Genomic DNA, 72089 nt, shown 5'->3' on the forward strand with positions numbered 1-72089 from the left:
AAAAGGGACAGGAAAAGCAGGAGTCAAGAAGACCTGAATTTAAATCTTCTAACACTAACTATATGATTTGGGTGGCAATTTACTTAATCTTTCCGTACCTCAGCTTCCTCAGCTCTTAAATGGGAGTAAATGATACCTGAAGTAATGACTGCCTAGGGTTTTTGTAGTAAATGAGAAAATCTATAAGGCACTTTGCAAACTTTAAAGCACAATATTTAGATGATCATTACAAAGCACTTGGTAGGTGCTGAAGATAAAAAGAGGATATGATCCCTTCTTTCAAGAAGCTTAAAAGGCAGGGAAATAGAACAGCTTGTACATAGATTTATAGAGAGAAACAGGATCTCTGATTTTATTGGTGTAGGGAACTTCCAGGTGAGGAAACTCTCTCTACAGATGCAGATTGCCACGTTCTTAACAATATATAGTTTTAGAGAATTGTCTAGAAGTGTGCTGGGAGACTGGAACTTGTCCAGGATCACACAGTCAGTGTGTGTCAGCGGCAGAACCTAAATCTGTGACTTCCTGATTTTGAGGTCAATTCTTCATCAAATATTGGAATACTGGAGGGCAGGTAAGTGGCTCGGTGGATTGAGCATCAGACCCAGAGATGGGAGATCCTGGGTTCAAATCTGGGCTCAAACACTTCCTAGCTGGTGACCCTGGGCAAATCACTTGACCTCCATTGCCTAGTCCTTACTATTCTTCTGCCTTGGATCAAATACACAGTACTGATTCCAAGTTGGAAGGTAAGGGTTTTCTAAATAAATGAATAAATAAATAAATGAATAAACAAACAAACAAATAAATAAATAAACAAATAAATAGATAAATAAATAAATAAATAAATGGTGTTGGAATATTTACATAAGAAAATAATAGTAATAGAAGTTGCCTATATATACCTAATGAATAGCACAGATAATTAGTACTATAGTCCAAAAGAAAGACATGTCTTAGGATATGGGTAAAGGTTTCATAAAGATTTGGGTACTGAGATGGGCCTTGAAGGGGGGAAAAAGACTTAAAAGGAAAGTTTAAAGAGGACATTTTGGGCTGGAAACATGGCATGAAAATAGCTCTGGGAGTGAGAATATTCAGGAAGCTAGAAGGTTTGAAGTCTATCCTATAAGTTTCTGAGCTACAGCAGTGAGAGTGGATGACATGACCATAGTCAATCATAATAAGATTAATATTGTATGTATTAGATCCTAGAGGCAGAGAGACCTCTAAGTGTAAAAACTTGGACTGGGGATCATGAAGGATTCACACAGTCCTCACTTTCTTTAATCTACTTGAGGTTTTAGATGTCCTCTTCTCTATCTCTCTTCACCCCAACCAGACAAAAAGCAAGTTGTCATAGTATTATAAAATATAAGAATTGGAATCAAATAAGCCATCTAATCTAAGCCATACATCAGTGGTTCCCAAACTTTTTTGGCCTACCACCCCCTTTCCATAAAAAATATTACTTAGCCCCCTGGAAATTATTTTTTTAAATTTTAATAGCAATTAATAGGAAAGATAAATGCACCTGTGGCCATCACCGCTCCCTGGTTCACTTCAGCACCCACCAGGGGGCGGTAGTGCCCACTTTGCAAATCACTGCCATACATGCACAAAATTCCTTTTTCCAACATGTAAAGAAGCAACATGGTATAGTGGATAAAGCACTGGAATTGATGTCAGAAGAACCTGGGTTCAAATTCTGCCTCACACCCTCACTGGTATTATCACCCTCAGAAGATCATTTGAGTTTTTGGGGACTCAACTTTTTCATCTGTAAATGGGGATGGGGGTGGGGCTTGATGGTCTCTTTGGTTCTTTTTAGTGCTGAAGTCCAAGATTACATATTGGACAAATGTTCATTTAGCTTGTACCTAAAGAGCACTAGTAAAGAAAAAGGTGTTTGCTACCTCCTAAAAGCAATGCATTCTACCCACTTTTGGAATTACTAGAAAGTTTTTCTTTAAATCAATTCACCTCTTTGCAAATTCCATTTTATTTCTCCTACTTCTCGCCTCTACAAAGTAATCAGAAGTCTTTCACATTCCTGAATCTTTTACATACCCAAAGACAACCTTCATGTCATCCACAAATATCATGTCTTCTCATCTGGAGGCTAAATAGATCCCTTCAATGATCCTCATTAGGAAAAGTTTCAGGCTTTTCATCAATCTGAGAAGATAATCACTTTAACAAGGTTTGTCATTAGGATCACTATCATGACCATCACCATCATCATGATTCAAGGTCTGTGAAGTACTTTGCAAATATTATTTCATCTGATATTCACAGCAATCTTGGGAGGAAATGGTATTATTATCTCTGAAAGAGGAGAAAACTGCCATACAGGAGGTAAATTACTTCCCCAAAGTCACATAGCTGGTATATGGTAGAGACTGAATTTGAACTTGGATCTTTTTGACTTCAGGTCCAATACTTTATACACAATTTCACATAGCAAATGATGCCCCTATTTTCAAAAAAGGAAAGAGAATAAACTCTGCAAACTATAGGTGAGTGGGCAGATTGTGGGGCTCCTTCAGATACTTACTGGCTATGCAACCTCTGGGCAACCTTTCTCATCCTCAGTTGGTCTCAATATCCTTACCTTAGATCTTAGATTCAACACTGTGTGTTGGTTCCAAGGCAGAAGAGCATTAAGGGTTAGGCAATGGGGGTCAAATGACTTTCCTGGGGTCATACAACTATGAAGTATCTGAGGTCAAATTTGAACCTAGAACCTCACATCTCTAGGCTTGGCTTTCAATCCAATAAGCCACCTAGCTAACCTCCTTGATGGTCTTTTAAATCCATGATTCCAGAAATAAGGGCTTGTCAAGAAAGGAGACCCTAAGGCTAAGTGACTGGAGAGAAGGATTCACAAAGGAGAGGAAACTTGAAATAAGCCTCGAAGAATAGGTGATATTTGAAGAGGAGAAGGGGAGTATAGTGCAGGAGAGAGGAACATTTCTTAGTAAAGGCACAGAGGTGGGAATGAACAGGACAAGTTCATAAAGTTCAAAGGACACTGAGAAAGCTAGCAGATTAGAGGAATAAAAATCCTCTGGAGGCTGTATTTTTATTATAAAATATTAATTTATTAAAAGACCATTCAAAATTTCTTTTTTATTTTTAATAATTTTTAATTTATTTTATTCTAGTAAGAAATTTACGCATAAGTTTTCCAAGGTTACATGATTCATGTTGTTTTCTTCCCCTCTTTCCTCCCCACTCCCGGAGTTGACAAGCAATTCCACTGGGTTATACATATATTATCACTCAAATCCTATTTCCATATTATTCATTTTTGTAAGAATAATCTAATAAAACCAAAACACCAAATCATATGCCCAAATAAACAAGTGATAAATCAAATGTTTTCTTCTGTGTTTCTACTTCCACAATTCTTTCTCTAGATGTGGATAGTATTCTTTCTCATAAGTCCCTCAGAATTGTCCTAGATCATTGTATTGCAGTTAGTAGCAAAGTTCATCACATTTGATTGTCCCACAATGTTTCATTTGCTGTGTACAGCATTCTCCTGATCACTTTACATCAGTTCATACTGTGGAACCTAAAGAGAGTCATAATTAAAAATCCAGACCCCTGTATAACATTATAATGAAACAGGCTTGTCTGTAGGAATTCCTAACTTTGGTTTCCAGACCTCTCCCCCTTATCTTAAGGAATGCCTACCTTCCAGACCTCTCCTCCTTATCTGAAGGAACACCTACCTTCTATCTCCTGTAGCCAATTGTAAAGCCAATCAATCATACTTCCCTGTCTTTAGTTCCCCAAAAGGTATATGTTCTATTGTTCTTTGGAGAATCATCTAGCATGGTGATTCTCTCAGAGACACTGTTCTTGGAGCTTCAGAGTTTTGACTCTGTGGTATTTTGAGCTGGGTTCTGTGTGCTGGCCAAATATTAAGGACCTATCTTTTTCCTGATTAAAGATTTGGTTTTATGACTGCTTTTGTTGACGTGGAATCTAGCAACCCCAAACTTGATGCCTAATGAGATCTGATGAACCCCAAGTTTTAGGAATAACTCATAGGTTGGAGACCCCCAAAGTTTGTAATCTGTTCTCTGTTCCCGTGATAATCCACCCTGAAGGGAATCTCAGATTAGCAGTTGCAGACTGAATAATGGACCCTAGGTTAAAAACTAAGTGATTCTTTTGCCTTAGAAGCTTCTCCCATTGTACCACATCCCCCTTTCAGGGATCGAACACAGGACCTTCAGCTTACAAGACTGACAGGCTGCCTACTGTGCTAAAGAGTCACTTAGCTTTTACCCTAGGGCCCATTATTCAGTCTGCAACTTCTAGTCTGAGATTCCCTTCAGGGTGGATTCTCACAAGAACAGGGAACATATTACAAGTTTTGGGGATCTCCAACCTACAAGATATTCCTAAAACTTGGGGTTCATCAGATCTCACAAGGCAACAAGTTTGGGGTCACTAGATTCCACATTGACACTTTAATGGTTCTGTGTTTTTTCAGAGTCAACAAAGGTAACACTTGACCTGTCCTTTCTTTGAAGCAATCCCAAGATTCTCAGAGGAAAAGGCAAGGAGGGAAAGCATTTCAAGCCCAGGAGATAGAATGCTGATTTGGAGCAACAGCAAGTAGGCCTTTTGACTAGAATTTGAAGTATATGAAGGGAATTTGTGTGAAATAAGCCTGCAAAGGATTATTTCTGGCTCCTGGGCTGGAGCCAGATTGTGAAGGACTTTAAATGCCAAAGACGCTGTACATAGTATTTTCACTTAGTGAGTCATGCTTAGCTACTGAATTATATTTATCATAATTCTTAGGATATTAACAACTTTCACATAACCACAAAATAATATATTTCAGGCAGTGCAAAAATAAATATAAATTAAAATGTTAGTAGAGATTACCTTCTTAACACACTCATTTTTAGAATCCTTTTTCTAAAAAAGAGGGGGTAATTAGTTTACTGACAATCAGATTACTTTATGATGTCTTACTTGTTCCTACAGTAGTGATAGTGTGTGGAGTAGAAATTGAGGGGACCTTGGAAATGTCACCCTCTTTTACCACTTATTAAAAAATATATAACTTGAGAATAACACTAATTTCTCACTCCACACAATAGCAATCTCTAGGCCCTTTTTCAAATTTTCAACAGCCTTAAATGCTGAAAATGAATATTTTAGAAGTTCTATCCAAATTAATTCTGTCACCTTTCATAGATTTCCTTTTGTGACTAATTTGTAAGGCTTCTCCTCTGTGCCTTAAAGCTTCAAACACATCAACCTTCTCCTACTCTCTTCTACTCAAACCTGTGGGGAAATAGTTTAGAGAAAGTTAACATCTTTAGGAGTTCAGCATTTCCTAAGTTACTTACCTGGTTCTGCAGTTAACAAGTCTGCCCACCATCATCTTTCAGTAACCTTTTTTCCAGCTGCCTAGTGGGAGAGGGGAAAGTGAAGGAGCACTCAGCAAGACCATATCCCTCCCTTTAGTCAAGCTTGTCTGAGGGTGTAAGTGAGACCTGATTGCTACAGACCACTGGCATTTTACAGCTTCCCACAAATATAACACTCTTAAATGAATTACAAAAACTCAAAGACCCCAAAGTGTATTTATGAACAGAGGTAGCAAATGATATCTTGTTTTCTCACCATTCATTACCCTAAAACCTCTTTGGTAAATGAAGAAAATTATCAAAGCCAGAGATGGGATATCTACTGAGTAAAAGGAAATAATTCCAACCCCATCTTTGGTAATGCTATGGATGCTACTACTCCATCTTACCAATTGCCTCCTTCGCATGCCTATACAAATTGCCCTTGATTATGATTTGGAGATTTGCAGTACCCATCCACCCTTTCCCTCCCAAATGCATCCCGATGACTTCACATCATCAACTATATAGACTATCCTTTAATAATTCTCATTTGGACACATATTTTATATCTACATATTTGTTTCTTTTCACTTAACACAAATGCTGAATTCTCACTGAATCACTCATTTGGAAAGATATTTGGTATCAAATGTAGAATTAAAATGTGTGAGAGAGCTTATCTTTTTTTCTTTCTAAGAAAAAAAACACTATGAAATCAAATAAGGCTAATTTGAATTGTTGGCCTTGTAGTGGAGGTAATTCAGCTGTGCTACTGTTTGTAGGTTGCATGAAACCTAATACCCTGAAATGCAATCTTGAAAGAGAACTTTTCTTGAGAAAATTACATAATTTTAATAAGCAAAAACAAACTTTTTCAAGAACCATATCTGTGCCATCAAAAGTATGGCTTGAATCATTGTTTGCAGAATTATTATGTTCAAAAAACATCATCTCATCAAAGAAATGTTACTATTAAATACAGCCTCCGATATGGTTGAAATAGAGCTTCAATAATCATTTATAAAGCATCTTTAAATCTTATTGATCAATTGAGAAACAAAAATCTTATTTGGTATAGTAAATAGATGAAACAATACAAGTGGGTAAAATTATCATCTGATTACATATGTATGACATGTTGCTGAAATCAATGTTTAGAGATCTGTTACGTGCAAAATCTATTAGTGGCAATGCCAGATAAAGAGAAATTTTCTATAAGATTGACAGATTTAAAAAATCAAAATGGCATAATGTGGGAAAATTAGATTGGGTCTAGCATTGACAGAACTCAATCAATGTCAGGAAGACATGCAAGTCTATAAGCAATGCTTTATAATGTGGCTCTTCATGCAATCTAGATACATTACATGATTCAGAGACAATCATCTGTTTCAAAAAATGACTGGCACTACATACATACAGTTCAAGTTGTAACAATAGTAATAAACTTTTTTCTTTTTAATGAAATTAAAAGGAAATCTCCTTGAATATTTTAACAATGATATAAGGATAGAACATGGGCTATTGCTATACTTTGGGGGAAATACATTCTCATATCAAAGTACTTAAAAGGATATTTTAGCTACAAGAAGAAATCGTTATTTTTATTGCCAATAATAACAATGATGCAAATCCATTTTAGAATAGAAATTTCCTTCTGAACTTCCTGAATTTGGTGAGGATTATTGAAAAATGGAGTACTAAATTCCACATAGATCAGTGTAATCACTTTAAATTTATACTTGGAGGCAGACATGTAATGTGACTACATTATGAAAAAGTCAGATTTTTTAAAAATTGCTTTTCCAATTTAGAACATCATTTCCCTAAAATAAAGTAGAAGAAAGTAATTATCAACCCCTTGATTGATCTGCAGAAGCAATTTATTTCAGTTGTTGAGATATTTCTAAATAGGACTAAAGATACTGTTTTCTATGGATAAATATGAAACATTTGTCATCTTAGATTATCCGAACAGGAATGGTTAATAGACTTGTCTTTTGGCAAGCACATTGTATGTTTGATCCTGAAAATCTTATCTTTGGCTATAGACAAAGAAAGAGTTCTCTAGTTTATGAAGCAAAGTGATAAATTTTAATTCAATCTGTAACATCGTTTGTTTTTGTGAGAGATGGCTTTCTGATGTAACTATTATAATAAAGACAAAGTATACATCTTGATTAGTGGTTGAAAAGAAATTACAAGTAGCAATATAAACAATGATACATTTTGAGAAACTCTATACCCAAAACCAAGTCCACTCAGCATACTCACTATGGTCATTATTGTTATTTTGTTTTATATATTAAACTTTAAATAATTTTAATATCATGTTCCATTATTTTATTATGCTCAAGTTTTTTGTGTTATGAACCTTGTTTTATTTGAAGAAAATATGTACTAAAAATATTTTTATTGATTTTCTTGGGGAAAGTGGGGGAAGAGTAATAATTTTTTAGTAACAAAAAGAAAAAGTATTGCTACACAAAATTTGCAAGCCATTTTACATTGTGAAATGCCTTGTTGAAATCCAGGGATACTGTTCTTATGGAATTCCCTTGATCTAGTAACTGCCAAACAATGTAATAATATTTGTTCTGGATAAACCTATGCTGGTTCTTCATGATCAACTCTTTCCTTTTTAATGACTCAGAAACTCATTCTAGTCATGTAATTGATTTTCCCCAGAAATCAAACTCAAATTTTCTGGCCTAAAGTTAAAAAAAAAAACTGTGCTCTTATGTCTTTTAAAAAATCAAGACAGCTCACTTGTTCATCTTCAATCCGAAGTGACCTCTCTCATTCTCTTTTGCTAAATAAAGAAATTTATATTTTATCCTAGAGGCAATAAGGAGCAATTGGGAAGTAATGAGTAGGACGGTGTCATGGTTACATTTATACTTTGGAAAAAATCACGTTGGCAGCATATAGTGGATCAGATATGGGGAGGTAAAAATGTAAAAATGTGACAATCAGTTGGCTATATGAGGTTAGGGACAGTGAGTTGGGCCAATGGTATCAAAAGCTAAAAAGTTTTAAAAAGGATAAGAATTAAGAAAAGGCCATCAGATTTAACATTTGGGAGAATATTTGGTAACTTTGGAGGGAGTAGTTTCAGTCATCTGGTGAGGTTGAAAGTCAGATTACAAAAGGCTAATAATTAACAAGGAAATATAGAAATGGGGATAAAGATGTGAGGGTAGCTTGGGGAATAGAAAGGTCAAATGAATGTTTTCTTAAGGAGAGAAGAAACCTGGTTATATTTTGAAGGCAATATGGAAGGGGGCCAAAGATAAAGAGATACTGAATATGGAAAACTGAAGATTATAGATCAAGATTAATCAAAGGAGCAAGCCTTCTGGAAGATGAAAAAGGGAATAGGATAAGAAGCACAAGTTGGCAAATAAAAGAACTAGAACAAAGGATAGAATAGGCAGGGTTGGGGGAGGGAGTTGATCAAGATGAATTATAAGCAGTGTAGTTGAAAAGGGATTCATGACAGAATTTGTCTATTTTCTCAGCGAAGAAGGTAAAATCCTCTGCTAGGAGAGAGAAGGGTATCATGCAGGTAGCTTAAGGAAAAATGTAGAATGGCTGCAGTGGGGAATGAGGAGGTCAATAGTATATTTAGTTATTTCCACGTCTCTGGGTTTCAGTTTTCCTGTAAGTAACTGACGTAAGGGGCAGTGAGATGGCTCAGTGAATAGAGAGCCAAGCTTGGAGATAAAACCTGAGTTCAAATGTGACCTCAGATACTTCCTAGTTATGTGACCCTAAACAAGTCACTTAACCCTAGCTTTTCTTGAAAAGAAAACTTGCCACTTTTCTGCCTCAGAACAGATACTTAATATTGATTCTAAGGCAGAAAGAAGTTAAAAAAAAGTAACTGACCATATTCCTTTGAGATGAGTTTCCTTATCTGTAAGATGTGAAGAATATTTATAGTACCTCATAGAATTATTGTGCAGAAAGCACTTTGTAAACTGTGAATCACTATGTAAATATTTAGCAAACTATTCTTTGTAAAATAAGGGGATTGGACTAGATCAACTTTTAAGCTTCATTCATTTCTAACTCTATGATTATATATGTGCACATTCTCCTGTGAGAAAGTACAATTATCATACTGCATAAGCAGAAAACAAATAATAACAGCTTTCAAACAAGCACAATCTTGAGGATTTACATAAGTGTTAGAGAAACTTGCTGGGATAGTTAGAGCCAGGTGGAACTACTTCTGGAAGGGCTTCAAGTATTTTTTTAGCTTAATGAGAGAGAGAGAGAGAGAGAGAGAGAGAGAGAGAGAGAGAGAGAGAGAGAGAGAGAGAGAGAGATGCTATTTCTCAGAGTAATGAATGCAGTTCTTTCCTTACCACCTGAGTTTAAAATTATATGTTCTCCATATATTACCCAAACTTATTTTACTTAGGCTTCAGATTCATCCATCCATTTATTCTTTTAAAAGCATTTTAAGCATCTTCTGTGTGCCAAGCACTAGCCAAGGTTCTGGCGAAATTGACACAGAAATGGAGGACTCCTTAGGAAGCTTGCATTATTAGAAGGTGGTGGTTGAGTAAGCATATGTATAAAAAGCACTAGCACCTGTTACCTCTTTATTCTATCACTCTAGGGGAAATTAACCAAGTTCATAGTTATTTTATTCATGTTTATGATTTGATGATAATAAAGCAGATTTTGAAGTGTGATAGAAATATAAAACAAATTATCTGTAAAATTAAGGTGGACACAGTAATCATCTGGGTCCATTCCTATTCTTAATATTCAAGTTGCATGTGTGTATGTTTGTGAAAATATACTATCATCAACATGTATTTTAACCTCATAAGCAAACACCTCACAATACAATGTCATCTAGATGGCTTAGTGCATTGTGTACTAGACCTAAATTCAGGAAGACTTGAGTTCAGATCCTGCCACAAACATTTACTAGCTGTATAGCCTTGAGAAAATAACTTAACTTCTGCCTGCCTCAGTTTCCCCCAACTGTAAAATGGGGGGCAATAATTAGAGCCCTGCTTCCCCAAGATGTTGTGAGGATAAAATGACATTAATGAAAACCTTTTAAAATGACATATAAATGCTAATTATTATTACTTCATGACCTTGGGCCTATAACGTCAGCTCACCAGATTTAATTTATCTGTAAAATGGATTTAAATACTATTTTTAAAAAACTCATACAACTATTGCCAGATGACAACTCCGTAAAGTGTAAAGCTTGACATATAGGTTGGTTTATAGTAATTAGGTATTGCTTCAAATCCCACCTCTACCATTTATTACCTCTGTAATATTGGGCATGTCATAATATCTTGAAGTCTCAGTTTATTCAGTTGTAAAATGGTGTTGGAATCAGTTTGGCAAGGTTGACCAGAAAAGGGAAAATGATAAATGTTGGATGGGAAATAGGCATATAAATGCACAGCAAGTCATTAAAGTGTGCCTATCCTTTGACTCAGCAATACTATGAGGATGGTATTTCAAAGACATCAGAGAAAGGGAAAAGGGACTTATGTGCAAAAATATGTATAAGAGCTCTTTTTGTAGTGGCAAAGAATGGTGAATTAGGGGGGGTGCTCCTTAATTGGGGAATAGGTGAAAAATTATTATATATAAATGTAATGGAATACTTTTGTACCATAGAAAATGAAGGGGACAATTTTAGGGAAACTTGAGAAGACTTGTATAAACTATGCAGAGAAAAGTGAGTAAGACTAGGAAAACAATTTATACAATAACTACAATGTAAAGGTAAAATTTGAAAGATTTAAGAATTCAGATCAATGCAATAACCAATCATGCTTCCAGAAGACAAATGATTCATATTCACCTGACAAAATGTGAAGGACTTAAGTTGCAGAAAAAGATATATTTTTTGCACGTGGCCAATGTGGGAATTTATTTTGTTTTCATGATTTATATTTGTCATAGGATTTTATTTTTGTTTGTCTGTTTAATGGAGGACAGTGAGACAAAAATAAATGGCTTGTAAACTGAGTCAGAATAAAAAAACAAGTAGTTGTTCCATATAAACTCTAATGTCCTTTCCAATTCTAAATTTAGAATTCCAGATTCAGTTAGGACCTCAGAGACCACCTCTGCCAATTTTTCATTTTACAAATAAGAAAATGGATGTGAGATTTGGACTCAGGTTCTGGGCTCTAAGGTCAGTTCTCAGTCCACTGTGCCTTGCTGCCTGGTCTCATTTAGTTCTCAAATCAGTGTTTTTGTCTCCAATCACCGGCAGCTGCACTTTGGGTATATTAATGACTTAGTCTCTAATGCAAGACTAGAATTTGAGCTCCTATATTGTAGTGATGCCGGTGGTACTTATAATGATTTTATTACTTTTTGGCTCCCTGGGGAGAGATCAAGTGGTGATGGTCCTGGAGTCAGAAACACTAGAGCTCAAATCTGGCGTGTCTGCCTCAGTTTCTTCAATTTTTCCTATCGCCTTCTCTGTTGCATATAGTAAGCGCTTAAAAAATGCTCATTGATTTATTAATTCTCCCTGGCACTGGTCCCCAAGGCTCCCCTTGGAGCCAGCCCTGGTTCAAATTCATTGATCACCCACACTCATGAAGAATCTATGAATCCATCTACAGCTGCATCCTTTCCGAAAGTCCAAGTCAAGTGTCTCTTTACCCACGCGGGACGCTGGCCCCGGGCTGCGGCGTGATGACGTCAGGGGACGTTAGCGTCCGAAAAGAGCGGAAGTTGAGGGGACAGAATTGAAGTTGTTTGGTGCTGAATTGTTTTGGACTCTTCCACCTTGTAGGATTTCCCTTCCCGCGTGCACCTCCCCGTGGCTTTCTCTAGAGCCCCGTATAAACTGTGTATCGGGAAAGGAAGATCCCCAGGCTAGGCTTTTCCTCGGAGCCTGGCCCCGTCCTTTAATAAAGCGAAGCATTCCTCTTTGCGGCACTGTGCGGCGTGGGCCTCACCGCTTTCCGTCCCATCTCCCTTCCTCTTCCCCCGCCCCTTTCCCACCGGGCACTCCTCCGTGTTCTTCGGCACGCGGGGTTCAGCATGTCCACTCCGCCCTTAGCCGGGGCGGGGATGCCTCCCGGAGCCTTTACCGGACCGCAGGCCCAAGCTGCCCGAGAGGTGAACACCGCGTCCCTCTGCCGGATTGGCCAGGAAACCGTGCAGGACATTGTATATCGCACCATGGAGATCTTCCAGCTGCTGAGGAACATGCAGGTGAGGGAGAGCGGAGAAGGATCCTTTTGTGTTGGTCACCCAGTTAATAAGCACTAATTATTGATACTAAATAAAAGCTAGCGTTAACGTAGCGCTTTAAGGTTTGCAAAGCGCTTTACATATACCCCGTTTGATCCTTCCACCTAGCTAGGCAGGTAGGTGGTATTATTTCAGACAATAATAGAAAACGTGTATTAAACGCCTCTTGTGTGGAGGCACCCTGCGAAGTGCCGGAGATACTCCTAGGAAAGGGGAAAACAACAACAACAGAAAAAAGCAGGCCCAACTTTCAAGGAGCTTAAAATCTAACAGAAGAAGACAACACAAAAAGAAGCTGAAAGTGGAAAAAGGGAGTACCAAACCCGGGGTCTTTTTGGAAACGTGAGTCAAGCAGTCCCAATATAAGGCACCCAAGTGAAAAATGAGATAATTTAGCCTGGGATCTCTTTCTATAGAAGTTTGTAGTTGACTGACCCACTCTCCAATCGGAGAGGCAGAGTGTAGTGATGAACTGGAGTATCATGATCTTACTGGATGATTAGTTTGTCTCAGTAATAAGCTTCCTGAGGATTGTGGAGAAGTCTCAAGGTACTGCCGTTACAGCTGGAAACTGAGGCAGATTAGAGTTTAAGTTACTTTTCCCCGGGGTCACACACCTTCTAAGTGTCTGAATCAGGATTTGAACACATCTTCCTGAGGTTAGGTCCAGAACTCTTGAGTGCCATGCCACCTATACAGCTACCTAATGCTTACTATGTGCCAATCTCTGGATTAAGTGTTGGAAATAAAAAGAAAGGAGGGGGAGAGGCAAAGCCTCTGCTCTTATGGAGTCCACAGTCTAATAATAACATGCAAAACTACTGTGCACATACTTGATATATACAGAACAAATTGGTGGGTAATCTCAAAAGCACTATCATTAAGGGAGACCAGAAAAAAACTTGCAGAAGATAGGATTTTATCAGAGATTTAAAGGAAACCAGGGAACTAAGGAATCAGAAATAGTAGGGAAGCATTCCAGTGTTGGGGGATAAGCAGTGAAAGTTTATTGCAATGAGTTTTGGGGAGATGAAATGTCTTCACCCAATCCACCAGTCTATCAATAATCATGGATTAATGGAGTGTCATATGGCAGGGAATACAAAGACAAACAAAATAGCTCTTCACCATCAAGGAGTTTGAATTCTCAGTAGGGAAAGCATATATCACCTATTAAGCTTTTGCAAAATAAGCCCAAGATTATTGGGATGGTGAGAGGAATCAGGAGGTAAGGAGAAAATGCATTCCAGGCTGAGGGGGCTTAGACCTTTGCAAAAGTATAGTGTATTGTTAAGAGAAGGGGAAATGATAATTAGAAAATAGGTGGTGAGTAGAGATAGGGAGATGGGTAGGAAAGTTATAGGAGTTGAATTGACAATGTGGAATGTGGGAAAATGAGAAATTGAGAATGACTGAGGTAAACCTAGGTGACCAGAAGGATGATACTGTTCTCAAAAGAAGTAGAGAAGTTTTGAGGAGGAGTGGGTTTGGGAAGAAAATGAATTATGTTTTCTGCCAAGAGAGATCAGTTGAGATAAGATCACATAAATTCAGAGTACCCTAAATGGTGCCAAGAAGTCATAATGATGCTTTCAGAAGATACTATTTTCCTAATTTGGAAATTCCCAGAAACTGTTTGTCATGACTTACCTTAAAATGATGTGCATTCAAGTGCCTACAATCAAATAGTACTTATAGTACTAGTATTTTCTACCCTCCCTCCCCCTTTTCCCTTGCATTCTCTCTCCTCCCTTTCCCTCCTTTCTTTTATCTCTCTCATACACACAGTGTATAATAAAGTATACTGTAAGGAACTAGCACAGTGTCACATAGTTAATACTTAACAACAGTTTTTTGAATAAGTTTTTTAATAAACTAATTCACTAATTTGTTTTGTAATTTAAGTTGCTAAAGTGGATGAGCATATAATTGTTATAATCATTTAAACATGTAGCCCTTTTGTAACTCAAAAGATTGAGAAATGAAGTAGCCACTTAAGATAGGGATACATTTTTTAGGGGTTTTTAAAAATACATTTATTATAATGAGGCAGCATCTTTGTTTTTATTTAGTGGTTAAAGATTTTTCGGTGTAAGAGTTTTGGAATATGGAACAAGAAAAGAGTATTTTGGATGTTCCTGCCTCAAGTTGCTGAATTTTTTATAGGTAGCCCTCTACTCCCCACCCTACAATTATCAACTAATATTTAATTCACTGTTTGAATGTAGTTTGGATATGGTATTATATCAAATTTCTATTCTGTATTTTTTTAGTTCCTATTCAATTGTGTTTTCCTTAGGATAAAAAGCTAGAGAAAAACATAAATTGAACATTTTAAAGTTAAAAAATTGGACTATATGACCTTTCAATGTTTCTTCCATTTGTAAAATATAATAATTTTTTGAAATGTCCATGATTGTACAACTAATTGAATTTAATGCCATATAGAAGGTAAGATTTTAGAAAATATCAAATAATTTTTTTTCTGGAGATAAGGTGGTCTGAGGAGTAGGAGATAATGAAAGTGAACCAGGCCAAGGTAACCTGAGAAAGAGTTTTAAAGATCTGAGTTCTGATTAATTCAGCAAGAAATTAGAATTTGTAAAATTCCTGAGGCAATTAGAAGACTAGTTAAATAATAATCTTAATTTTATTTTTGAAGATGTGTTTGTTCATGACAGGGAAATAAAGAATTTACAATTCTAGGGATTTGGTATGAATACTTAGATACTTAAATAGATCTTTGAACTATTTGATGCCTTCAGTGATACAGGCAGAAATCTATTCAAGATTGATCATCCTGTGTGACTCTTATTCATGTTCTCATAAGTTAGTTCCAGGGGTCTACCCATCTGTTGTTGTTGTTTTTAAACCTTTATCTTCCATCTTAAATCAGTACTGTTAGTTCTAAGGCAGAAGAGCAGTAAGGGCTAGGCAGTGAGAGTTGACTTGTCCAGGGTCACAAAGCTCTTTTTCCACTGAGCTACCTAGCTAGTCCCCTATCCTATCTGTTAATAGTCTATTTTGCTTTCATTTGGTATTATGATGATAACAAATGGAGCATATGAAGTTTCTATACACAATACCCTTGCTCTCTACTATATATATATATATATACTTTGCATTTATTTATTGTTGCCTATCTGTCTTTACTCTGGACCACTCTATTGCTCTCTAGATGACATTCGTTTATAGTTATTCAGAGAAGAATCCCCTACAACTGGTGGCTATGTAACAACACAGGAATAATATTTATATTTAAAAAATGGGCATTCATTTCTGGCAGAAGCAAGTTTGAAGTCATTGAAAGAACTTTGCAATTTCCCAAAGGCAGTGTAGCCTGCTTTCTTTTATGTTTTCAATTTTGTGTTCAATTCATTATCCATTTTCAGTATGGACAATAGGCATTCTTCATCCACTTGGAATTTTTATTATAAATAGTTAGACCATATTCTTCTATTCTACTTAATCTGGTGGATTTCAGTATTCTGGAGCTTGATTTATTCAGCATAATGTCATCTGCAAACAGGATTATCTAGAGAAATGGTGTTGAGCTCAAATAGAAATAGTCAGAATTAGATAAAACATAAATCCTGCCCTCAGAAATCTTACCATCTACTTGGGGAATGAGGAACAGGAAAGAATATTTACATTGATAAGAAAAACAAAGATATTTGAAGGGAGAGAGGAAAAAAATGTGAAGTAATGAATTGGTTGGGGAGGATGTGATATGAGATTTAAAGGTTTTAGAAAGGCAAATCTAGCATTGGTGTAGGATGGTTGGAGGATCTTATGCATGGTGTTATCTATAGAAATGGAAAGGAAATGTTAGATGGCATAAAATTTGAGATTGAAGAATTGACAAAATTATGTCAGTGGGATGTAGAAATTCAGGAAGAAGTCAAGATAAGATTTTGAAATTTAGAGAAAATACTTTTGCTATTTTTGACACAAAACATACATGTGGGAAAATAGTAAGGCTAGAGGAGCTTGATGTACTTTTATCACAAGATGTCATTTTTAAAAGAGAATTTTATCATTTGAAATATATCTTCTTATATCTAATCCAGTCTTGTATTATTCCATTTATATATATATATATATATATATATATATATATATATATATCACTGTGTTTAGGCACAACAAACAATCCCTGCCTCCAGGAAACATGGAGCATGCATTCTGTTAGAGGAATGGATACAACAGGAAAGTTATATGTGTGTGGTGTGAACGCATACATAAAATCTTATATGATTATTTGAGAAATGAAAGAGCACAGACATTCAGAGTAAGGAAAAGCTTCTCTGTAGGGGTAGCATATAAACTTGAGGGAAGCTACAGATTCTAACATATCAGTATGGGGAAAGAGTTCATTTCAGGCAGAAATTGGAGACAGTGCTATGAACAGCTAAGTTTGATTAGTACATTTTGTGATGTATACTATTGTGAAATAAAATGGAAAGGTAGGCTCAAACTATATTGTAAAGGGTTTTAAATATCAACCTGAAGATTTTTTTTTTTTTTACCTAGAGTCAGTAGGGAGCTAATGAAACCCAGTCAGCAAGCATTTTTTAGGAATTTGCTTTATAGCTAAGTGCTAGGAATACCAATATAAGCAAAAAGAAAGGCATATCTTGCCCTCAAGGTGCTTACCTTCTTTTGAGGGAAAGATAACACTGAAAAGAGAGCTGAGAATACCTTGCCCAAGAAGTATGGAAAAAGTCTAGATTGTAGTCTAGTGAGAAATGAAGAGATGGGCTAGCCAGGATTTTAAGTTCTGAGAGGAGTCATCCAATTAGAGAAAGGATAGAAGAGTTGGAGATTACTAATATGGTGTGAATTTTGGGGTGAAGTGATCTTCTAAAGAGATTTCAAGGGCATGATGGAGAAGGCTGAGTACAGCTAGTTGAGAAATGATGTACTCATGCTTCTGTTTTCTTAAGAGATTATTTTGGCATCTTTGTGGATGGTGAACTAGAGAAGAGACAGACTAGAAACTAGAGAGCCATTTAGGAAGTTGTTAAAATGTTATGGTTCAGATCCAATATGAGGACCAGGTAAGTGGAGAAAATGGAATTAATGTATAATATTATGGAGGTAAAATGAAAAAACCTGGCATTTGGTTGAATATTGGAGGTAAGGAAGAGGGAAAAGTTGAAGATAATGCCAAGATTGCACAATTGGTATGGTTTGGAGGATTATGGTACCTTTAAATGAATAGAATTTGAAGGAGTCATATATTTATAGGATGGAGTTCCATTTTGGATATGTTGAGTTGGAAATGTCTATGGGACATCCAGTTGTATCTATCTGATAGAGATGTGGGACTGGAGTTCAATGAAGAGATTAAGACTCTCTGAGGTCTTTCCCAGTTAGAAGTATGATAGTTATGATCTAGAAATCATCTCCAAAGAGATGGCAGTTGAACTAATGATAGCGATATATGTGGTCACCATGGAGAGGATATATAAATAGATGAGACAGAGACTCCACACAGAAACTTGGGGGACTCCTACTGTAGGATGTTACATATGATGTGTGTTTTGCACATTTTTATTTATTTCCTAGGCTTTCAAATTCTTGAATAAGAGTTTACAAACTATTATTTTTGTTATTGGTGAGACAGGCCCTTATACAAGGTCTAGATAAGAACTAAGGTGAATTTAAGCATACTTAAAAAAAATTTTTTTCACTTCAGAAACAAAGATATTTTCAGCCTTATTTTGTAGAAACTGAGTGCTAGGCATTCATCATTACTATGAGAACTTGTAATATTATGTGTTATAAATAATTTTAATGAAAATTAACCAAGGCTAATAAGTATATGATTATTTTCTATCTTTTTCATAAAATGGCAAAGGAGTATGTTTTAGATATCAACAGGAAAAAATCACATTAACTATGAAAATTAATTACGCTTTTGATATTCGAGTTTGGAAATCATTTGAGAATACTAAAATTAATAATAGTCTTTGGTTTTCTTTTTCCTTTTTTTTTTTTAAAAGAAATGTTGAAATGATTCTAGTTGTAATATTATTTGTTATTTCCCTGTGATACTGACACTGGCATTAAAGTTTATGTAAATTCTTAAGTGTGCACTGCATTCCCAAAGCACTTTACATACTAAAAAGGACTTCAAAATTTGAAATCATGTTTAATCCATAAAGCTTTCAAAAGACATTTATTTCCATTTGATTTCAGTATAGATTTCATTTTTTCTCATGCCCATGCTTTGTTTTTATTTTCTTGTGTCTGTTACTGTCTGTCATCCAATTTAGTTCCAAGAATCTTTTCCAGTGTTTATCCTCCAAATGTTTATAATTTAATTGCTAGTTCATGACAAATGTGAACTCTATGCCAAAAATTTTTCTTTCTATGTCACTGAATTCATAAAAAAGGCCCAAATTTTGTCTTTTTAAAGCACTAAGACAATTCTTGAGAGAACTAGCTACTTTTTATTTATGAATTTATTTTTAAAATTTTAATTATGATTATTCTGTTTACAAATTCAAACAAAATAAGCATTTTTTATATATAAGGAAAAAAGAAGACATCACACAAGTAAAGTCAGATCTTCTGTATGTTTAACTTACTTTGCTTCATAATCTATTCAATAGATCCCATTCACAAGTGTCCCAACCACTCTCTGCCCTCCCCATATCACATACGATATTGGCAGGGAGGCCAGCATGTTTGTATAAATTGTCTTTCATGTTTTATCTTTCTGTTCACTTTCCAGAGGCAACATTATCAGTATATTTTTCCAATATTAGGTCTGTGGCTTTGTAAATTATTCTACTGGTTCGACTCTTTTTGCTATTCATTATCTCATATAGTTCTTCCTAGGTTTTTAAAAAATCAGTCTGTTCATTGTTTCTTATGGAGCAGTAGTGTTCTATCACAATCATATACCACAGTTTGTTCAGCCATTCCCCTATTGAAGGGCATGCATCCTCTCGAAGTTTCCAATTCTTTGCCACCACAAAGAGAGATGCTATAAATACTTTGGAACATAAGAATTCTTTTTCTCTTTCCCTCATCTCCTTGGGAAACAGGAGATTTTATAACTCTCTGGACTCAATTTCAAATTGCTCTCCAAAATGGTTAGATCAGTTTGTAACTCCATCAGTACTGTATCAATGACCCCATTTTCCCACATCACTTTTCAACATTTGTAACTTTGCCCTTTTGTCATTCTAGCCAGTCTCCTGGGTGTGAGGTAATATTTCAGAGTTGTTTTTGTTTGCATTTCTCTAATCAGTAGTGATTTGGAGCATTTTCCCTAATATATGTATAATATATAATATATATGGCTTTGATTTCTTCATCTGAAAATTGTCTATTCATATCTCTTGCCCATTTATCAGTTGGATTATGGCTCTTATTCTTATGAATTTGAGAAAGTTCACTATATATTTTAGATATGAGATCTGAGGGGCTACCTATAAAATTTTTACTTCAGTGTTCTGCTTTCCTTCTAATTTTGGCAGAGTTTATTTGTACCAAAACTTTTCAATTTAATGTATTTAGAATTATCCATTTTATATTTCACAATGCTCTATCTTTTGTTGACTCATAAATTCCTCTTCTATCCATAAATCTGAAACTGGCTACTTTTTAAAAAGGTTTCTTGTATATAGAGAGAGGTTACTTGAACTTGACTTTATCTCAAAAATTTCTTAGTAGTTAGAACTTAAATAGGTCCATGATGTAGGTACTGGTTCCACAGGTAGAAATAATAACTAATCAATGTTATCTGTATAATTCATATATCTCACCTCATAAATTCTGAATGTGTAAGTGTCAGATGTAGATTTAGTTTTAATGTAAGAAAAAGTGTTCTGACAAATTGTGATCTATCTAAAAAGAGAAGAGGCTGCTTTTGGAGTCCATAGATTTCACTATACCTTGAGTCATAACTTTCAGGATGTTTTAGAGAGATCTTTGGGCACAAGTTAGGCTAGATGGCCTCTGAGGAATCTTTCTGCTCTGAGATTATATGATTTAATAAACTCTATAAATTTAATGGAAGTATGAGAAAAAGAAAGAAAATTACATAGTAAAGGAAAATATTATTTTTCCCATATAGAATGACTCCCTACACCAAGTATTTCTATAGAGTGAAAAATTGATTATAGTGAAGATTTAGAATAAATGTTACTCTGTTACTCCTATGTGTTTAGTGTTCAACTATTAACAATATAAACTCCATTTTTCTATAGCGTATTTTTAATTGGTGCCTTTCATTTCCAAATATATCCCTCCTCATGGTCCATATGTAGCCAACCAATCTCCTATAACAAAAATTCAAAAGAAAAACTGTTTAGGAAAACCAGTCAACACATCAGCTGCATTTGACAATATATATACTTATTCCATTACCTATAACCCTCCTTGTCTGCAACAGTGGGAAGGATGACCATTTTCTTAACTCTTCTTGGCACTAATCTTGATCATTATAATTACATGGTATTGGTCTTCTGGTGTCTTTTAACTTCCCAACAAAGGAATTATGTGCCAGGTATAGAGTAAACAAGGCTGAATCCTCAAGATTAGAAGAAAAACAGCCTCACCAGTCCTAGGTAACAGAGTTTGAGTTTAAGAGAATACAAGGGAAGACTATAAGATTTAAGGGTTATAGTAACTCAGTCAGTTACTTGACTAACATTTACTCAGAGCTCGAAGCCATGTAGACATCTTAAATACAGCATCTCAAATTGAACATGTTCTTTTTTCAAACTTCCCTATTACTTTTTTTTTTTTAATTCTTACCCTCTGTCCTTGAATTGATAGTAAGTATTGGTTCCAAAGCAGAAGAGTGGTAAGAACTGGGGATTTGGGGTTAAATGACTTATCCAGGGTCACACAGATAGGAAGTATCTGAGGCCATATTTGAATAAGGACTTCACCTCTTCAGGCCTGGCTCTCTATCTGCTGAGCCACCTTGCTGCCCCACCCCTCAGTTTCTCTATTACTTTTGAAGGCACCACCATCTTCTCCAGTTACTTGGGCTCTCAACTTGGGCATCATTCTCAAACTTTCATTCTCTTACACCATTCCTTATCCTATCTGTTGCCTATGCCTGTCAGTTTTACATTTATAATATCTCTCACACTTGGGGAAAAAGCTTAAGGAATTATGGGTATGGTGAAAGAGAGTTTGGGTAATGTAGTTTCAGGGGTTACAAGGTCTTCCAACTTTACAACTGTTGTAATAGCCTACAGGTTGATCTGTTTGCCACAAGCTTTTTCTCACTGTATTCCATCTTCCACTCATTTATCAAAGAGATTGTCCTACACTGTAAGTCTGATCATGTTCCCCCCCTCTCCCCCTTGTTCAGGAAACATCAGTGACCTCTCACTTCCAGGATTAAATATAAAATCTCTATTTGGCATTCAAAGCCCTTCTTAACCTGCCCTTCCTCTCCCACTTTTCCACTTGTCTTACACTTTGCTTCCTGCCATGTACTCAGTAATCCAGTGATGGGAGCCTCTTTGCTTTCCTTCAATAAGGTTCTCTGTCTCCAGATTCCAAGCATTTTGACTGAGCGTCCCTTATGAATATAATGCTTTCCCTTCTCTTTCTCTCTTGGTTTCTTAAAAGTCTCAGCTAAAATCCCATCTTTTCTAGGAAGCCTTTTCAAATTCCTCTTCTTTTTAGCTTCTGTTTGTTGATTATTTCCAATTTATCTTGCATATAGTTTATTTGTTTTCATGTTGTCTTCTCATTAGACTATGAACTCCTTGAGAATAGGGACTATCTTTAACTTTCTTTGTCTCCACAGAACTTGGCACTGTACCTGGCACCCGATATATAATAAATGTTTATTTACTGACATGTACCCACACATATATAATTTTTAAAATCAAAAACTAGCATATATAATGGAGAAAGGTAAAGTTTTCTCCTATAGTTACATAAATAAAGGAAGGATAGCACTTTTTCCACTATTAATTGGCAAACTTCTAGAAATGCTAGCAGTAATAGTAGTAAATAGGAGTAAATAGACGTAATGGCAGTAAAAGGAGAGGAAAAAAAATAAGAAATAATCTTAGGCAAATAAGAAACAAAACGGTCAAAATTTGCTATGATGGTTAACAACAAAAAGCCCAGCTAAAAAAATTTAAAACAGTTAATATCATAAGTACTAAGTTTAAACAAAACCTCTCCCACAAAAACCATACCATTTTTATATATCAACAAACTCTCAACAAAATAAAACAGGTCAATAATAGAAAAGGAAGCTTCATTTAACAACAAAATGCATAAAATAGCTACTAAAATACCCTGAAGAACTATAAAGATATAACTACAAAACCCTCTTTTAAAAAATAAAAAAAGGGGCAGCTGGGTAGCTCAGTGGATTGAGAGCCAGGCCAAGAGACTAAGACATCCTAGGTTTAAATCTGACCTCAGCTACTTCCTGGCTGTGTGACCAAGTCACCTAACTTCCATTGCTTAGCCCTTACCACTCTTCTGCCTTAGAATCAACCCAGTGTTTCAGTAAAGGTAAGAGTTTAAAAAAAATTAAAAATTAAAAAAAATAAAGAAGAGGGACAACTAATGGCTCAGTGGATTGAGAGCCTGGCCCAGAGATGGGAGGTCCTGAGGTCAAATATGGCCTTAGATACTTCCTGCCTGTGTGACTCTTAAACAAGTCACTTAACCCCCACTGCCTAGTCCTTATCACTCTTCTGCTTTGGAACCAATATGCAATATTGTTTCTAAGACAGAAGGTAAGGGTTTCCTTGAATAAAGAAAGAAATAAAGAAAAAAGAACTTAAATAACTGTAGGAATTTTTCAAGCTTATAGCTAAGCTGGGCCAATATAAAACAAATGACAACATTACATAAGTTAATTTACAGATGTAGCATTACTGTCCCTGTACTAAAAAGGAGACATTTTCTAGAACTAGACAAAACAATAATATATTTTCTGGAGAAATAAAAGACTTAAGACATTAAGGAAAATTGTATCTCTCTGGTTTCCTGTCCCTCAGGCACCAAATTAAGGCTTGAGAGCTCTTATATCTTCTCTTCCTCTTCCTTCTCTCACAGTAGTCAGGTGTCTTCCCACCACCATTGTAGGAAAATATAAGTGAGGTAATGGGGTCACCAGGGATATTACAATAAACTAAGTGTTTTGTGGGAACACACTCTAGGATTTATGAGAGACTGGACCAGGGTGAAGAGACCAGAGTTTACTGGATTTCCAGGAATGGCAGTTGATCTTAACTGTCACCCAGCTTCCACTAGACCAGAGTATAGTAACAGGCTAACAAGGTATAAGGGACTTAAAAGCTTTAATTATGTTAGACTAAAAGGTGGTAAAGGATTTCTATACTTAAAATCTAAGGGATAAAACCACAGGGCAATGGGAGGACTTATTCTACTCTTATCTAAGTGATCTAAACTAACAGGGCCCAAGGAGCTATAAATGGAGTCTCTGGGTTTCTGCCTGAAACCTGGAACCTGCCAGGCTTGAGTGCAGCTAGGACTTAGTGGCTTTGGGATTCTCACTGCAATCCACTGATGATCTCTGGATGCCAGGAGTCAAGATGATCTCAGGTACCAAGTAGAGAGGGTTCTGCTTGAAGCACTGTCCTCCAGTTTTCAAACTTCTCCTCCTCTCTTGGTTCTATAGATTTGTCCTTTTCTTAGATGCCACACCACACAGGATCCCAAGGGAAATCAGGAAGCAAGGTGTCCTTTGCTCTGAGGTCTCCCAGGCTTGTAACAGTTTTGCCCACCACTAATGGAGTCCACACACAGGGCACAGACAGACTTCCTCCTCCTTCATTCCAACCTGGAATTCCCAGCTCCAGCTCCTTCCTGCTAGGTACATCTTAATTCCTAATAACTAGCTAATCTAATCTTACTCATAACACCATGTCCTCCTTTGCCACTGTCTCACATGAAAAGTGGTGCTTATTTTATCCAAGGCAAACCACTTTACATGCACAAATGATCCTATTACATCCCAACTTCTCTGTTAAACTGTCTACCACTAAAAACCTTACTCTTTCAGTATTCTTTGGTCTCTTCCATGCCTGTTTCTATCTCCTTCTTAAAATCCTTTACATCCTTACTGGCTGTCATTCCATTTCTCTCTTGTCTTTTTTGGCTAAACTCTTTGAGGCCACTTAATACCCTCCACTTCCTTCATCATTATTCAGTTGTTTCAAGTCAGTACAACTCTTCATGATAATGTGTGTTGAAAATGAAGGGAGGAAGGTAGGATGGATGGGAGAAAGGAGAGAGGAAGGTAGAGGAAGGGAAAGGAAGGTAGCAGCAGCCCTGGCAGGGGAAATTGATCAGAGCCCCTAATAAATGATCAAAGGGCAACTTTAGGGTTTGAATAGCTAGGTTTTATTTTAATTAGAAAGGGAAAGGTCTAGAGAAAACTAGGAGGTAGGAAGAAAGGGAAAAAGGCGCCAAGAGAGAGAGATCAGGGTCTCAGGGAAGAGAGCGCTGCTTCTAGGGTGGAGAGAGCTAGCCCTCCTGAGTAGAGTGCTAGCAGAGCTCAGGATCAAGAGAGCACCCAGCCAGCCTCCAAGGTTGAGAGTTCAAAAAGGTGTCAAACTATCCCTTTTATACTTTCTCTGACACCTCCCCTAAAGGAAGGGGGAGGTGTCAAGGGAAGTTGTAGCAGAGAGAGTCCTGGGAGACATAGTCTTCCAGGGCTTACAATAATTTCAAATGACACAATACAATTAGGAATTTTCTTGGCAAAGATACTAGAGTGATTTGCCATTTCCTTCTCCATTTTGTAGATAAAGAACTGAGGCAAGCATGCTTAAATAACTTGCCCAGAGTCACACAGCTAGTGACTGAGGCCGGATTTGAATTCAGGAAGAAGAATCTTCCAGACTTCAGGCCTGGAGGTCTACCCACTGTGCCACCCTACTTGTCTTTGCTATTCCTCTCTTCTCAATTCTCCGCAGTTTGGATTTTAACATCATCGTTCATCTGAGACTACTCTGGCCAAAGTTACCAGTGATCACTTAATTGCCAAATCTAATGGCCTTTTCTCCATCCTCATCTGTCTTCTTTGCAGTGTTTGATATTTCTGACCCTTCTTTTCTGGATTCCTAGTTCTATTCCTACCCTGTTTAACCCCTCTGCTGCATCTTCCTCTAGGCCAGACCCACTAACTCTCAGTGTTCCCAAGGCTTTGTCTTCTTTTTCTTCTCACTGTATAATATACTATTTTGCTTTTTGATTTCGTCCTTTCCTATAAATTTGATGATTTTTATGCAGATGATTCTCAGATCTTTTATCTAACCCTAAGCTCTCTCCTGACCTCTAGTTTTGAATTCTCTTAAGTAGACATCCTAAACTTGGGACTCTATAGATAGAGCATGTCCAAAATTGAACTTATATTTCCCCCAAGCCCTCCCCTCTTCCTAACTTCCCTGTTACTGTTAAGGGCATCACAATTCTCCCAGTCACCCAGGCTCTCAGCTTAGGTGTGTTAAAAAGAGGAATGATGAATGAACTGGGGAGAGACAGAAGACACACTCTCACCCACGGACCTCTGTGTGAGTGCTGCTGGCAGAAGAGTTATGCCTCTCCTCACCTGACAGGCTTTGTTGGACTGAGCCTGTCAGCTGTCTCTTTTCAACAGCTGTCCAGGGAGGGAACCACTGAGAAGTTGTATGTGTAGTCAACTTCTCTAGTTTCTCAACCTGGGGTTGGAATGAATATTGATATAGGCTATTGGTGCGCTGATTGGAAAACGCTATGGATCTGACTGTGTGAGTGTCTTCCCCTTCCCAAGGACTTTAGATATATTCACGACTCAGGAAAGGTACTTCAGTCTTTGACTTTGTAACAACTATATTTAATTCTGGCTTAACAGGGTTAGGAACAAGAGAAAGGATGGAGGGTTTGGGAATCCTATTGCTAGTTATCTAAATGATCAAAGCTATAGAGGTTGTGCTAGATCAGGTAGAGACTGGAGATTCCTCACCCTCTCACTAACTCTGGCTTGACTTGGCCAGAGCCAAGCCAAAGATTAGGGAAGGCTGTTGATGATCTTCTTGAATGACAGTAGTACTGCTCTCTCTCAGCTCTATTGATGGTAAATGTAATAACTCTCTAGCTCTCTCAGGCAAGGCAGTTGAATTGCAGATATAGGGCTTACCCTTTCTCTCTTGAACCTCCCACCTCCCAATATTACTCCAGACTGAGCCATCTTGTGCTGCGCATGATGGGTATTGGGTTGGCTCGAACTGACTTTTGGCCCTGGCTCATGGCACCTGGGTACATTCCGAGGTCTCCAACTAACAGTCTTGTCGCTCAAAGTGGTGTCCAAATTGTCTTAGAAATTCATTATAACAGGTGTCATCCTCAACTATTCACTCTCACCTCTCCCTACCCACCAATCCAATCTGTTGCCAAGGCCTGTAAATTTTACCTTCATTTCATGTCTTGTATATACTTCCTCCTTCTCACCCCTGACACTGCTGCCACCCTTGTGCAAACTCATCACCTCATGTCTGGAGAACTGAAATAGCTTGCTGTTTGGTCTCCCTTCCTCAAAGTCTCTCCCCACTTTAGTCCATCTTTTATACAGCTGTCAAAATGATCTTTCTGACCTTGTTACTCCCTCTTCAATTAACTTCTTTGGCTTCCTTTTACCTCTTTGACCAAAAAAACCTTGATGTTTGGCTTTTAAAGTTATTCATTACCTGATTCTTTCATACATTTCCAGTCTGCTACACTTTACTCCCTTTTACATACTAAGCACTTTGGTGACAACATTGGCCTTGATAGTCTTTGCAGTGACATTTCATCTTTTGACTGTGCATTTTCATTGCATATTCCTCATGTTTGTAATTCTCTCCCTCTTCTCAGTCTCTTGGCTTTCCAGGTTTCCTTTCTTAGTAGACTTTTGCCTCCTTGAGAGCAAGAACCATTTACCCCCTTTCTATTATTCTATTTACTATTACTTATATAGTAATATAGTAATATTACTATTACTATAAAATATCTATTACTCAGCAAGATGCCTCTACACATAGCAAGTTTGTTGACTTGAAAGTAGAAATGTAGGGGAAATGGCATTTGGAGAGCCCAGTTTTTACTGGGAAGCAATAATTATTAAAACTATTTCATACCCCTTTAAAAAAGAGAAAAGCAGATTAATGGATAATAATGGTTCAAAAACAATTAAATACAGCAGCCTAGCATTTGACTAATAAGAAAACATAATGTATTTAGGACTATTGGGAAAACTGGAAAGACTTTCGGCAGAAATTAGATTTAAGGGGGCAGCTGGGTAGCTCAGTGGATTGAGAGTCAGGCCTAGAGACAGGAGGTCCTAGGTTCAAATCCAGCCTCAGACACTTCCCAGCTGTGTGACCCTGGGCAAGTCACTTGACCCCCATTGCCCACCCTTACCATTCTTCCACCTAGGAGCCAATACATAGAAGTTAAGGGTTTAAAAAAAAAAAGAAAGAAATTAGGTTTAAGCCAACACTATATACCCTATATTGTAATAGACTTGAAATGTGGCCTGCATATTAAGAATCATATCGTACAAAATTTAAAAAGACAACCAGATCAGTGTCCTTCACAGCTATGGCTAGAGGATTTTTTGCTTAATTAAGCCAGACATAGAATAAACAACAAAAGATAATGTAGACAATTGCAGTTATGTAACAGGAAGGAAAGGAGTAAATTTGGAGGGAAAAGTTTGCATCAAAAATCTCCCAAGTCTGATATCCAAAGTATATAGAGAAATAACATAGATATATAATAATAAAAGCTATTACTTCAGTGGTTAAGTGAACAAAGGATATGAACAAACATTTCTCAAAGGAAGAATTGCAAAGTGTTGATAACTGTATGAAAGATTCGTCCAATGGCTTAAATGAAATTCAGCTTTTAAAAATCACTATGTCACTCTAGCCCCAGCATATTGAGAAAGATAACAAAAGATAGGATGAGAAAATATTTGAGAGGCTATGGAAAGGGAGATACACTAATATGCATTGGTGGAACAGTGAATTTGCCCAACCATACTGGAAAATCATAGCACAATTTTGCTATGAGAGTGACTAAAACATCCATATCCTTTGACCCAGATATCCCATGCTAGGCATATATCCCAAAGAGTTTGCTATTTCCTTCAACAGTGGATTCAGGCAGAGATTAAGTGACTTTCCCAGGGTCACACAGCTAGTAAGTGTCAAGCTGAATTTAAATTTGGATCTTCCTGCCTCTAGATCCAGTGCTCTGGCCATTGGATCATCTAGCTGTCTCATACACTGTGACTATAACAATATAAATGTAGAGGGTAGCTAGGTGACTCAGTGAATTGAGAGCCAAGCCTAGAGACAGGACATCTGGGTTCAAATCTGGCCTCAGACACTTCCTAGCTGTTTGACTTTGGGCAAGACATTTAACCCCCATTGCCTAGCTCTTACCACTCTTCTGCCTTGGAACCAACACACAGCATTGATTCCAAGATGGAAGGTGAGGGTTTTTAAAAAACAACAACAAAAAGCAATATAAATATAAGGAAAACAACAGAAGTTAAAATTGAATGCTTTGAGATGATAATGTTTGGGTTTGGCCCCCAAAAAGAGATTAGAAGATACTTTTCCTTGCTTCTTGCAGAGATGGGAGATCATGGATACAGAACACTGCATATATGCCAGAAATTTTTATATGTTGATTAGTTTTTTTTAACTGTTTTGTTTTTCTTTTACTCTTTGTTATAAGGGAGTATTCTCTGGAAAGAGTAGCAGAAGAAAGAAATAGGTTGAGAAATAGAGGCAATAAAAAAACAGACATTTATTTTTAAGGAGTGGTTAGACTAATTCACAACTTCACTGACAGGATAGTAGTGAGCCTATATTACTTCAGCATTATTTTCACTTTTTGCTGAGTCTAAGGTAAAGTTGTTACTTTAAAATTTGAATTTTTCCCATTACTAGTAATTTAGAGCAGCTTTCATATGGTTGTTTGTAGTTTGCAATTCTTTTGAGAACTATTCATGAATTGTTTGCTCCTGCCCTTTGATTGCTTTCATATTAGAATAATAGTTCTCAAAAGTGTGGGCTGAAGAACCTCTGGAGGTCCTTTTCTGGAGATTCATGAGGTCAAAACTATTTGCATTATAATATTTAGACATATATTTCTAATATGATAGATATACACAAACTCCTTGTAGAGTGGGGAGTTCTCAATATAACTTAAAAGTAAAGGGATCCTGAGCCCCAAAAGTTTAAGAGCCATTGCATATGTGTGTGTATTCTTAGTCATATATATTTGTGTTAATTTTTCTCTTTAACCATAAATTACCTTGTATTTATTTGTTATTATGTATATATTTATTCTATGTTAATTATGTGTATAGTCTATATTTATTCTATGTATATACATATATATATTATTACATATATACTTTGTGTTCATGTTCTCCCCACCCAGTATAGTAGTACTTTGAAGGTAGAGATTTTCATTTTTTCTTGTATCCGTTTTGGCTAACATTCTAGCACATAGAACTATAATAAATGCTTCTTGGTTGGTGATTAAGAACTCTATATATCCAGAATATGAGACCTTTATCTTAGACTTTTGACATAATTTTTCTCTAAACATTTTTCTTTCTTTATCATAGTGGCATTTATTTTACCCATGCAAAAGCTCTCAGTTTTATGTAATTGTATATAACAGTACTTTTATTTTTTAAATCTCTTATAATACTTATTTGGCTAATAACTCCAGTGAACATAATTGCTAATAATATTTCTATCCATTTTCTGTATCAATTTGGAATTTAATGTGATATGGTCCTTATTTTTTTCTCTCAATTTGAATTCCAGTTAACCCAGCAATTCTTGTCACATAGATAGTTCTCCTCCAAATATTTTTATTATCAAATTTATTGACCATTGGATTCTTTAGTTTCTGATTGTTTATTATCTGCTCTGTTGCATTTATACACTTTTATCTTTTTAAACTAGTACCAAGTAGTTTGGTGATAATATTTTCTTATGCAACTTGAGGTCAAAAAGTTCTTTTTCCTGGTTAATTGCTTTCTTTTTCATCCTCCCTCTTGGGATCTAGATATCTTTCTCTTTTTGTCCATAGCAGGGATTCCATTCTATGTTTTATTTATCTTTTTCTTTCATTTGATGGAAATGAGCATTTAAATTAAATAAAAGTACTGTTTATTGATAAGAAGTTTTGAGTAACAGAAACTGAACAGCAATCAGTGAGTTGTTCTAGAGCTAATTTACTGAATTAAAAATATGCTGTTAACTTCTTAAGTTTTGTGGCAGGCAGAAGATCTAATGAAAATCTCCCTAGTGTATTTGTAGGAGTAAATTGACTTTTAAATTTTCATAGAACCATAATTTCTTCAGGATGGCTACTTCTTCCACTAAAATGCAGATGGTAATGCCCTCTCATCCTTGTGATGCTTGTCAAAGTGGTTATATTTAATGCCCTTTTTGAGGAAAATGTTGTGTTTTTAGTGTATTCAATGTTTATTGTGTTATTTTTGTTTTTGTCTAATCAGCTACCAAATGGCGTCACTTACCACACTGGAACATACCAGGACAGATTAGGTAAACTTCAAGATCATCTCCGTCAACTTTCCATCCTCTTCCGGAAACTAAGATTAGTTTATGATAAATGCAATGAAAACTGTGCAGGACTAGATCCTATTCCAATAGAGGTAAGTTTTAGAGGTAGAATATAGAGGCAACAATCAGAAAGACTTTTTCTTTGACTAAGGAGTCAATAAGGAATAGATGATTATTTCTATCCATTATTTTAGTACAGTCTTAGCTATTGAATTATGCTGCTGTTAATCTTTATCCAAAAAAGACTAAAACATGTTTGTCAATTATGGGATATGTGCATTTAAAAAAATAACAAGCAATTATTTCTAATTTGAATGCTGAAATAGATAAAATGGTTCTGAATTTTGAATCTGAACCAAATCCAATTTTATCTTAAGCTTGTGATTTTTATCACTACTTTATCCATAGTCCTAAATCTTGATCAATAGAATTACAAATATTTAGAAATATAAAATGTTCGCCTTCCACAAAAGTTTTTTTTTAATTTTCAAGGTGCTAGACAAATTTTAGTTATTATCCTCAATATTTATATTAATGATACAAATTCGGATTTGAGGTTTGGGTTGGTATTTGTATTTCTCACATTTCAAAATAGTTGCTTAAATATGTAACTTAGCTGAGTAAAAGGGATGTATTTCAGTTACCTCAGGTATGTGATGCTTCTCTTTAGTAGCTTTTCCATCAGTTTTGATACCTTTGTTTCTAAAGATTAGGAAACAAATTTCTAAATGCCTTGATTTTCTCCTTCAGTAAACATTTACCTAGTACCTATAACCAAATTGATTATATTTAAATGGGGACTTATAAACATCATAGTGAAAGTTTTAAGTTTATAATCAAATTTATTGAACATTAAAATTTAAGATTTTCCTTGAAAAATCCTGAAACTTTTTGATTACACTTATCTCCACTGAGCTTTTAACCTAAGTTGTCTCTGTCAGTGTTTGAGAAAACAACTAAAACACAGACTGTTTTTGGTGGGAAGAATGTTGGACTTTGAAATCAAAGCTTGGGTTCCAATTCCATCTCTGCTGCTTTCTATGTGAGTTTGGGCAAATCACCTGACTTCTACAGGTTTTATTTTCCTCATTTATAAAATAAAGGAATTGAATTCGAGAACCTCCCTATGCTTCATCCAGCCCTACTTTTATGATCCTAAAAAGTTTATTAAAATGATAAAATTTTTAAACTTACATGTTTTTAAGCTTATATAAATGTAATTTCTTTGAACCATCACTGAATTCAAGTTTACTCATGTGCTATTATAAACATATTATATTACATGCAAAATATAAAGATTATTCTAAACTTTGAGTTTTATTTGTGATTTATACATTTTAACTTTCCCATCCCCCATCTTTCTAGCAACTCATTCCTTATGTGGAAGAAGATGGCTCAAAGAATGATGACCGTGGTGCTTCTGGTCAACTTCGTTTTGCCAGTGAAGAGAGGAGAGAAATAGCAGAAGTAAATAAAGTCAGTGATTATTTAAAATTTTTCATATTTTAGAATTACTAGTAAGTGTTTTAGGTGATTTCAATATGGCTCAAAAACCTTATTATAGAGTCATTGAAGGAATATTATGGTTATTGTAAGGGGGAAAAAGGGGTTTTATGGGTTCAATATATTAAAGGTGGTTGCCAGAGGACTGAACTATTATCATTCCTCAATTAAGAATAATCTCAAATCAAAATTGACTTTTATGGAAATTTATTTACATATGAGAGAGAGAGAGAGAGGAAGTACTGGAGATAAGAATCTATCCCACTAATTAGTCCAGGTATATCTTAACCTTCAGCTGAGGGTTAAAGGGCCTGAGGCCAGGAGATGAATGGAGCAAACTCCACTCACAGAGTCTATAAAAGGAAGTTTCCCAATAGAAGTTCAGGAAGATTCAGTCTTTAAACTCACCACGTGGAACAGTCTCAGTCACGAACCAGCGAAGCTCCCTCAGGTCTCCTTCACCACACCAGTCACAGCCTCACTCTTTTTACTTCCTCTTTGGAAGGGCTCACATATATGTCACTTCCAGTGCCTTCCCTTAGCCTGTGTGTCCAATCACAATAGACACTTTCTCATAGAAAGCTTAGGGGATGGTGCGTTGATTCTGATTCGTTACTGACTCTAGCACATATGGGTTAGCACCTCCCAGAATTGGAAGGTGCTCTCACCTTTGGTGATTAAATCTAAAGATGGGCAGTGTAGACTTAATCTAATTATCAAATTATCCAAAGATCATTTATCCAGCAATTTTTTCTACCTGTACCATAGCTGAAAATCAGGAAGTTAGCCAAAACAATTATGAAGTGACCCAAATAGATAACACATAATCCTCAAAAGTCTGCACTTGCACTTAGAGGAGAGAAACTCATGCAGAGCTTTTTTTCTCATACCTCTTTTGATAGCTTTGAAAATCCATTAGTAAGCATTTTTTAAAATCCTTCTGTCTTGATAGTCTGGTTTCACAGCAGAATAGAAGTAGAAAATTAAAAACATCTCTTTTTGAGAAGACACCTGATAATGTGAAGGAGACAGAAAATTTATAGATTGGAGATACTTATTTTATCTAGCTTTTAATAATTTTAAAGGATGAAGCTTCTGTAACTGATGTTAGTAACTTATTCCAGTTTTTAATTAACCTTGCAGTCAGAAAGTTTGGCTTTTTATTTAATATCTATCTTCTGATGAAGTTGAAACTTTTTTATTCATTCTGTGAAGATGGAAAACAAAACAACTGGCCTTGAAGGATGGGTCCAAGTTCAATAAGCATGGTGGTTGTTATTGGGGAGTGAGAAAGGGAGGAATGAGGAAAAGGAATAAGCATTTATATAATGCCTGCTATGTGCTAGGAACTGTGATAAATGTTTTACAAATATGTCATTTGATCCTCATGATAGCCCTGTAATGACATGCTATTATTATCCTTATTCTATAGCTGAGGAAACTGAGGCAAACTAAGGTTGAGGGCCTTGCTCAGGGTCACCCAGTGACATGAGTTGATGAGATCAGATTCAAACTCTGGTCTTCCTGTCTGCAGTTCAGTGCTTGTGCCACCTAGTATTGCAGACAAAAGGTGTGGCTTGAAAAAAGAAACAGAAGCAGGTTTATAAATATGAAAAATTTAGAGAAGACAATAATAGGCCAGCAGAAGAGTTAACATAGATCTTCACATAGGGAGACTGTAAGAGATAAATGAAAGGCTAGATTTTGAAGGCTCTGGAAGTCAGACTAAAGAATTTGTATTTTAAAGGGGTTCTTTATGTTTTTTAAAAAATTGTCTTATATGCCCAATTTTATAGTGAGTCTCTAGAGGGAAGAGATTATTTTATGCTTATTTGTATATTTTTAGTTACAATACTATGCCATAAACTTAGGAAGCACTTAATAAATTTTTTTTGATGATAGTATTGTAGTAATGTTTGAAATGTGATTCTTAATATCCATGATTCTAAATTGCTTAAGCATATTTTATTTTTTAGACCTAGTTTTTTTTGACAAAGTACTTTATTTTTTTTTTATTTTAAACCCTTAACTTCTGTGTATTGACTTATAGGTGGAAGAGTGGTAAGGGTAGACAATGGGGGTCAAGTGACTTGCCCAGGGTCACATAGCTGGGAAGTGTCTGAGGCCGGATTTGAACCTAGGACCTCCTGTCTCTAGGCCTGACTCTCAATCCACTGAGCTACCCAGCTGCCCCTGGACAAAGTACTTTAAAAAGACTGTTAAAGAGGTTAATATTCAAGTGGACTCATCTTCAGTGGTACATGAAAATCATTTCAGAGGTCAAAAAGGGATTTCTCTAGGACAATAGTTGTTTGGATTGTGTGAGCTAAGATTTTATTTTTTTGTCTTATTCTGAAGCTAATTAGGCAGGAGTTTAGATTTCTTTATTTTTTAAAAACCCTTACTTTCTGTGTTGGAATTAATACTGTGTATTTGCTCCAAGGCAGAAGAGTGGTAAGGGTAAGCAATGGGGGTCAAGTGACTTGCCCAGGGTCACACAGCTAGGACGTATCTGAGGCCACATTTGAACCTAGGACCTCTCTTCTCTAGGCCTGGCTCTCAATCTACTGAGCTACCCAGCTGCCCCCTGCAGATTTCTTTAGATACATAATATTCTGCATTTAATTCTCTATAACTGTATTCTGTTTCTTTTTTCTTCCACTAGGAATGATTTAAAATTTTTTAATGGAATGATTTTAAAATTTTATAATGAAGTTATAATATAAATAAAATACCATTTCATTTCAGACTTTATTTTATAATACTACATTGAATATAATGAATGATAATTTGCCTTCTAATTTCATGAAATTTTTTTTAGGATTGTATAGTATTTTTAAAACATCCCTTAAAAATCAGGGAAATGCCCTTAATTTTGATTTTGAAGTATTTGTTCCATTACTTTTCTATATACCAGTTTTTTTGAAAATTCATTTTATAGTTTAGTTTTACAGGCACAACTCAAGTACTTGGCTGGCAAAATACAACTTTTTTACTTCCCATAAAATAATTATTTTGGCTTCCCCAGCATCTCATACTTCTATTTTTTCTACCTTCTAAACTGAGAATCTTTTACTTGAATGAAAAAATTGAGGCTATTCACTATGAGGTCCTTCTTCCCTTCTCATAGGACCCTAGAGCTGTTGCAAGAATATACCTTGGAAGCTTCTCTTTCAACACCCTTCCCTCTCTGCCCCTGTTTTACAGATAAAAACACTGGGTTCCTACTAGGTACAGACATTGTTGATCAGACATTTCCTTTAAATGAAATGACTTGCCCAGGATCACACAATGTTCAAAGCAAGATTTGAACCCAGGTTTTACTGATTCAAAGACTAACTTCTTACCTGCCACACTAGGCTGCCCCCTCAAAACTTCTTGACATCATTCCCCACTTTCTCCTCCTTTCCCATTGTCTCAGATAATGAGGTGGCCCTTCTTGCCAAGGCCAACCCTTCTTGGGTTCCTTCGTCACATCTCCTTCTCTCTTCTCCAGCAGATTGCTCTCCAGACATTTTCCTTTCTTTGATCTTCAGTTTCTCTCTTATCTATTCATTCATCCCCTATTTCTTTTAGACATACCTAAATCTTCTCCATACTCAAGCCTTCTTCTTGTTATTCTAAACTATTAACTAAAATAAGTCAAATTCATAGAAAAAATTTAGAATTGGACATTTTCAAATTTTCCTCAAGTGGATTATAGCACTAGAGCTATAAATGACTTGATAGGCTATCTAATCCAAACCCCTCATTCTGTAGTTGAAGGAACTAAGACCCAGAGAGGTTAAGAGATTTGCCTAAGATCTCACAGCTAAGTACATAGTGGAGCTGAGATTTGAACTCAGATCCAATGACACTAAATTCAGCACTCCAAGTTGAGTGCACTTTCTGTTTCTCCATGCTCTCCTGTCCCTTCATATAGCCTAATAGGAATTCTCTTTTATTTTAGTTAAGGGTTCATTTTCACACTAGCATTTCTTCACCCTAACCTGCCTATGTTACCTGCTCTTTTCCAGAGTATGAGATAGAACCTTCATTTTCCTCCAGTATGTAACCTTTAACCTTCTGTTTTACTTCCTGTGTTGTCTTGGACAATTCACTTACTTTCTATGTGCTTCCATTTCCTTTTAGATAAGATAATTTCTAAGATTTCTTCTAGCCTTAAGTTCTCTGATCTTGCCTCTGCCACTCCATTTCCAACTTTTTACATTGTAAAAAAAAATTACCATGATCTTATGCCATCATCAAAATAATCTTAAAATGCTGCTTTCATCATGTCATTTCTCTGTTCTCATAGCCTTCAATATTTGGCATTTAGATACAGTCAGAATTCCTTGGAATTCACAGCCCTCCTCATTCTAGCCCCAACCTCCCCTTTCAATCTTATTTCCTACTACCTTGACCAAAAGGAATCCACAGTTATAGCATAGCTTGTCTCCTTAGTATATTCAGACCAGGTTTGCGAATTTCTACCTTCATGACATTCACATTGCTTACTCCTTTTCTCCAGGCAACTCAATTACGGATCTTTCAAAACTGGGTTCATATCTCACTTCTTTAGTGGATAGAGTGAGGGACTTAGAATTAGGACGATCTGGGTTTCAATCTTACCTCTGACATTTTACTAATTGTATAAATAAATAGGCAAGTCACTCTGAGCCACAATTTCTTCTTCTATAAAAAATTTGGGAGTTTTAATGTTACTCTGTTTCAACTCAGTGTTCTCTAACTCCTCTGAATTATTGTAACCTTTTTTTCTATCATTCATTTAGTTATTTATCATTGTTAATATTGTTATTATTATTATATTTTGGGATAGACTATAAGTTCCCTTTAAGCTCACTTGATGGATGACTACCCCACTTGGCCTATTGCTAGAGGTGAATCCCAGGCATGTTTCATTACCTTCTTCCCAGCATCTTCTCAACAGCCTAGCTATTTGGCAACCTTGCTGCCACACAGGTCTCTTCACAGCCCTGGCACCCTTCTCTCTTCCCCCAACCCCCAGCTCCCATTTTGAAACCATGTTCAAATAAACTGCTGTTGCATTTGGAAGAGGTTTGTCAATCTACTCTCCCCTGGCCACACATATCCCTGAAAATTTCTGGACAAAAAATGACCCTGTCCTTGACTACCCATTCCCCTATTAGAATATGAATTCCTTGAAGCCAAGAATTTTTTTTTATTTTTGTATTTGTATCTTCATCTCTTAACACAGGGCTTGGATGCTTTCTTATATATTTATTTATTCATGTTCTCCCTTTAAACTTTTCATTGAGTTTAAACTTACAAGTTGGGAGCTTGCTCTAGATTTTTTTTTCCTGTCATGCGGAAACCAATGTAGCAAAACAGCTACTTCTGATACTATATTTAATTAGTAGTATGTTGGAGCCTATTCACCCACCTATTTATTCCCTTTTTTATCCATTCTTTATTTTCTTTCTACTTTCATCCTTAAATGCCCTGGAATTATTTGACTTAGATTTCTCACTATGATTTCTTAAGCTTGTTTTTCTTTGCAGTGTTTCTCCGTGTTTTATGAGGTAGTATTACTCATAACCTTCCACCATTCTCCTGTGTAAAATTTTACTCTCTAACCCTGTGTTGCTCTTGGCTACCAGGTCCCTTCAGTTGTCAAAAGATTAAGTATTGGTTGACCAAGGCCTAAAAAGGCTTTTGTTTCTTCTTTCTTATGGTAGCAATTGCTTTAACTTAGTCAGACTTTAGAAATGGTTATAGACTGTGTCAATGTTTGTGGTCTTATCTACTTCCCATTTTTTTACCAGCTTATTTTAACAGTCATGTTGGAATTCCCTCATTTGCCATTTGTATTTCATATCTTTTCATTTTCTAATTTGGTACTGATTTTTTTCTTTGATCTGATTCTTTGATGTGCTTTCACACAGATAGGTGATTTGGAAAGGACTCCTTGGTTTGTGACATATTTTTCATTTATTAAAATATAACCATTTTCATTTTTTTATGTTATTTGTTATTTACAGTGCTTCTTAACTCTTGAAGAAAGTATTCAAGATGTAAAGTCTACAAAGTCTCCAGACATTGTCCTCTTTTGCTTTACTTCTGTACCACATGTGCCAAGTTTTAGACTAAATAGTTGAGTAGATGATGATTTAATGTGGTGGGTCTTGCCAAATTCTTAGCAGATTTTTTCTAACTAAACTTTAAGTTTCCTAGAATTTGTTTTTTAGTCCTCAAAATGTTTTGCATATACATATTTGTTGACACATTGCTTTTCTTTTTATAAATGTTTCATTTTCTCTTTTTTTAAACATGCAGAAAAACATGTGTATATGTATATACATTAGATACTCTCCTTGTGAATAGGGATTGTTTCATTCATTTTGTATCTTCAGGGCCTCACAAAGTTTTTGGCATGTAGTATGTACTTTTAATAAATACATGTCGATTGGATTGTGTTTATACCTCTGGATTAAATGTTTATTAAATATTAAAAATAGAGGGAAATAAAACTTTAAACAGACTGCTACATAGTACCCAATGCTAAGTTTTTTTGCCACCTTGTTATCTGCTGAACAAAATATAAAAATGTGAATTTTAAATTTTTTTTTAAACCCTTAACTTCTGTGCATTGGCTCATAGGTGGAAGAGTGGTAAGGGTGGGCAATGGGGGGTCAAGTGACCTGCCCAGGGTCACACAGCTGGGAAGTGTCTGAGGCCAGTTTTGAACCTAGGACCTCCTGTCTCTAGGCCTGACTCTCAATCCACTGAGCTACCCATGTGAATTTTAAAAGTTCGTTATTTCAATAAGTTTGTCAGTAGACATTTATTAAGCACCAACTTTATGCCAAGCATTGTGCTAAGTGCTGGAGATTTAAAGAAAGGCAAAAGACCAGAGGGTTCTTTGCCCTTGAGGAGCTCTCAGTCTATGGAGAAAACATACAGACAACTCTAGTCCACATTTAATAAGTAGTAAGGATACTGACCATTGGCATATTAACCTTGTGTTTCCTCTTCTATATTTGTCATCTGAGGTTAAATGAAGGTAACCTTAACCATATGGAGCAGTTTTTAATTTTACATATTCTTTTAAATTGCTGTTTGTGATGGAAAAGGTGTGTGAGTAGTTTTTATATCATTGAGGTATAATTGAGAATATATGTTTAAGAATTAAAGCATTTTGATGAAGTGTCACATTTGGCATGAATATCAAGTGGCTAACCATGACTTTGCATACATATATTTTAAAGTATCCTCTATACTTACACATTCACCTGTTAAAGTATCAAATTAAGCACAGCTGATGAAATTTGAAAATAGCAGCTGTCAAGCTCAGTTAAATCAATCAATGGCGAGATTGTATATTTAAATCATAGATAGTCATGAAAATGCATTTACATTTTCTAACCACTAATAAGCATAACTGTCAGTTTCACTTTTGATAGTTCTGTGACATGTTTTGGCTCTTGGTATTTTACTTGTATGCTAATTTGTTTCTTGACACTCTGCCATGATCATATTTTCTGAATCATACTTTGAATATATGATTATATATTATAACCTTTTCTTTCTTAAAAAATAAAGTATGATATGAGTATTGACTGGAGTTAAGTGTTATCCTGGAAAATAAGTCCATATGGGATACAAAATTGATCATCTGTAATAAATTATAAAAAACTTAACCGTATGTTATCAAAGCAGCATTTGTTAAGCACCTACTATCTATGAAAGATGCTGAGGCTATAAAGAAAGTTAAGTATGGTCTAACAAACTCTCATTTCTAATTGGAGAAAACAAGGATGGGTAGATAGATATACATACTTATACCAAAACAAATATATTGATTTATTTATGGTATCTGTATACAGGATTAATTGAAGGTAATCTCAGGAGAAAAGCATTAGCAGTTAGAGGGATTAAGAAGGAAAGCCTGTTACGGAAGGTTAGATTTGTGCTGAATCTTTGAAGCAAGAGGCAGAGGTGAGGGGAAAGAGCTTCCCAGGTAAAGGGACAGTCAGTGAAAAGGCATCCCCTGTTTAAGAAGAAGGCCAGGGTCACAGCATCATAGAGTGTGTGTAATAGGAAATAAAGTATAAGACTTGAAGGTAGGACAGGACCAGATTGTATGAAGGTATGTAAAAAGCACAGAGAGGTTTGTATTTGATTCTGAAGATAATAGGGACCCCCTAGAATTTATTGAAGATAGTGAAATAAATGGTCATACCTACACTTATATTTCACATATCCTTACGTATATGTAAAATCATAACTATTTTCACATATACCAGAACTTTTATATCTAACTGAGGGTTGTTTTCCAATGTAAACAATATTTTAGGTCCCCTTTGTATTATTTATTCTGACAATGTGGCTACTCTTAAAATGTCTTTGGAACACTGAACATTTTCAGAATTAGTTTGTGCCACAAAAGAAATTGTCTTTTTATTTTAAAACTCATACCTCATTTAAAAGCATTTTTAAAGCAGTTCAAAAGCAGTATCTGGCCACACGATTGCCCTCTTTATTGACTATTTGCGTAGAGCTCATGAACTAAGAATGTTTTTTACATTTTTATATAAAGTTTCATTTTGTGCCAATCCTTGGCTCTTCATGATCACTTAAGAATTCTATGATTTTATGATTATATTTCTTATTTAGGACTTCAGTTTGATTTTTTTTAATCTGGAAAAAGCGTTCTAATTTTAGAGAAGAGGTTTTATTTTGAAAGATTCTTGATGTTAAACCTAACCTGGAAAAGATTGGACAAAGGGTAATGAACTTATGTTAAAAGAATTTCATTCTTCCTGACAGTGTAGAAGGCCTTTTATTAGACATGCAGTATATTTTTATGCCAAAAGTAGTAGAAACAGCACCAGAGTAAAAATATAACAGTTTGATGTGCCTTTAGTGTGAATCATTATACCTTTCATTTAGACTTACACTCTGTAGAGTGTTGCCCAGATTATTCCATATTCATAAGATACTAAGGAGAGCATGGGTTCTCAGATAATTTTGGCAGATGAAAGAAGAAAAGAAAAATCTTAGAGACAGTAAGAAAAGTTTAAAGATATTACATGAGAAAATGTTTACAAATTTATCTATTCCTAAGACAAAGGTAATAAAGCATATAATTAGTGGTTATAAGTCTTTCAGTAAATTGACATTTTTTAAATGCCTACTATGTGCCAGGCTCTATGTTAAGTGCTAGGAATACAAAAGGAAGCAAAAGATAGTCCCTGTTCTCAAGGAATTTACAATCTCTTGGAGGAAAAAACATGAAAACAAATATATACAAAGCAAACAATATAAAATAAACAGGAAATAAGAGAGGGAAGGCATTGTATTTGAGAAGGGTTGGAAAGTTTTCTGTAGAAGGTGGGATTTTAGGACTTAACGGAAGTGAGGCAGGCCAATAGATGGAGCAGAGGTGGGAGAACGTTCCAGGAATGGAAGATAGTCTGGGAAAATTCTGGGAGCTGAGAGATGGAGTATCTTGTTGGGGAGCTGAGAATACAGTGTCACTGGAAAGATGGGCACAATTTAGGTCATGATTTGAATGCCAAACAGAGCATTTTGTATTTGTTCCTGGAGACAACAGGAAGCCACTGCAGTTTATGAGTTAGGGCAGGGTGACATGATCAGACCTATGTTTTAGGAAAACATGTTAGTGACTGAATGGCAGGTAGAATGAAATGGAAAGTGTTGAGGCAGGCATCAAACACCCATTGGCAGGTTGTTGCAGTAATTGAAATATTAGAACCTTCAAGGTCCCTTCTACCTCTTTGGTCTCTATTTTATCTCTTTTTCTCCCTCATCGCTTTGCTCCTTTCTCTACTATCATTCTCTTTTCTTAACTCCAACAATGTACACAAAAGTATTACAAAAATGAGGAGAATAGCAGTACTTGGAATGATCCATTTCTAAGAGAATGATGTACCAATAATAATATATGAATATGTGGATAGGGGACAACCAGCTCTGAACCGGATTGATCTCATATTAAAAAAAAGCAAGTGGAAAGTTTATAGTGTTTTATAGTGTTTGCTTTATAGTGTTTACTTCGGTATGTTATACTCACCAGAAAGCTAATTGTTATGCTTAATAACTGTAGGAAATATTTGGTTTATTGTTTTCTATGATCACAGAGACTTCATATTTGTAGTCTCTTAAGGTTCAATTGCCAGTCACCATCCTTATAAAAATTCTAAGCTAGGCAGAAATTAATTAGCCTACTGATACACAGTTAATACATTTGTATGCTATATGAAAATTGTAATGTGCTGACATTTCACTAAAATACTTTCACTTTATAAGAAAAACTGGAGTAAGATTGAATCTAGGATTGTGAGTTGAAAGGGGCCTTCTACCTCTTTATTTTACAAATGAAAGACCTGAGGACCAAAGATACTCATTGTAAGCCAGTGTAAGGATGGGATTTGTGCAAGGGGAATGGGACAAAGGAGCCAGAAAAGGTAGTTGCTGACAGTTGAGACCAGAGAGGATTCTGGGAATTTCTCTTAGGAAGAGAGGAAAGGAGAGGTCTTCAGTTGGAGTGCTTTGTGTAGAGAGGAGGTGGACATCCCAACTCGGATCTAGTCCTGAGAGCTTCCTTAGGATCTTTCTTTTGGAAATTGAAACCCTGATTCCCTGATCAAAGCCATTCCATCAAGACTTCAACCATCAAGTCAGCTAAGTTTGGACTCCATTTTGGGAGCAATCTCTTACTCTCCTTCACCCATTCCCAACCTTGCTGAGAGACCCTTTTTCGGTCAAACCTTACAATTATAGGAAAGGACAGGAATAAAGAAACAGAAGGAGAAGGAGCTAGGGGAGGAGCTTATGTGTCAGAACCACTAGGGTTCCTACCCAAGTGACGGACCCCATAGCAATAGGGAAGAGGGCACCCCAAAATCCATCTCCCTTCACCCCTTTCCCTATTCCCTAATTTGCAAATAATAAAAAGCCATTCAACAGTCAGATAGCGTTCCAGAGTGCCTGAGAGACTATGAGGGAGAGGGGAACCACAGCTTGGTCTGGCTGCCTCCATCTTGAAGCCAGACCACCTGCTGTGAAATTAACTTATTGGGAGAAGGTTTGTGTGAACCCTGTCCTTATTCAGGATTGAATTGACATACCCCATACCTCCCCTTATAGAGAAGCCTCGCCCCTGGCTCCTGTGGGGCAGCACAACTATCCAGGTCACCCAGTTTCGGGGTGACACCCCCTTAAAGTTTCCTAGTGTGTATTCAGCCCTAGGGGAGTGCTGGAAGAGAGACTCACCACATAGACTTTCTCAATCTCCTTTCTATAAAAGGTCCTTTACCGATTCCTTTATTCTTATACCAGTCTGCTGTAAGACATTAGTGAGATATTATGAAAATGAAAGAAGCTGTGAGGATGTTGATGATAATGTTTATATTTGGATTCTTCTGAAGAGTTTCTGACTTAATTTACCTCAAATTTAGAAGGATTGTTCATGGGATAATCTTTTTATGTATATAGTCCCCCCTTGCTATATCAGGGTTCACTTATCCTGGCTTCATAGTATTGTAGTTTTTTTAAAAAATCTAATTCTGTATGGTGGAGTTACACTTATCATGGCACACATTGGCTGATGGAATGAAAGGCAACCAACCATACCTCTGTGTTCTGTATCCTGGGTGCTGATTGGCTAATTGACTGTTGGTTAATAAGAGTGTGGAAAAGGTTTATAGGGGAGTAGGAAGGGTTTATAAAGGCTTTATATATGTGTATATATATAAATAAAATGCTCCTGCTTTGTGGATTTTCACCTATCTGGGGTGGCTCAGCAGGGGACTCCCCAGTTCCTACTTCCTGTCACTGTGGGCTGGTTAATCCCTACACCTCTCTATGGTAAGAGGACCTCCAGGTCCCCTGTTAAATTAAAAAAAGGAATAAAGAATTCCTTTTTACAGTTTTAAAAAATGGTTTTCTTCATTGTTCATTTCTTAAGCAATTATGTAGTGCTTTGTATTTATAGGGCACTGTGCTAGATGCTGGGGCAGTTTCCAAGACAATGAGCTGGAAATAGTGGACAGTATGAAGTCATGTATTCTAAAGTCTTCTCCAAAAATTTATAAAAGGGAAACTTAAGGAATTCTAATCCATTGAGTCTCTCTTTGGCATAGAGAAGGTGAATCTGCAGTGACTCTATCTCTTCTCAGAATAGAAGACCTCACTTATTGAAGGGAGCTTCCTTTAAGATGTAACAAGCAAAATGTGAAGAGTAGAGATTAATTTAAGAGGGGGAAAGAAGTTTTACAACTTCTGAGGAATAGTTACAGGTGAGTGGATAGATATAAATTCTTGGCTACTGTACAATATTTGTTAAATAAGCCCTTTTGAAAGCTGTATCTCAGATAAACTCACTTTCATAATAATAGCAACTATTACATTACAGTAATACAAAAATAAGCCATTATTTTCTCATGGATTCCTTTCATGTTGTCTGATTTCAAATTCACATTTTTCTGTCTATCATTATAAGGCTTATTTTTCTACATGCCAGTATTTTGTTTTTTCTGACAGTGTGGCTGACAAGTCTAAAATATAATGAAACCATCAAGATATATGCTTTCAAATGTGTCAATACCAAGGAATAAATTTAAATGTTTCCAAATTTGTATCTTTTTACTTAATTATATTAAAGCCTTGCCTTAATATGTATATATATGAAGAATCAGGTTGGCGTAGTAGACTCTTCAATTGATCTTAAAGTCAAGAAAGAACTGGGTCAAAGTTCTGCTTCTGATACATACTTAATGTGTGTTCTAAGCAAGTCACTTAAACTCTCAGGGCTTAAGGCAACTAAAATTATATGTTGAGAGAAGGTACTATTTGAAGTGGTACAGGGATATTCCTTACCTTGGAATTCATTATTCCAATGAAATTATAGGTCCAGTACCTCTCCTATATGAGTATAAGACTTTTTGGTTTTTTTGTTTGTTTTACCAAGACTCTCACCATGCTATTAAGCTACTACTGAGCTTTTCTCATTGTTTGATCTTAAATTTAGAAATCCAAAAATCGGACAATTAGTACGGCATGTTTCAATATTTGTAGCCAGTAATGATATTTATTTAGCACTTGGTATTTTTCAAAGTGCTTTCCTTCACAACTCTATGAAGTAGCAGTGCAAATATTATTACCATTTTCTAGATGAAGAAACTGAGGCTCAGAGAGATTACAAAATTCACCCATAGACATTTACCTTGTAAATGTAAATTTTATGATTTGAATTCAGGTTTTCCAACTTCAGTATTCTTTAGATGAGACATTCACTGAATCAAATATGTTCTTTGCCACCCTAGCAGTAGGGTTTATCTTTAAGGATGAGGGATCTTAAAGTCAAGAGGAAAATAGGTTTGATTCCTACCTGTGGCATTTAATGATTATGGGACCATGAGCTAGTGAATAATACTTCTCAGGGTTTTCCTTATGAGTAAATGAAGTAAGGTATATAAAAGCATTTTCTATAAAGTTAGATAGTATTAATAATAAAATATATATATGTATATATATCATATGTACATGTGTAATATGTATAATCCATGTGCAATGGGAGATACAAAGAAGTCAGTCCCTGATTTTTTGGCACTTGCAATCTAGTAGGAGAGATAAAATCTAAACAAAGTATTTTAAGGTATAATATGAGAATTGCAAAGTATCCCAGTAAGTCAGAATCAATATTCATTCTCATTGGGATGTAATTATTAATAAAGTAAAATAAATGGCAGCGAGTATGGAAAAAGGTTTAATTTATCATGATAATCATGTTTTGCATCTGCCTAGTATATTTTATAAAAGCAGATTCACAATTATTTTACAGCTTCATAATGACTTTGAGCCAGGCCAACCTGTCCCCTCATCCCCATTTCACAGATAAGAACACCAAAGTTTGAAGTCTTTAAAGTGACTTGCTCAGTCTCAGGTGGCAGAACCAGGTTTAGAACCTTGAGTTCCTAGCTCTGTATTCTTTCTTTTTCTCTGTACTCTTACTTTTAATCACAGTATTCATGAAAGGCAGAAATTAAGATATATTCTTTTTTTTTAAGCCCTTACCTTCCATATTGGAATCAATACTATGTATTGGTTCCAAGGCAGAAGAGTGGTAAGAACTAGGCAGTGGGGGTTAAGTGACTTGTCCAGGGTCACACAGCTAAGCAGTGTCCGAGGCTGGATTTGAACGCAGGACCTCCCATCTCTGGGCTTGACTCTCAATCCACTGAGCCACCTAGCTGCCCCCTAAGATATATTCTTAAAAGTAACCTAAATACAATTTTCCTTCAGTGAACAAAATGCCAGTTTACTCTTTGTAGAAGATGATTTTTATTATGCATGTTTAAGAACTCATTAATAGAGTATAATATGGACTGAAATTCTTTGTGATTAGTCATATTTTGAGCAAACACAGTTTTCCTGAAGTTAACACTATGTCACATTTAGGTCACTGTGACTTTTCTTCTGTTTAAAATCATTCCCCTTTCTAGCATTGAGTAGCCACTTTCTATGGCTTGTGATGTGATCACATTATCAAAAATTGTTTGTTGGGAGCAGTGGAACCTTTTTATATTAGCACCACAAAGATTTTAATCTTATAAAGTACAGAGATGAACACATACCTTAAAGAATAGCTGACATGATAGATTTATATATTTAATGTTTCATGTCTGAATGCCTCTGCCTTAAATTCTTGTCCAGGTTTTAAATAAAAGTGATTTTGTTTCAAAAGGTGAAAATATTTCTTTATAAGAGAGAAGTGCATTCAGATTTTCATAATTATGTCCAGTCAAATATATCTTTTTAGGAGGTACTGACCTAGTAGCTGAAATAATATAAATTAGGCATGTAGTGACAAGTCCTCAAGAGAACATCACTGTTGACCAACAAATCCCATTTTGGACCCTAGTTCTTCGACTTCTCTTCTCTACTATTCCAGGTTTATATTTCTTTCTTTCTCAAATGTATACAGATTTTTCTAAGATTTAAGTATAAGTGTATCAAAAATATGCAAAGGAAGGACACACTTTTGTAAATGACTATCTACAGCAAGCAAGGTCATTATAGTCACTTGTTTTACCAAAAGATCCAGAGAAAACAAGATTCTTCTAGGTTTATTAATTACTGATGATAAAATAGCATTTGGGAGAACAAACAACTAACCTCATAGTGTTGTAGGTGAGTCAGGAGTTGGTGGCAAAATCATTGCTGATCTGCAGTTGTTGGGAGGATGTCTCTGTCCATTGAAAAAACAATTTATACAGAAAACAGTGCAATGAATTACTAGGCCATTGTAATGATAGCACTTCAGCCTAATAAATGTTTTCATTGAATAAATCCTTAATTATTTAGATAAAATGGTAATAGATTGTAAGTGCCTTAGAGATAAGTTATTGGCCTAGTTAAAACTAAGGCTACTTGTTTCATCTCATTTCTATAGGGAAAACATGTGAGTAGAGATTCTTGTCATATTATCATACACACTGAGAGTGTATATTATCATACACATATCAATTCAGTAATTCTGAATTGATGAAGAACATTATGTCAGGTGTCTCAGCATTATGTCTTAATTTACTGTTACAATAGAATATTTTTAGTTTTAAGGAATATTATAGGTAATAGTTACTTATAGTTTCATATTCCTTTCATTATTTATATCCAATTCTGTATTTCACTTTTCCCCACAAACAACTGTCATTTCAACTAGTTCTTTATGTCAGTTATATAGCATTAATTGAATTATTATCATAGCCATCCTTGACACTCTAATGAAATTATTATCCTAACTTAATGATACGTATTTCATTAAACATTTTTAATCAATTTTCTTTATATTTTGTACAGAAACTTAAACAGAAGAATCAACAGCTGAAGCAAATTATGGATCAATTACGAAATCTCATCTGGGACATAAATGCCATGTTGGCAATGAGGAACTGAACTGTTTTTCAAATTTGTACTTTATGATTTGCATTAACTATTTTCTCTTTATTTTGAATTCTTATTTTTTAAGCAGTAGGTTATTTGTTTGCTTTGTTGCAATGTTACAAAATTAAATTATTGTTTCTTTATCCCAGATATGCATTACATATTTCCTTTATAATTTATTAGGTAACATCTCTCTGTTAAGTACTTATTGATAGCTCTTAATTTTTCTTAGTTTTCTTTGATTCACTAATTATGTCAAAAGATCTGAATCCTATTTGTTGTTAAATTCATTTTTCTTGCATAATTTTTCTTGATTTTTATCATTTTATATTATTTAGTAACCACTTACTAAGATCTTATGCTCAAATAACTGTTTAAAAAGTTAATCATTTTTCTAAATAAAAATCAATTTAAACCATCTATTCCTAAATATGTATATAAATATAATAACACAATCCTTCAAATTAATATAAATATAAATACATATTAATTTCTGTTGGGAGGCTGCCTTTTTAACCAAAATATTGAACAATACTCATAATATTTAGTTGGTCTTTTATTAAACAGAAAGAGGAAGGGGGCAGTGCTATTAGTATACATTTTAGAACAATTCTCCCTAAGTACCTAAGCCTGTTAGGATGTTTTAGCTTTTCTTTTGCCATGGAAATTATCTGAGTTTTATGGACTTAATGTGGTTTAGTGAACCCAAAAAAGGAAACAATTACAAAAATTATGAATATTATGCTATATAGTTAATGTTATAGTCTACTAGTCTGAATGTAACTTTACTTGATTCTTTGCTATTAAATACTTTTATCAGTGACTTGTTTAGAAGCATAGATGGCATATTTATCAAATGTGCAGATGACAAAAGGCTAGGAAAGATAACTAACATATTGGGTGATGGAACCTTCTGGGTGTATTTTTGGACTGAATCTATTAAAAGTTCAATAGACATAATAAACTTAAAGTCTTAAACTTGTACTTTAAAAATTAATCTCATAAGTACAAGATGGAAGAGATTTGGTTAAATGGCAGTTTATCTGGAAAAGACTTGGAGAGTTGCAGAGTTGTTATGAATAAGTAGTATGGGGGCAGAACCAAGATGGCAAAGTACAAGAAGCAACTCAACTGAACACTTCCAACATTCATCTCTAAACAACCATAAAATAACACATCAAATTGAATTCTGGAGTGGCAGCGGCAACAAAAGAAATTAGACATTTTTCCAGAGCAAAGTGCACATAGCAGCAATACCTGCAGCAAGATTTAGAGGTGGCTGTAATAGCAACAGTAGTTTGCGGAATCCGTGGCCCACAGATAGTAAAGTTAACTGCCCAGAAAGAGATTTCAGACAAGACCCTTTGTTGGCTCTGGATGCAGGACTCTGTTGCATTGCCTATGTGCAGTTACAGGTTGCAGTTCTTGAGAGAAGAGGAGCACTAGCACTTATAGCCACAGTAAAGCAGAAGCCTAGATATACTTCTAGGGTGGATAAGAGTACTTGTAGTTGCTCACATGAGAGTAGGACAGAGCTCAGTTCCAAGACAGAAAGGAGTACTCTTGCTGCCAGAGGCAAGCATCTACTCTAGTCTCAGTTCCAGGGCACTGAGGAGAGAGAGCACTTGCCACTGAATGGGAACATGATCCCTTTCTAGATGAAGACCAGACCACAGGCCAGGAAAGCAATGACCAATTCCTTGAGTTATACCACCTTGAAAGCACTAAAAACTTAAGAGACTCACACAGAATTCTGAGAACATCATGAAAACCTGAAGCTTGGAATAGTGCCACCTCCATTCTAGGAGCAGAACCCAACTTTTACAAAAGTTAGAAGTGAAGAAATAGACTGGAAAAATGAACAAACAATAAAACCAAAAACAAACTGCCCATAAAAAACTACCATGATGACAAGGAAGATCAAAGCACAAACTCAGAAAACAACCATGTCAAAACACCTGCAAACAGTCTAAAAGGATGAATCAGTGACAAGTACAACAAGAATACTAGAAAAGCTCAAAAAGATTTTACATATCAGAGGAACATTGGTAAAAGAAATAAAGTGATGCAAGAAAATCATGAAGAGAATAGCATGGTAAAAGGCAAACAAAAAAATACTAAAGAAAATAAAACTTTAAAAAATAGAATTGGACAGAGAATGAAAGAGGCAACAAAATCCACTGAGAAGAAAAACTTTTTTAAAAAGCAGAATTGGCCAAATAGGAAACAAGGTTTAAAAGTGCACTGTAGAAAATAATTCTTAAAAAATAAAAATTGTGCATGAAAGAATAAAACAATCAAAAAATAAAAAGAAGGAAATGTGAAATATATTATTAGAAAAACAACTGATATGAAAAAAGGATAAAGTAAGAGAGTTTAAAAACAGCCATGATCAAAAGAAAGGGACTATCCATTATACTTCAAGAAATTTTCAAAGATAACTGTCCTTTACATCCTAGAAGCAGGAATTGAAAGAAAGAATTGAAAGACACTGAAAGAATCCACTGATCACCTCTCAAAAGAGATCCCCAAATGAAAACTCTCAGGAATATTATTGCCAAATTCCAGAGCTCCCAGATGAGGGAGAAAAAATATCAAGCAGCCAGAAAAAAACAATTCAGATATGTTGTAGCCATAGTCAGGATCACACAAGATTTAGTGGTATCCACATAAAGGAACAAAGTATTGGAATATGATATTCCAGAAGGTAGAAGGATCACCTAACAAACAAAATTGAGTATAATGCTTCAGGGGGAAAATAGTTAATGAAATAGAGGACTTTTAAGCACTCCTGATAAAAATACCAGAGATGAATAGAAAATGTCACTGTCAAATATGACTCAAGAGAAGCCTAAAAAAGATAAATATGAAAGGGAATTCATAAAGGACTCAATAAGGATCAAGTGTTAAATTCTTATATGGGAAGATGATACTTGTAACTCCTAAGAAATATATCATTATTAGGGTAGAAGGAATGTACATAGAGGACATGAGTGTGAGTTCTTACGGAATGATCTCAAAATAAATAAGTAAGAAAGAGAGATATCCTGGAAGAAGGGAGAGGAAGAAAAGAGGAAATTATGTCACATAAAAGAAGTATGAAAGGAGTAAGTGGAGGGGGAAATAGGAGTTATTGGCAATAATACTTGAGCATCATTCTCATCAGAACTGGTTCAAAGATGGAAGAACACACACACACACACACACACACACACACAAACACTCAGTAGAGTATAGAAATCTATCTTATTCAAAAGGGAAGTAGGAAGGGAAGGCAATAAAAGAAGGCAGGGACTGATTGAAGGGAAAATTAAGAATGGCAATGGCCAGAAGCAAAACATTGAGAGGAAGAGAGAAACAGAGGGAGAGAAGGGTTAATGGGAAAATAGGATGAAGGGAAATACACAGTCATAACTGAATGTAAGTGAATGAATTTATTCATAAAATGGAAACAAGAGAATGGATTAGAAACCAGAACCCAACAATATAATATTTACTATAAATACCCTTGGAAGTAGAGAGATATGCAAAAGACAAGTAGTTGAAGCAGAATCTATTATACTTCAGTTGATATATCCATATCTATATATAAAAGCAGGGTTAGCAAAGTCTCAGGCAAAGGAAAATAAAAAATAGATATAATTAGAGAAGATAAGCAGGGAAACTACATTTTTAAAAAAAGATATCCAAAAATGAAATAATATCAATACTAAATATATATGCACCAAATGGCCTAGAATCCAAATTCTTAAAGGGGAAAAAGTTACAGGAGGAAATACACAATAAATCTGTATTGCTAAAGGATTTAAAATTTTTCCTTGTTCCAAATCTAATTATAAATAAGTTAAGAAGAGTATAATTTTAGAAAATCAGATATGATAAGCCTTGGGAGAAAATTGAGTGGAAATAAAAAGGAATATACCCTTCTCAACTGTACATGTCACTTTCATATGAATTGACCATGTATTAAAAACCTCACAACGAAATGCAGAAAAGCAGAAATATTAAAGGCATCATTTTCAGACCATAATGAAATAAGTTATATTAAACATTAGGCCTTTGAACCATAAGTCAAATTAATTGGAAACTAAATAATCCTAAAGAATAAGTAGGTCAAAGAACAAATCATAGAAACAATGATTTCATCAAGGAGAATGGCAACAATGAGACAACATACCAAAATTTATAGGAAGCAGCCAAAGCAGCACATAAGGGACAATTTATATGTCTAAACACATCAACAAAATAGAGAAAGAGCAGCTTGATGAATTGGGCATGTGATTTAAAAAAAATATCTAGAAAAAGAATGAATTAAAAATTACCAATTAAACACCAAATTGGAAATCCTGAAAATCAAAGGAGATATTAATAAAATTGAAAGTAAAAAAAAGACATTGGACTAATAAAAAAATGAAAGCTGGTTTTATTTTTTAAAAAATAACATAAACCTTTGGTTATATTTTTAAAAGAAAACTTATTAGTATTAAAAATGAAAAAGGTTAATGCACATGAAAGAAGATGAAATTAAAGCAATTATTAGGAGCTATTTTGCCTAAATGTAAGTCAATAAATTTGACAATCTTAAGTGGGATGGATAAATATTTTAAAAAATATACTCTGCCCAGATTAACAGAAGAGGAAACAGAATGCTTCAATATAGCTATTTTGGAAAAAAGATAGCACTAAAAAATATAATAAAATTCATTTAGAAGAACAAAGGTTCAAGAAAATCAGGATAATCAGTAAAAAAAAGTCAAGGAAAATGGTTTAGTTGTACTAGATCTCATTGCAAAGCAATCTAGTATTGTCTAAGAAACTAAATAGAGGATTAGTGGATTAAATTAGGTACACAAAATACAATAGTAAATGACTATAGTAATATTGATGTTTGATGGACCCCAAAATACAAGAATTCTATTTGACAAAAAATTATTGGGAAAACTAGAAAGCACTTTGGCAATAATTAGCTAGAGACCATTCTCATGCACGCTGTATCAAGATAAAGTCAAAATGAGTGTATGTTTTAAACATAAAGGATATCACAAGCAAATTAGGGGAGTTTTGAGAATTTTACCTAACAGATTTGTATATAAAGGAAGAAATTATGACCAAACTAGAAACAATATCACAAGAAATAGAATTATTTTAATTATATTAAATTTAAAAGATTTTTGCACAAACTAATGCAGCCAAGATTAGAAGGAAAACAGGATTTGGGAAGACCTGAGATCAAATCTGACCTCAAACACTAGCTTTGTGACCCTGGGCTCATCACTTAATTGTATTTGCCTCAGTTTCCTTATCTATAAAATGAAGAAATGGCAAACCACTACAGTATTTTTTGCCAAGAAAACTCCAGGTAGGGGCATAAAGTGTCAGACTGGTCTGAAAAGTGACTTATGGAATTCTATGGAAGGGCAAAAAGACTTGTTCTAGTTTGTACCAAAGAGCAGAACCAAGAGTAGTTGGATGAAATTGCAAAAAGAAAACAGGCACTCCTAAGGATGAGCTATTTAATGGTCAGAGGTATCCAGAAGTTCAATTGCCTTGGGATGTAGGTTCAGCCAGGAATGGATTAGCTGTATCAGAATTGTAAAGATTCTGTTTTGGATATGGTTTGGACCAAGTGACTGCAGAGGTCCTTTCCAATCCAAAAAATTCTGTGATTTTAGGATTTTATTAATAGTCTTGTCTATTCTGCCTTTGTTAGACCACATCTAGAATAGTGTGTTCTCTTCCAGATACCACATTTTAGGAAGTATCCTTATGTTAAAGAACATGTAAAGGAGACCAAGCCAAGCCAGGATGCTGAGGGCGTTATGTTTAAATCAGAGAAAGATTTGGTGAAAGAACCAGAGATGGTAAGGCTGTAGGAGAAAAGCTTTAGGGAGTACATGTTAAGTGTCTTCAATCATTTAAAATACTATCACAGGGAAGAAGAATTAAACTCATTTTCCTTGGACTCAGAGATCAAATGATCAAGTGGAAGTTGGAGCATTTTTGCTGTTTCTCTGGCTTTCTCCTCCAGTCATCTCCTTGGTGCCTGTGTTCAACTCCCCAGGTCAAGCACCAGCAAGACCCTCTCTCCAGGTTGGTGTGCCTACTTGCCTGGAGATTTCAGGGGCAGCTGGAGACTCCCCACGGCATGTGGAGGAGGAGTCCTGGGATTCCCCTTCTATACCCTCAGACCCAACAGTTCAAGCCTTTTTCTTGGCATACCTCTTGAGCTGTCCAGCAGTAGGGTCCCCCTTCTCTGTCCCATTGTTAGATTTGGTCCTCTTTCTTCTCAAAGTGCATTGTTTTCTATGTTGGTGTGGAAGGGTGAGGAGGTTTTAAGATTTACTCCATCCAAGCCGCCATCTTCCCAGAATCCCACCCTCAAGTAGAAGTTGGAAAGAAACAATATTACTTTCTAATAATTAGACCTTCCTAGGATAGACTTGGTTCTATTAGGAGGTAGTATATTACTTTTGATTAGACACTGTCCAACAACAATTGAGTGACCTGCTCTTGAGTATAAATACATCTGAAAATTACTTAAACATTTTCTTTTATTCCAATAAGCAAATCAAACTAACTTTTGTCATGTAATATTACATTATTTTTTCCATAACAACTTGCCTGTTACTATTGTTATTTTGAATGGATTTTTTCCCTGCACATCTGGAATGTTTTTCTTCCTCAACTCCTCTTCAGGGCTCAACTTTAGTCCTTTTTCTTCAAGAATCTTCATCTCCCTATTGTTAGTGCCCTACCTCCTCTTTGAAACTCCTTTGTATATATTTTATATTTATTTATCTTTGTATATCCCCTTCTAGTAGAATGTAAGTTCCTAGAGAGCTAAATTTTTTTTTGTTTTTATATTTCAAGGGCATGGCAGAATGTGGCAGAGTTAATTGAATTGATTCATTGTTAACTTTTCTAAAGGACATAGAATTAGACATCATACCTAAAGGGGATTTGTATAACTGACTATTCATGTGCCTAAAAACTACATTCTTTATAGTTATGTCAGAAGTTGTTTCTTATTGAGTGCACCATGAAGAAAATCTACAGCAAACTTTAGAGAAATAGTCCTGCTTTCTGGAAATCTGCATTCTTTGTCTCACAGGATATACTCCTGCCTACTCACCCATTCAACCAATAGCTCATCCATTTACTTGAGATTCCCTCCTCAGTACCTGTGAGGATGATGTGCAAAGACTTTTAAAAAAATAACTTTGCCTTGCATCTTAGAATCAATACTATATACTGGGTTCCAAGGCAGAAGAATAGTAAGGGCTAGGCAATGGGAGTTAAATGACTTGTCCAGGGTCACACAGCTAGGAAGTATCTGAGGCTAGATTTAAATCTACGACCTCCCATCTTTAGGCCTGACTCTCAATCCACTGAGCCATTTAACTGCCTCCCAAAGAACACCTTAAGAGAAAATAAATTCCTTGAGGGCAAAGACTTTTTGGATTTTATTTTTGTCATACCTATACTTTGCACAGAGTTGATGATTAAATATTTGTTGAATCAAAGTTCTGAGAGTGTGGGGATTGACTGTTGTCCCTGTTTCTTCAGGCCATGGGAGTGACTAGGATGGATGAGTAATGAAAATAGTTTTGCTAGAAAACTCAGGAAGACAGGCAAATGTTGAAATGAATGACTGCTTATTTCTACTTCTAATCCTATTCTATATTGTAACATATTCATGGTTCGTAATGCCAGAAAAAGTAGTGTTAATATTAATTCTTCTTTCTTTGAGTTTATGAATTTTTGTATTGACACTTAGCTCTCCTTGATATCATCTTCATTGCTGAACATATTTTGAAGCATAATTAATGCTTTGATCTTTTCTGCTTTTATAATCAAACTAGGTTAAGTTTAAAACTTGTCTGGGTGATATTCGAGGAAAATCTAGGTGTTTTGATGGATCCTTTTCCAAAGCTGATTTAAAACTAGTGCTCTAGCGTATTAGCAATGAAGCTGTCTTTTGAATGATTTCTAAAATGAGTTGTTAACTACTCAGTCACTAGATTCTTTGACATTTAACAAACCAAAATAAGTTAACCATCTTCAATTTGAATAATTTGATTCACCTTCCCAGATTCCCACTAATACTTAATAATGGTTTAAGGGGCAGCTGGGTAGCTCAGTGGAGTGAGAGTCAGGCCTAGAGACAGGAGGTCCTAGGTTCAAACCCGGCCTCAGCCACTTCCCAGCTGTGTGACCCTGGGCAAGTCACTTGACCCCCATTGCCCACCCTTACCACTCTTCCACCTATGAGACAATACACTGAAGTACAAGGGTTTAAAAAAAATAATGGTTAATATAGTGTATAAAACTCATTATTTATTAGAGGAATGTTTTGGGTGCTAAGCTAAATTGTATGTAATCTGAAATTTGGTACCAAATTATAATGGTTATATAGATGGCCATCTTAATTTTCTTAAATTTCTAAAAACACCTTAGAGTGACTTTCAAGAAATTTATTCTGTTGTCAGCTTTTAAAAAAACCAAGTAGACTAAAAACTATTTTGAATCCTTTGGATAGATTAGTTTAAGTGTGACAGTAGTTTTCTCTCATTCATGTGCATTGTTTAGTTAAATGATTTCAAAGCATTTGTATTTAAGTATTTCAAGGGACCTCAAAAGTCATTCAGTTCAATATGTACCTGAATAGGAGTGCTTTCAACAATATCCTTACCAAGAGGCAATTCAGCTTTCATTTGAAGATTTTTAATGATGAGGAAATTCATGGCAGCTTATTCAACTGTTGAATAGCTTAATCCTTAGGATGTTGTTCATTGTTATTTTTTAACCTATTATTGGATGAAAACCTGCTACTCTTTAATATTAATAATAGATGTCATGATGCTAATTAATTTATGAATAACATATGATACCATACTCCTGATTAGTGACCCTGTCCTAAAATATTCCAGAAAAGTCCCAGCCATGTTTTGCTAAACTCTCTTCTTTCCAAACACCTCTTCCCCAGCCTCTTCACCCACTGCCTCTTCCTGTTTCCTTTTTCTCCTGTTCAGCTGCATCACCCCTATCCAATTCCAATACCATAAAGTCAGATTCATTTTCCCATTGTTCCTGGATGGTATGTATCAATCTGTTCATCTATGGCCCCACTCTCCATCCCAACCATGACTTCCTTATGTGAGCTTCCCCCTATTAGAATGTGAGGACAAGGTTGTAGCTTTGCTTTCATATTTGTATCTTCAGTGCTTGACACTTAAGTGCTTAATAAATTTTTTTCATTCATTCATTCATACATTTACATACATACCCTCCATTCTTGGCTCATAGGTCGGTCTGTTGGAGCAAAGGGGATTAAATCTAAGCTCTTCCATGTAATAGTTCATCGAGAGCTTGTAAACAGTTGTATTCAGTCACTTCCAAGCTAACTATCTCCTTATCTTTCAGCCAACTTTTGTATGGCATGGTCTCCAGTTCTTCCACTATACTGGGTACCTTCTTCAAAAGGAGTTCCAAGTTAGAAATGTTCTTTCTTAAACAGGCTTCATAGAACTGAAAATAATATTTCATATATTGTTTGTCTGGATCCATGTACACCGGACTGTTGCCTGCTTTATCCTAAACGCTTTACATTGAAGCAGCTTAGCATTATTTTAGCAATTATGCCTGTCATGATACACTATTGATACTATTGACCCTGCAGTCTAATAAATGCTTAGTTATTTTTCACATGAACTTTTGTGTAGTCATGCCATCTCCATTCTTTTGTGTATAGAATATTCTGAATCCACCTTTAGGATTTAAATTTTACTCTAAGATCTCTTTTAGAAAATTTTAATTATTTTTGGAAGTAGAAATAATTGAGAATTTAAATCTGGTTCAGTGTCTTCACTACTCATTCCTTCTTTCTCAGTCTTTAAGTTAAGCATGCCATCAATGATTTCATCCAAATCATAGATTAATATGTTGAATGAAATACATATATATGGATATATATATATATATATATAAATGAGACATAATATAATGGCCAAGCTTGGTCTCCCAAAAAGACATAAGGATGAACTTTCCTTAGTTTTAACAGCTGGTGAAACTATGAGTGTCAAACACTGATTATATTTAACTGACTGACTTAGTCAGACCTAGTGGTTTTATGTTAATTTATTAGTTTAATTTTGTTTTTTGGTAATGACATGTTAGAAAGGGGAGGGATAGATTGGAAAATGAAGGTAATGGGAAAAAATTCTATAAAGAAAATTTCTTCAACCTTCCCTTAATATGGTAGGTTCCCACTTAAGGCCATTCACTCCATTTGCCCTTTGCTCTCTAGCATATCAGGTAAAATGGAGTGTCTGGAAATGAATGTGATATGGTTGTTGTATGTAACTGAAGTAAAATACAGAAGATCTATATCCCTATCCCTAACACTATGTTTCTTCCTATTCTAATCTTTTTCACCTTCGTATCTCACACTATTAATTTATACTGAGCTTACAGTCTATTAACCTCCACCTAATTTTTTTACAGATGAATTGCTAGTGTCTTGTTCTTGTGAAATTGATTTTTTTAACCCACTGTAAGACTTTGGTTGCTATTAAATTTCATTTTTCTAAGTTCAGTTCCACTGTCAGTTATTCTGTGGCTATTATTCAGTATGTATTAGCTTGTGTGTCATTTGCACATTTAATGAGTCTGCCATCTATGTCTTTATGCAAGTCATTGATAAAGTGCTAAATAGTCCAAATCAAGCAGATATTCCTGGGGCACATCTTTCATATTCAAATCAAATGTCGACTATTTTTTGAGTGAAACAAACATATAACTGGAATATAACTCTTACTGTTTAGTTTACATTCTGCCATCTTGTCAAGCAGAATAGTATGAGAAACATTGTCAAAATGTTTTCCCAATATCTAGGTCAACCTTCTTAACATTCCCCTAATCTTCCAGTCTCCTAAACTTGTCAAAAAATTGAAATGGTGTTCATCTATAATGACATTCTTAATGAAGCAATGCTAGCTCCTCATAATTACTACATAATTTTCTAGATGTTCACTATCTCCTTTATACGTTCTTGAATTTTGCTAGAAATTAAAGTCAATCTCATGGGACTGCAGTTTCTAATCTCCTTTCCCCCTCACTTATTAAATTTAGGAAAATATTCGTCTTTCTCCATCCTGTGGTACTTCTTCAAGATCTTTCAAAACAGTAATCTCATCATCAGCATTAGAATAGCTAGCGTTAATATAACACTTTAGGGTTTGCAAGGCATTTTACATATATTGTCTTATTTGAGTATCACGACAATCCTGTGAGGTGCTATTATCATCCTTCACTTTACAGACTAGATAAAGGGCTGTGAATTGAAGGGATTCATTTGTGAGTAGCTGAAGCAGGCTTCAAACTCCATTGTCTTATCCACCAAGTGCTTTGAGTATCCCAAGATGTAGTTTACCTGGACCTGGTGACTTGATTCCTTAATGCTGTGGATGTACCATATCAGTATACTGTAGAGTACTGGGTTTCGAATATGGCAAGACCTAAGTTCCGATATTACCTCTGACATAAAATTGTAACTTAGGTCAATTCTTTTAAAATTTCTGAGACTAAGTTTTCTTCTTTGTTTTTTTTTTTAATCCTTACCTTCTGCCCTGGAACCATTACTATGTATTATCTATATATGTATAATATCTATATATGTATAATACTATGTATTAGTTCCAAGGCAGAAGAGCAGTAAGGGCTAGACAATGAGAGATAAGTGACTTGCCCAGGGTCACACATCTAGGAAATGTCTCTATAACTGGTTCTCTATCTCCTGAGCCATCTAGCTTCCCCTTCAGTTTCTTTCTTTGTAAAATAGAAATAACAATATCTATCGTCAGGCAATCGAAAAAATTTAAGGGATACAAAAGACCCAAATTCAAATCCTGCCTCAGTCTCTAGCTGTATGAAAATTATTTAATTGTTACTTGCCTCAATTCCCTCAACTATAAAATGGGGACAATAATAGCATCCAGGTCTGTTATGGAGATCAAATGAGATATTTGTAAAGTGCTTAGCAGAGTATCTGACACATACTAGACTAGATAATGCTAGCTATGGTTATTAATGTTATCATTAATCATAATTAACTCTAAAATAGGACAAGGTGTCAGAATGTCTGAATCTTTGATATAAAATGTTATAAAACCTGCAGACAAATGAAAATATAAAAGGAAAATGGCATTAATTTTGTGGTTTAAAAACTACAAAGACTAGACGTGTTCCTATGATAGAAATGATCCATCTTTTATCTGTATGGATTAATAATTATAATAAAAAACACATTTCTTTAAGCAGAGTAGCCAGTCTGACAAAAGAAAGAATTGGAGGGTAAAGAGAATCTTGCTGCAAGCACTGTGGTTGGTCTGACTTTAGAAATTGAACTCAACTGCATAATGTGCCAGAGAGGTGACCAGTGCAGATTAGAAACCAATAGCGAATTACCCTGATATTTTCAAGAAAATAACCAAAGAAGGTGAACATACTGATCAATAATTTTTTTAACATGGATGAAAAGGCCATTTCTGGAAAAGCATGCCTTCTAAAATTTATATTTCTAAGGAAAAAAAGAGAACTCAGTCTGAATTTAATGGATCAAAAGATCACCTAACACTTTTTGGTAGGTAATGCAGAAGGGGATTTAAAATGAAAACTAATGCTTATTAATCAGTCTCAAAATCCTCATGGTCTGAAAGACTGTAGTCATCAGTGGCTATTTCAATTCTTTCTTTGGTTGTCTGTTTTGAAAACCTGAGAGACTAAAGATGTCTTCCAAGACTGGTTTTCAAGTTATTTTAGCCCAGCTGTTGAAAAATATTTGAAGGACAAGACCACACTTAGAGCATTACTGATTTTAGATAATGCCCCAGGTCATCCAACTACACTTAGTTCATTGTGTGAGAATGTGAACATATAAATACACTGAGATGTGGCTAAAGATCACTTCCTCCACCAGACTGCAAAGATTTAAAGGAAGAAAAGACAGTTCAAGTCTATGTAGCCACTGAAATATTTTAACCAACGACAATGATGATTTAGTCATATTGGTTTAAGTTTCTCGTTAGGTATGCAATTTGGTAATTTTTCATTTAGAATTTTTTTTTGTTATGTTATCATAAACTTGAATTGGAAGTATATTTTCTTAGATTTTGCTCTTTTATTATGTTGATAAATAGGTTTTAAAACTTGTTTTAAAATTTTCCATTGCATATTTCCATTGGACTAAGACCAGTGACTATATTTTACATATAATTCTAACTTGATGTTAATTTAAATAATGTGAGCACTTCACCATATTCATTTTTCATACTAATTGGGTTTTATCTGTACTAAAGTGAAACACGAGAAGCTTACTACATTCTATTGGAGGAGAGAGTATATGCATATCTTGATATAAAATCATATACACAAAGTAAGTATGAGGTACTTTGAGGATAGGTATGAGCAGCGGGGATTGGAAAGGCTTCATACAAAAAATAGAGTTAGCCAATAAATATTTGTTAAATCCCTACTATGTGCCAGGCATTGTGCTAAACACATGAAATTAAAAAGAAACAAAAAACATCTGCTCTCAGGAGTTCAAAGTTTAAGGGATAAGATGATACATGCAAACAACTATTCAAACGAGACATATTGAGGATAAATTAGAGATAAGCAACAGAAGAAAGGCGCATTCGTTAAGGGGTGGGGGACCTAAAAGACTTTTCATAGTAGATGTGATTTTATCTTAGACTTGAGGAAGCCAGAAGATGAAAGATTGATTATTCCAGGCATGGGGACAACTAATGAAAATATACAGAATTCGGAGTTGGGAAATAACATGTTCTTCTAGGAGGAATAGCAAGACCAGTGTCTTTGGATCATAGAGTAAGTGGGATGAAGTGGGAGGAACTAATTAGGTTTGTAAGAATATTGAAAAAGTAGGAGAGGGCCAGGTTGTTGTTCTGGCTTGATTACCAGGTATTATATTTGATCCTGAAGGCGATTCAGAGTTCCTGGAATTAATTGAATAAGAGAAGAGGGGATATGGACAGAACTCCCTTCAGAAAGAGTGATTTGATGGCAGAATAGAAGTTGGATTGGAGTAGGAAAAGTCTCGAGGCAAGTAGACCAACTTTTAGTCTTTTACAATAGTCCAGAAATGAGGTAAAAGGGGCCTACCCAGACATAATGATAGTGGACCTTCCCTGAGGTAATGACAATGGAAGAGGACAGAAGAGAACATATTCTAAAGATGCTCTGAAGGTAAAATTGACAACTCCAGGAATTAAGGGTGATGCCTAGGTTGTGAGCCTGGGTGATTGGGAGAAGTGTAATGCCACTGACAATGATACGAAGAAGGGCAGGGTTGAGAGAAGAGGGACATAATGAGTTATTTTAGACTTGTTGTTTAAGATATCTATAGGACATCCAGTTTGAGATGTTGAAAAGGTAATTGGAGACGTGCCTGGAGGTTAGGAGGGATGCTAGTATTGTAGATTTGAGAATCGTCATAGAGATAATAGAATCTATAAGAACTGAGGATATCAACGAGAGAAATAGCAGAGGGAGAAGAGAGAACTTAGGGCAGCGCCCTGGGGGACACCCATCTTTGGCAAGGTTAACATGAATACAGATTCAGCCAAGGAGCCTGAGAAGGAGCCTTCAGATAGGTAGAGAACAAGGAGAGTAGTATCACAGAAACTTGGGGAGAAGAGAATACCAAGGAGAAGAGGGTGATACAATCAAAGGCTGTAGAGAGGTAATAAAGGATAAGGAGAGAGGAAAAGGCATTAGATTTGGCACTCATTGTCAACTTTGGAGAGATCAGTTTCAACATAAGTTGAATGTTAAGGTAGAATGCAGGGCCATTTTGAAGAACAAATGAGATGATGTATGTAAAGGACCAGAATATCAAAAATATACTCTCCCTCGCCCCTCTCTGACCCTCCTTATTTCCCTTTTTCAGGGTATAGACTTTTATGTTGATTTTTTAAATCTGTTTTTTTTAAACCCCAGTTCTTAGCAAGCACATTTTTAGACATTTCATATCTATTTCAAGGACACTAGATGTTATCTTATTATCCCCCTATTTGTTTTGAGTTTCCTTTCTTAGTTCTTAGCCATTTTTGTTCTATTTTACAATCCAAAAATCATTTCATTTAATGGGAAACAAAACAAATGTTGAGGGGTCCTATCCTATCTCCATTGTCACTCCTTTGCGCCATGTAGTGCCACTTTCCTTATCTTTTTTGAATGTCAATATCTGTTCTGTGATCTTTCCCCTATTAATATAGCTTTTCAAAATTCTCTGGTTATCTTTTCCTTAACTTTCTACACCAGCTTTTCTGAACATCAGCACTTCTGGCACTGTTTTTAAGGACTTTGCCATCCTTTTATATCTAAATCAATTGGAAGGGGGGAGATAAGGATGGTTAGTTTTTCAACTAGTCCTGGATCCACTTTTATCTAACCCTTATTTTTTTTTCTTTTAGTCCACAAAGAAATTATGAGAAATATTTTCAAAAATAGCTTTGTGAAATCATTATATTATGCTTGTGGCCTTATCTATTTACTGAAAATTATGTAAGAAGAAAAAAACCCAAGGGAATATAGTCTGTGTAGAATGACCTATTATCAAAAACCCAACATTGATTCTATAGTGATTACCATTTTCCTTGCTTTTGTTCAGCCATTTTTCATTTGTTTATGACTCTTTCTGACCTTATTTGGGATTGTTTTGACAGAGATACTGGAGTGTTTTTCCATTTCCTTCTCCAGCTCATTTTGCAGATGAAGAAACTGAGACAAACACGTTTAAGTGACTTGTCTATGGTCACACAGCTAGATGAATCTTTCTGACTTGAGGCACAAGCATTCTATCCGCTATGCCATTGGTTCCCTTAAAGTAATTGTTCTTGTTATTATTGTTAAAGATCATCCCTGAAAAGAATACATTATAAACATTTTCCACAAACTGAAGATTGCCTATAGAGAATCGACTTTTCCACTTTTTAATTTCATGAAAATTATCTATAGTCTAGTGGTACCTGTCATTCTATGGATTTTTTCAGAGATCAGTGGAGATTTTTTCCAGAGATTACCTCAGTTTCCTCATCTGTAAAATGAACTGGAGAAGGAAATAGAAAACCACTCTAGTATCTCTGCCAAGAAAATCCCAGGAGCCTAGGTTAAGATGGTGGCAGAGTAAAAGCATCTGTTAACATCTCCTAACCCACACATATAGGACTCCTCAAGAGGACATAAAAACAAACCCAGAAGAATGAAGGGACCCCACAACAGGGTGCATCATTGAAGGTACGTGGGATTGGGGCATTTCCATACTATCAGAGGGTGAAATAGCTCTCACTAAAATGTGAGCTGAGCAATACACCCCACCCCCCACCTACAGTGCCAAAGACAGTGCACAAGAGTTGGAGCAAGTTTGGGGCATTCATTAAGATCTTGGCAGCTACCTAGGATCACCAGGTCCTGCTCCTGAGAGCAACAAGGCTTAAGACCCCAAGAGGCTAAAGAACCGAAATTTGAACACAGACCTTGAGTTCAGGTGTGGAAGTTGAACACAGGCATGGATGCAGACCTTGAGAGCAGGCACAGACCTTGAGTGGAGACCCAGTGCAGAGGAGTGGATCTCTGTGGAAGCAGTGCCCTAAGACTATTAAAGGAGCTTCGGGCAGAGGAGCAAGCAAGGGGACCACCAGGTGGCTTGACACTGAAAACAACTAGACTTGAGACTTAAGGAGCCTAAAGAGAACAGACCGCCCCTGGGCATGAGGATGAAACTGAAAGGGTGCATGGCACTGTGACTCAGACCAAAGCTGCTCCACAGCTTGATAGGATAGGTGGAGAGCCTGTCTGCCTCACCCAGACTTCTGACTGAGAAAGAAATAATAATAATGGCAATCAAGTCACAAGAACCTCAAAAAAAAAAAGATCAACAAGAAATCGTTAACACTCTACAACTTTTACACAGAAAAAATCCAGTCAACAAAGCAAATAGCAGAGGAGAACACACAAGTAATCACATCCAAACCTTCCCAAAAAATGAAAATTGGCCACAAGCTCTTGAAGAGTTCAAATCTGAGATCATGAGAAAGATGGAAAAGATTTGGCGAGAGAAGTGGGAAATAGCTCAAAAGGAAATGAACAGGTTAAAGAAACTCCCAATTGGAGAAAGATGCCCCAAAATCAAATGAAATGGTAAGCAAATTGGAGAGCACAACTAAACAGCTAGAAAACAGGATAGACCAAACCAAAAACGAAAATCATGAGATTATAAGAGAAAACCAGTCTCTAAAGACCAGAATTGGGCAAGTAGAAGCTAATGATCTCTCAAGACAGCAAGAACAAATAAAGCAAAGTCAAAAGACTGATAAAATAGAAGGAAACATGAAATATCTCATTGAGAAATTGACAGATCAAGAAAACAGGTCTAGAAGAGACAATTTGAGAATCATTGGTCTTCTTGAAAAATCAGAAATTAATAGAAATTTGAACTCCATACTACAAGAAATTATCCAACAAAACTGCCCTGAAGTTCTACAACAAAAGGACAATATAGACATTGAAAGGATCCATAGATCACCCTCTACACTAAACCCTGAAAAGACAACCCCCAGGAATATAATAGCCAAATTCAAGAGCTTCCAATTAAAAGAAAAAAATTTTACAAGAAGCCAGAAAGAAATAATTCAGATATCAAGGAGCACCAATCAGGATCACACAGGCAGCCTCCACACTACAAGACCACAAGGCTTGGAATATGATATTCAGAAAGGCAAGAGAACTGGGTCTACAACCAAGGATCACCTACCCATCAAAACTGACTATATACTTCCAGAGGAAAGTATGGGCATTCAAAAAGATAGAAGATTTCCAAGTATTTCCACAGAAAAGACCAGGACTAAATGGAAAGTTCAATATCCAACCACAAAAACCAAGAGAAACATGAAAAGGTAAATAAGAAACAGAGAAGAAAGAAAAATTTATTTTTAAATTTGCCTCTTTATGGGCTTCAATAAGATCAAATTATTTCTATCCCTATATGGAGAAATGTTATGTGTAATTTTCAAAAACTGTTTTTACTGTTATAGTAATTAGAAGAATTATTCATAGGGAGAAGTTGGAGCACTAAATGGTCTAAGATGATACAGGTGGGGGGGGAAGAGGAGGGTGAATAGTAGATGGCACCAAGAGAAACTTGAATGAATAAGAAAAATCAGATATTCTATACCACACAAAGAGGGCATGGGAGGGAGGGGATGAATACTATTATAAGAAGGAGAGGAAGAGAGCATTAAGAGGTAATATTTAAACCTCATTCTCAGTGGAATTAACCATGAGAGGGAAGAGTATCTATATCCATTGGGATATAGAATTCTATCTAACCCTACTGAGAAAGTCAGAAGGGATAAACCAAGGGAAGTAGGGGAGTGGGGAGATTATAAAAGGGAGGGGAGGATGGGGGATGTAATTCATTAGACCTTAAAAAATAAAAAGAGGGGAAGAATAAGGGAAGGGGTGGAAAGGGAAGCAAATCAAGGGAGGGAACAAGGGGGACTGGTTTAAAAGAAACCACTGGTTAAAAAGGAAATAGAATAAGAAGTAGGGGTAGAACTAGGAGAGGATACCAAAATGTCGGTGAATACACAACTGATAATTATAACTCTGAACGTGAATGGGATGAGCTCACCCATAAAATGGAAGCAAATAGCAGAGTGGATTAGAAACCAAAATCCTACCATATGTTGATTACAAGAAACACATATAAAGTGGGTGGACATACACAGGTTTAAGGTCAAGGGCTGGAGCAAAATCTTTTAGGCTTCAAATGAGAAAAAGAAGGCAAGAGTGGCAATCATAATTTCTGATAAAGCCAAAGTAAAAATAGATATGATTAACAGAGACAGGGAAGGTAATTACATTCTGATAAAAGGCAGTATACACAGTGAGGAAATAATAGTACTCAACATGTATGCACCTAGTGGTATAGCATCCAAATTCCTAAAGGAGAAACTGGCAGAGCTCAAGGAAGAAATAGATAGTAAAACCATACTAGTGGGAGATCTAAATAATCCTTTTTCAGATCTAGATAAATGAAACCAAAAAATAATTTAAAAAGAGATAAAGAGAGGTGAATGAAATCCTAGAAAAACTAGATTTAATAGATATGTGGAGAAAAATAAATAGGGACAAAAAGGAATACACCTTCTTTTCAGCTGCACATGGTACATTCACAAAGACTGACCATGTAATAGGGCATAGAAACATTGCAAACAAATGCAAAAGAGCAGAAATAATAAATGTAACCTTTTCAGATCATAATGCAATAAAAATAATAATTAGTAAGGGCACAGGGACAGGCAAATCAAAAAATAATTTGAAATTAAATAATATGATTCTTTAAAACCAGTTAGTTAAAGAAGAAATCATAGAAACAATCAATAATTTCATTGAAGAGAATGACAATGATGAGACATCCTACCAAATTCTGTGGATGCAGCTAAGGTAGTACTCAGGGGGAAATTTATATCCTTGGGAGTGCATGTATAAACAAATTAGAGAGGGCAAAGATCAATGAACTGGGCATGCAAATTAAAAAAATAGAAAGGGAACAAATTAAAAGTCTCCAGCCAAAGGCCAAATTAGATTATAAAAATTAAAGGAAAAATCAATAAAATTGAAAGTAAAAGAACTATTGAATTAATAAATAAGACTAGAAGCTGGTACTTTGAAAAAACAAACAAAATTGACAAAGTACTGGTCAATCTAATTTAAAAAAGGAAAGAAGAAAACCAAATCTTCAGTATCAAAGATGAAAAGGGAGACCTCACCTGTAATGAAGAGGAAATCAAGGCAATCATTAAAAACTATTTTGCCCAATTATATGGCAATAAATATAGCAACTTAGGTGAGATGGATGAATATTTACAAAAATATAAATTGCCTACATTAACAGTAGAAGAAATAGAATACTTAAAATAATCCCATTTCAGAAAAAGAAATTGAACAAGCCATCAAAGAACTCCCTAAGAAAAAATTGCCAGGGCCTGATGGATTTGCAAGTGAATTCTATCAAACCTTCAAAGAACAACTAATTCCAGTACTATACAAACTATCTGACATGATAAGCAAAGAAGGAGTTCTACCAAACTCCTTTTATGATACAAATATGGTACTGATCCCAAAGCCAGGTAGATCAAAAACAGAGAAAGAATAATACAGACCAATCTCCTTAATGAACATAGATGCAAAAATCTTAAAGACAATACTAGAAAAAGACTCCAGCAAGTGATCATGAAGGTTATTCATTATGATCAGGTGAGATTTATACCAGGAATGCAGGGATGGTTTGACATCAGGAAAACCATTCACATAATTGACCACATCAACAAGCAAACCAACAAAAATCACATGATTATCTCAATAGATGCTGAAAAAGCCTTTGATAAAAGACAACACCCATTCCTATTGAAAACACTAGAAAGTATAGGAATAGAAGGACCTTTCCTAAAAATAATCAACAGTGGATATCTGAAACCATCAACAAGCATCATATGCAATGGGGATAAATTAGAAGCCTTCCCAGTAATCAGGCATGAAACGAAGATACCCAATATCACCTCTATTATTTAACATTGTACTAGAAACACTAGCAGTAGCAATTAGAGAAATCAAAGAAATTGAAGGTATTAAAATAGGCAATGAGGAGACTAAGCTATCACTCTTTGCAGGTGATATGATTGTCTACTTAAAAAATCTTAGAGAATCAACTAAAAAGCTAGTAGAAATAATCAACAACTTTAGCAAAGTTGCAGGATACAAAATAATTGCACACTAATCATCAGCATTTCTATATATTTCCAACACATCACAGGAGCAAGAGGTAGAAACAGAAACACCATTTAAAGTCACCCTAGACAATATAATTTACTTAGGAATCTATCTACCAAAACAAACACAGGAATGATAGGAACACAACTACAAAACACTTTCCAAACAATTAAAACTAGATCTAAACAATTGGAAAAACATTGATTGCTCTTGGATAGTATGAGCTAACATAATAAAAATGACCATTGTACCCAAATCAATTTATCTATCTTTTTAAACCCTTAACTTCTGTGTATTGGCTCCTTGGTGGAAGAGTAGTAAGGGTGGGCAATGGGGTCAAGTGACTTGCCCATGGTCAAACAGCTGGGAAGTGTCTGAGGCCAGATTTGAATATAGGACCTGCCATCTCTAGACCTGGCTCTCAATCCACTGAGCTAACCAGCTGCCCCTAATTTTACCTATTTAGTGCCATACCTATCAAACTACCAAAAAACTTTTTTACTGAATTAGAAAAAAACTAACTAAGTTCATTTGGAAGAACAAAAGATCAAGAATATCAAAGGAAATAATGAAAAAAAAACATGAAGGAAGGTGGCCTAGCAGTACCAGATATTAAACTATACTATAAAGCAGTGGTCATCAAAACAATATGGTACTGGCTAAGAGACAGAAGGAAGCATCAGTGGAATAGACTTGCAGTAAGTGATGTCAGCAAGACAGTGTATGATAAACCTCATAAAGCCCAACTTTTATGACAAAAATCCACTATTTGACAAACTGTTGGGAAAATTGGAAAACAATATGGGATTCCAAATCTCTAATAATTAGAGAAATGCAAATCAAAACAACTCTGAGGTATCACCTCACACCTAGCAGATTGGCTAAAATGAAAGAAGGGGAGAGTAATGAATGTTGGAGGGGATGTGGCAAAATTGCTGGTGGAGCTGTGAACTGATCCAGCCATTATGGCTGGCAATTTGGAATCATGCTCAAAGGGCTATAAAAGAATGCCTGCCCTTTGATCCAGCCATACCATTGTTGGGTTTGTACCCCAAAGAGATGATAGATAAACAGACTTGTACGAAAATATTTATAGCTACGCTTTTTGTGGTGGCAACAAACTGAAAAAGGAGGGTATGTCCTTCAATTGGGGAATGGCTGAACAAACTGTGGTATATGCGGGTGATGGAATACTATTGTGCTAAAAGGAATAATAAACTGGAGGAGTTCCAGGCGAACTGGAGAGACCTCCAGGAACTGATGCAGAGTGAAAGGAGCAGAGCCAGAAGAATATTGTACACAGAGCCTGATATACTGTGGTAAAATCGAATGTAATGGGCTTCTGTACCAGCAGCAGTGCAATGACCCAGGACAATTCTGAGGGATTTATGGTAAAGAACGCTACCTACATTCAGAGGAAGAACTGCAGGAGAGGAAACATATAAGAAAAGCAACTGCTTGAACACATCACTATTGTGCTGAAAGGAATAATAAACTGGAGGAATTCCATGTGAACTGGAAAGACCTCCAGGAATTGATGTGGAATGAAAGGGGCAGAACCAGGAGAACATTGAGACTGATACACTGTGGGAAAATCGAATGTAATGGACTTCTGTACTAGCAACAACACAATGACCCAGGACAATTCTAAGGGATTTATGGAAAAGAACACTACCCACATTTAGAGGAAGAACTGCAGGAGTAGAAACACAGAAGAAAAACAACTGCTTGAACACATGGGTTGATTCCGATATGGTTAGGGATGTAGACTTTAAAGGACCACACCAATGCAACTATCAATAATATGTAAATAAGTCTTGATTGATCACACATGTTAAAACCAGTGGAAATATCATCTACTGTATTTTTATGAACAGTTTTGATGTGAACTTGAAGGATAAAAACACTAGGAGAGAAGGACTGATGCAGAATAGACTGTGGTTTCTGAAAAAGCTTCATGGCAAAGCTCACAAAAGCTAACACAGGCAGATGTGCTGATTCAAATGATGTTAATATAGATGAAGCATATAGTGAAGGGCAGATCATAACTCATGTGCTCACCTGTAGAGTCCCATAGAGAGACCAGCACCAAGGAGAGTTCAATACAGTAATCTACTACTTGCACCCGGTAATGGGGACAAAAAGAAAAAACAAAAAAACAAAAAACTAAGTGGTGTTAAGGATGTAAGACAACAATATGCAAGTGCTCAGTGAAGAGAGATAAGATTGAAGCCCAGCTTTAACTGTAATAAGGTGGAGGAAATAGTTTTCAAAACAGCATCTGAGGAAAGAAGCCATTTGCAATCACTCAATATTGCACATCTACAGATGGCAAGTCAACAAATAAATCAATTAAAGAATGCCAAGTATGAACAGAAACATGAATGTGAATTAAACCCATACAAGTTTGAAGTTATGTATGGAGCAAATATCTTAACCGCTGACACTAAAATTTTAAATTGAATTCTCTGATGAACAGAAAACTGGTATAATTGCCTGAAAAAAGAGTAGTAGGAGAATTACAGCAGGTGGGGGAAAAATAAATGTGCTT

The 72089-nt window shown here is 35.6% G+C and overlaps 1 protein-coding gene across 2 annotated transcripts; it reads left to right on the plus strand.

Annotated features, from left to right (window-relative positions):
* Positions 1 to 12231: 12231 nt before the first annotated feature.
* Positions 12232 to 49024, plus strand: MED30 (mediator complex subunit 30). Of its 2 annotated transcripts, XM_044668870.1 has the most exons (4): positions 12232 to 12608; positions 31186 to 31344; positions 32618 to 32728; positions 48602 to 49024. In XM_044668870.1, the coding sequence occupies exons 1-4, from the start codon at positions 12435 to 12437 to the stop codon at positions 48695 to 48697; spliced, it is 540 nt and encodes a 179-aa protein (XP_044524805.1). In that variant the 5' UTR covers positions 12232 to 12434; the 3' UTR covers positions 48698 to 49024. The 2 variants fall into 2 exon arrangements, with proteins under 2 accessions (XP_044524805.1, XP_044524813.1); XM_044668878.1 differs by lacking the exon at positions 32618 to 32728.
* Positions 49025 to 72089: the final 23065 nt, after the last annotated feature.

Source organism: Gracilinanus agilis, chromosome 1 (genome assembly GCF_016433145.1).
Source record: "Gracilinanus agilis isolate LMUSP501 chromosome 1, AgileGrace, whole genome shotgun sequence".
In the NCBI taxonomy this organism is placed as follows: domain Eukaryota; kingdom Metazoa; phylum Chordata; class Mammalia; order Didelphimorphia; family Didelphidae; genus Gracilinanus; species Gracilinanus agilis.

What these genes read in the sequence shown, in the direction of transcription:
- MED30 (XM_044668870.1), top strand. Translation starts at nt 12,435, where the DNA reads ATGTCCACTCCGCCCTTAGCCGGGGCGGGGATGCCTCCCGGAGCCTTT. An exon ending in AGCTGCTGAGGAACATGCAG is followed by an intron (nt 12,609 to 31,185) that starts GTGAGGGAGAGC and finishes TTGTCTAATCAG; the next exon opens with CTACCAAATGGCGTCACTTA. An exon ending in TAGATCCTATTCCAATAGAG is followed by an intron (nt 31,345 to 32,617) that starts GTAAGTTTTAGA and finishes CCATCTTTCTAG; the next exon opens with CAACTCATTCCTTATGTGGA.